This window comes from Camellia sinensis, chromosome 5, assembly GCF_055761805.1.
Source record: "Camellia sinensis isolate YWXY chromosome 5, ASM5576180v1, whole genome shotgun sequence".
NCBI classification, from domain to species: domain Eukaryota; kingdom Viridiplantae; phylum Streptophyta; class Magnoliopsida; order Ericales; family Theaceae; genus Camellia; species Camellia sinensis.
Window position 1 is genome coordinate 89358016 of NC_138965.1, and position 72089 is coordinate 89430104.

A 72089-nucleotide genomic window follows, 5' to 3' on the forward strand; every position below is an offset into this window, starting at 1 on the left:
CTAATTTCTCCACTCTCTCTCTCTCTCTCTCTAGTTCTTGCCTGAATACCTCAAATACACCCAAATCGATTGATTTCTACCATAGTTCCTTAGAGAAAAAGATAGAGCTCGTTGAAAGCTTCGTTTTAATCAAAAGAGATTTTGTTTTTGGCTCTGTCAAACTTATACTCTTGTTCTCTTCCTCTTCTATTCTTGAGGTAGGAATTTCTTCAACCTTTGTATAATTCTTAGCTTGGTTATTTGTTCTTTAAAAATGTTTAGTGATTTGGGGATTTAGGGTTTAAATCTAGGGTTTGATTTTGAAATATAAATGAGAAATTTTTCATATGGATTCTTAAGAAGGGTTGTGGGAGTGTGAATATTGTTGGGTTGTGTTAAAATGTTGGAAATTCATTCATAAAACGTGATTTTTGAAAGTAAATGATGTTTTATTGAAAAATCATTGATGTTTGATTTATGAAAGAAAATGAAAAGATGTTGGGTTTGAAAAGATAAGCTAAATGTATCTGTTGATGATAAGAGCGAAGTTGGATATCTATTATTGCTCCCATTTTGAAGTTTATGAGATTATATCTATTGTTGAAAAATTATCTGTTGAGCAGAGATATCTGTTTTGGGCTATCGGTGTAGGATAGCTTTGAATATTGTAGAAATTACACGAGGATTAGGTTAATTGAAACTAATTACTCATACATCTTGCATTGAACATTGTTTCATACTTAAATATTGAAAATGTATTGTTTTAAGAAAAAAAAGTATATACCTTGATGAATTTGAATAGGGGGTGAAGTTGTGGTTTATTATATTGGTAAGTGTGTCCTTAGTGAAAGTCCAGAAACCCACGTGATTAGGTATCGATCCTTCAGTTGGTATTGGTAAAATAGCTTTGATAGTGCTTGTATAGCCTGCTGACAGATACGTACCAAGAGATTCCCAGTGTTTGTATCCACTGCCTTGTTTTCTGATTCAAAAAGTATTGTTTTAAGAATTGATATGCATATAATTGAGGCATTTTGTTGTTTTGAAAGAGAACACATAATGATTGGCAAATAGCATGCATATGCATTTACCTTATGATTTCGTTAAGCTTCGAACATTTTGTTCAAGTATCTCTATTGGGCTTTAGCTCACTTTACGTGGAAAATAACTTTCAGGTGTTGATGAAATGCCTTTGCCAAGAACATAGCTTGGGAGGATTTGGAGCCGAGAATTTCTTTTTATTTCTTTTGTGTAATTATTTTGTACAAGCCTTGGGTTTTCTATGTATTGAGTTTAAATTTAGTTTTTTGTACCTAAGCGATGACTTGAAAAGATGTAACTATTGAGGTGTAAACTTAATTGCACTTCTTTTTACTACCATTTATTTATACATGTCATATACTATAGATTCAGAATTTAGGATTTATGAATGTATATATACATATGTCATCTTCTGTACGCTAAAATAAAATCAATGAAAGGTTAATATCATGTAAATTTCTGTTTTTCCATTGAATACTATGAGATGGACTGTTGTTATTATTTTGGGTCATTACAAATATGTTGTTTACAATTCTATAAAAATTGGAATCAAATCAATCAATTTAAATCTTTGAACCAATTCGAACCAAACCATTTAAACAAAGTGCGACTCGGTTTGGAATCACGATTTTCACATAATTTGTTCAAAAGAAAAATCATAAACATTTTCAAAAAAATTCAACCTACCATAAATTTTAAAAATAATAATAACATGTTCACCAAATAAAAACATAACATTAAGCAAATATTCATTAATTTAGCCATGATTTTTCAAAACATAATTTAAATAAACAAAATATCTAAGATTGTATGCATCAGGGTGTATGGTAAGTACATAGTTTTAACTTACATAAGATCTGATTCATTCGTAACCGTGAATTTAAATTCAGAGTCAATCCGTGAAAATCGATTTCTAGGGATGGCAATGGATAACCTACCCTGTGGGTATCCATGGAGACCCAACCCAAATACATGGGTTTTCCCCTTTTTTCTTATCCATTGGGTAGGGTAGGTGATATTCTTTAAATATCCACAGGGGATGGGTTGGGGATGGATACCCACTAATTTCCCAATATGTTTTTTTTTTTTATATATATATAAGATTCACAACCAAAACTAAATATACATTCAATCTTTTTTCTTTTATTTATTTTTTTTTTTTTTTAGGTTCACAACCAACTTCTTCTTCTTCTTCTTTTTTTTTTTTTTAAAAAAAAAAATCCACAACCAAAGCTAAATATACCTCTAATCTTTTTTATTATTATTATTTTTTATTTTTAAGGTTTACAACCATTTTTTTTTATTTTTAAGATTCACAACCAAAGCTAAATATATATTCAATCTTTTTTATTTTATTTTTTTATTGTTATTTTTTATTTTTTAAGGTTTACAATCAATTTTTTTTTTTTTAAGATTCACAACCAAAGCTAAATATACATTCAATCTTATTTTATTTTATTTGGCTCAACAATAAAATCAAATACACTTTAATTAATATTGTCACATCATTCTTGTCAAATTTTATGCATATCTAGAATTTTTTTAATTTATTTAAAAAAATTAAGGATATTGTCTAGTGCATGTTTCGGTTTGCTTTTCTATGTTATTTTATTTTGTTATGTATTGTAATTTTTAGAATGGTTTGCTTGTTCTAAAATTTCAATTAACGAGTATGAATCTATTTGTTTTATGTTATCACACAATTTATACAACATATATATATATATATATATATATATATATATATATATATATATATATATGAATGTATTTGAAAATAGGAAAATTGTAGAGAATCGAAACAAGCATGAGTCGTGATTGGTTAGAAAGGATGGGTACAAAGATTTATGTGCTGGAAAAACAAAAAGGGGATACAAAGTCTTACTAAATAATTTTTTTTTTAAATAAAAGAATTTTTCTTAGTTATGAACAGATTTAACTGAAATCAGCTTGTTTCCCAATGTTATGCTTCATTTATTTAGATAGAAAATATTTTTTAATGAAAAATATTTTTATAAAAAAAAATTAAAAATACATTTTTTTATATTTGGTGGTGGTGGTGATGGAACGAAGGTGAAAGTAGAGATTGTGACATAGTGGTGGGGTGATGGCGGTAGTGATGGTAGTGGCTATGGTGATGGTAGTGGCTGTGGTGAAGGTGAGAATAGTGGTGATGGTGTTGTGAAATTAGTAAAAATTTAATTGAAAAAATATTTTTTGTTTTATAAAAGTAACAAACAACAAAATTCGTGGGGGACTAAAGGAAGAAGATGGATGATGGATTGGGTGTGGTAAGGCATAGATATCTTAAAATGAGTGGTTCAGATTTGTTAAAAGGTATAATTAGATTTTGGATAAATTAAAATGAATGGTTCAAATTTGCTAAGAGAAAAATGGTTTAATGTCTAACAGGTTCTTTCACATTTTATTTCTTCAAACAGGCTCTTATAACATTGTAAACAAGTTCTTATAATATGTAGGGGAAAAGAGTGAGAGAGAGAGAGAGAGATTGTTGTAATTTTTTTTTAATCTTCCACGTTCTTCCACATTTTTTTTTAATTACTAAAACTTACAAAAAAAAAAAAAAATTTGTTAACATTAAATATATTTAAAAAGAAAGAAAAAAGATTGAAGGTACATTTAACTTTTGTTGTGAACCTTAAAAAAAAAAAAAAAAGAAGAAGAAGAAGAAGGTTGTTAACATTAAATATATTTAAAAAGAAAGAAAAAAGATTGAAGGTATATTTAGTTTTTGTTGTGAACCTTAAAATAAAAAAATAAAAAAAATTGTTGTTAAACATTAAATATATTAAAAAAGAAAGAAAAAAAAAATTGAAGGTATATTTAGCTTTTGTTGTGAACATTAAAAAAAAAAAAAGTTGTTAACATTAAATATAAAAAATAAAAATAAAATAAAAATGGGGATTAAAGTGGGTTGGGGAAAATCCAAACCCATTAGGAAATGGGGAGGGTGGTACCCATGGGGAATGGAGAAAATTTATTATAGGGGAATGAGGATGGAGAATTAATATCCACCCCATTAATCCCCATTGCCATCCCTATCGATTTCCAAATTTTTCAAATCAGAATCAAATTATGAATTCAAAAAATCAATCTAAACCTATCATACTAGACTAGACGGATACATATTGTGTATTTTTCGGTTTCTTTCTCAACCCTAGACATGGCATACAAATTGATAAAGATTATTTATGGGATAAATGGTCCAGGATTTATTAGTAAATGTCCAAAATTTTATTCTTTTTCTTTATTCTGTATTGTTTTGTTTTTTGTTTTTTTTTGTTTTTTTGAGCCAAAAATTTCTTGAGGGATAGAGAATCATAGGGCAAAATATTCAAACTCAGTCCTCTTTTGATTGGACGGACTGGAAAAGGAGGGATTAGAATCCATCGGACTTGAGTCCTAAGATTGTGAATCCCCCGACTATTTGGTCGGATTGGATATGTATCATGTGTTTGTTTTTTCATGGGATTAGATGTCTGGATAGGACTATTTTCAGTGAATCCAACGTTTGGTTGGACGGACTGGATAGGATAAATGAACAAAAGACTATTTTACCCTTTTTCAATTGTTTACTAAGTAATAGCAATATTAAACATATCTTTAATATTTTAATTATTTTTAGTAAACATTAAACATACTAATGATTAAATTTTGTTTAAAGATATTTAAACATACTAATATTGATAAAAAATTGACTGGTACAGATTATTTTTATTTAAACAAATAAAAATTTATTGTTGAAATTAAACATACTAATGGTTAAATGTTTAAATTTTTATTTAAACAATTAACATTGAAATTATTTTGATGTACAGATTATGTTTAAACAATTAACAATTAAATAAATGTTGATGTACAGATTATGTTTAAACAATTAACAAATGTAGATGTAATCAAATGTTGACGTATTAAAACATAATTTAATAGATGTTAAATAAATATACATGTTGATGTACAGATGTTAAAATAATTTAATAAACATGTTGATGTACAAATGTTTAAATGTTTAAATAAAACATAATTTAAATAAATGAAATTATTTATTGTTGAAATTAAACATTTAATTGTTTAAATAAAACATCTATTAAATTTAAATAATGAAATTAAATAAAACATAAACAAAATTTTAAAATAAAACATCAATAAAATATCTATAAAAAATTATTTTAAAAAATTAAATAAATAAAACATTAATAAAAAGTTAAATAAAATTATTTTATTTTTAAATTAAGACATTTAAATTTTATTAAATATAATACATAATTAAATAGTAGAGGGTCAAAATTGTCATTTTCGCATCTAATTCAAACAGTGATTAGTCCCCCAAAATAATCCCACCCCCCGGACAGGATAGTCCCCCATATGGGGGACATGGAGTCCGGCTGGACATGGGAGTCCGCCGGACTAAAAAAAAATCAAACGACGAGTAAGGAGGAAGGCCGGACATAGAGTCCAAATAGTGGATAGTCGCCCCCTTATCCCCCTTATCCCCCAATCAAACACACCATTTGATTGGGGGATTAGGAGGGGGGACTATCCACTATTTGGATTGTAATCCAAATAGTGCACCTTATCCGTCGTTTGATTTTTTTTTAGTCCGGCGGACTCCATGTCCGGCCGGACTCCATGTCCCCCATATGGGGGACTATCCTGTCCTGGGGGGGGTGGGACAGAAAGTGGGGGACTAATCACTGTTTGGATTATATGCGAAAATGACCATTTTGACCCTCTACTATTTAATTATGTATTATATTTAATAAAATTCAATAAAATTTAAATGTCTCAATTTAAAAATAAAATAATTTTATTTAACTTTTTATTAATGTTTTATTTATTTAATTTTTTAAAATAATTTTTCATAGATATTTTATTGATGTTTTATTTTAAAATTTTGTTTATGTTTTATTTAATTTCATTGTTTAAATTTAATAGATGTTTTAATAGATGTTTTATTTAAACAATTAAATGTTTAATTTCAACAATAAATAATTTCATTTATATAAATTATGTTTTATTTAAACATTTAAACATTTGTACATCAACATGTTTATTAAATTATTTCAACATCTGTACATCAACATGTATATTTATTTAACATCTATTAAATTATGTTTTAATACGTCAACATTTGATTACATCTACATTTGTTAATTGTTAATTACATCAACAGTTGTTAATTGTTTAAACATAATCTATACATCAATATTTATTTAATTGTTAATTGTTAATTGTTTAAACATAATCTGTACATCAAAATAATTTCAATGTTAATTGTTTAAATAAAAATTTAAACATTTAACCATTAGTATGTTTAATTTCAACAATAAATTTTTATTTGTTTAAATAAAAATAATCTATACCAGTCAAATTTTTTTATCAATATTAGTATGTTTAAATATCTTTAAACAAAATTTAACCATTAGTATGTTTAATGTTTATTAAAAATAATTAAAATATTAAAGATATGTTTAATATTGCTATTACATAGTAAACAATTGAAAAAGGGTAAAATAGTCTTTTGTTCATTTATCCTATCCAGTCCGTCCAACCAAACGTTGGATTCACTGAAAATAGTCCTATCCAGACATCTAATCCCATGAAAAACACAGGATACATATCCAATCCGACCAAATAATCCGGGAATTCACGGTCCAGGATTCAAGTCCGATGGATTCTAATCCCCTTTTCCAGTCCGTCCAATCAAACACAACCTTTGTGTCTTCAGTGGCGGCAGTTGGGGCGATCTGTGTAATAGTTTGATTCGGCAGAGAGAAGATAAGGGGAAGAATCGAATGGCGGCAAAGCAAATGGAAGAGATACAGAGAAAATTGGGGATGTTGAATTACCCAAGAGCCACCGCACCTGCTCAGTCTCTCCTCTTTGCCGGCATGGAGCGTTACGCCCTTCTCGAATGGCTCTTCTTCAAGTATCCATCCCCCTTCTCTCTCTCTCTCTCTCTAGAACTTTCACTCACTCTAATAATTTCTTGTTTAGTTTCATTTTCATCAACTGAATTGCAGGTTGTTAGGTGACAAATCCCCATTCTCTCAACAAAATCTACAAGGGGATGCCATGGATCGCGACGAGAACGCCCGCATCCAATGTAATAACAAAACTTCCTTTTTAAATGCTATACATAATGAATGTATGTATCTATGTATAATAAATAATGGGGTGACCCAGTTCATGAGAAGACTGTCTAGGGAGCCTTAGGGCATCCACAATGAGATAGCTAAAATTGTTTGTTAAAGTCTGTTATAGGACAAAAAGTGATAAAAGTGAGGCCTAAAAATATTTGTTAAGACGTGTTAAGAGTTTGTTAATTTTAGAGAGTGAGTGGTGGTGGAATGGATGTGTTAAGGGGTGTGTTAAGATGTGTGTTAAATATATATATATATGTGCATATAATAAATAAATAATTTAGTTTAATAAAAAATTTCAAGCCCCAAATTAAATTTTAAGTCCAAAAAAAAAAAATCCCAATAAGTAAAAAAAAAAATTCCGTTGACCGGGTCAACCGGCCGGATGTCCGGTCAACCCGGAAGACAAAAAAAACACTTCCCTGCGCTAGCTAAAGCGCTAGCTGCAGTTAACAAACCATTTAGCAACTGACGCTAACGAAGCCCACTAACACACGCACTAACAACTCCATTGCAGCCCCAAACACACACCGCTGCTAGCTAAAACTTGGCAACTGACACTAACAAACGCGTTAGTGTGTCCATTGTGGATGCTCTTATCCCCAGTTCTAGGGAGGATGTTTACCTGACTCGAACTTACGCCACCTGGCAAGCTTTACCGTTGAGCCTTATCCTCATCTCAATAATAAAATATGCATGAATAGCGTACTATAATATCATTGAATTAGATGATTTTATGGTTTGAATCTGAACAATACCAAAAAAAACTCAGCAAATCCATGTTTAAAAGTGATAATTGCATGTTTCACAATTTTCTGCAATGATGTTGTCATAGCAACAAATAATCTTCTTCCAATTTGTTTTGTAACTAATCTCCTTTTTCCAGCACAAAATTCATGTACTTCTCTAATAGTTCTAAATATACCATTGGTAAGCATAGTTTTGATCCCATCATTGGTTCAAACACATGAAAAATAGCATTGAGCGAAAATTCCAAATATGAATATGAGAGAGAAGATTACACAGGTTTTATATAGTGACACCTAACAATAAAATGATAACTGTCGTAAAGAAGTCTTCCTAGTTGAATCGGGGGGCAAATTTCAACACTAGCAAAAATACGAATTAGGCAAACCTCTCCAAACACTTTGATCTAGATAGTAAATTACCACAGTGAAGTAAACATAGAACACACATTGATAAACTTGCTATTTTTCCAATTATCTAAGCTTTGTAAATAAATCAAATAATTAAAATTATAATTATAATTAAAAAGACCTTAAAAAAAACACAAACTATTCTTTGAAAAATTCAAGAAAAAATCAAAAATTTGTGTCATGACTATTAGATAAGTCCAAAAGACAATATTTTTAATCATTAAAAGACAAGAAGAGGCCAAAATTTTACATTCCTAGCAATGCATGAAGCAACATATAACAAATTAGTTGAGAAAAAGAAACAGAGATGATATGAAATGCATAGCTTGTATTGGCCACAATAAACACTAAAACTAAATTGGAAGCAACAATGAATCTGAACACTAATCTTGCAAGTAAAAATCAATTTTTTACTTTGATATAAAGGACCCAACCAATCATCACTTCACAAATAAAATCAAATGTATACAATGCTTCATATACAAATTGTAAGATTCAACAACATAACTGTAAATAAAGCTATTAATTGGATATGGTTTTCTCTTTTGAAGCACTCTTTTTGCAATTGAAACCCTCTTAGATACACATAAAAATCAATACTAAAACAATTGAAGAAACTAACACCAAATTTAACTATACATAAAAAAGAAAAGAAAAAAAGACACACATAAAAATGAACCTGCTTAATGGCGAGAAGCTCTCTAGAATCAAGATTCACTCCCACATAGACCCAGCCAAATGCACTGCAATTGGTGGCCAAGCAAAAAGCTGCTGCTTCGAGAAGAGCCTTATTCACAGTTGAAAATTTTGGACTCAATTTCATGAGGAAGCCTCTAAAGACACCTCCAAGCATGTTGGGTGTTATTCTAACTAATGATAGGAATACAAATAGAAGATTTAATAAATGCAATGAAATAAAAACACAAATTTTAGTTCAATATTGTTGGAAATTGACAATTGTTTATACAAATATAAAGAGAGTGATATTAGGGGTTCGTGATGGGGATACCCACTGGATCTGTTGTTAGATCTCTGAACCAATGTGGCCTCAATCTCTTCTTGGCCTGCCATGCTCGCTTGAAGAGCTTCAGTTGTCGAAATCAACTACTCATAGATCATTGCCTTCAAGCTATAGTTTGTCCATTAGCATTTTGTAGATCAAGGGCTTTCAAGTCTCAATCAGCCCTTCGCAACTCACAAACCCATGGTGGAGACATGAAGAGAGAGAGAGTGGTAGCATGGTCTCTCTGAAGAAGTTTGAAATTTGAAATGTGAGAAGCGAGGTCGAGAGAGAAGAGAAAAGAAAAGCAGAGAAAAAGAAAGAGAAAGGATGGCTTGATCTCAACCATTGAATGTTGGTATCATCTCCCAGCCCTTGATGCCATGATGCCACGTAGGACAAAGGTTCAAAAAATTCCTATCACCCGTTGGATCAAACCCAAAATTAATCTCAGCCATTCCAACCAAATGTATCTTTAAGACATTTTCAAAAACAAAATTGCCTTACTATATATATATTCACTAGAAGTGGTGTCGCACGTATGATCATTTTGTTTTAGAAAATAAGATTGTAAATTAGATGATTGAATTGAAAATCTGAAAATTGAAAATAAATTTGGGAAAAAAAGGAATTTAGGGCATGGCTGCCCATATAACTGATATAAGTGTATTTTGGAAAACCCAAAATATGAGACATAAACACCAAGAGAAGTCTTCTTTTTATAATAGTATATATATATAAAACACTATAAGGTGTGCGCACGCCCACATGGGGGTGCTTGAAATTAGCAGTATAGGATCCATGGGTGTATGGCTGTGTTTTAAAGTGGCAGTTACAAAAGGGTAGTTTAGGAATAAGAAAATTTGTGACAAAAGTGTTCATACCAAGTTTAGTGTAAACTTGTAATTTAAAAATTTTACATTTAAATTTTTGATGGTTTGATGCTTGAGGGGCAGTTTGATGAATGAGAAAAATGTTTAGAAATTTTGGACAGTTTAATGAATCAGGAAAACCATTCAGCAGGATTTTGCAGATATGATTGAGGGGAAGTGACTGTTCATACCAAATGTGATGTATGCTTTATATTATAGAATAGATGTAGTGGATAGAATGCATTTCTCTGTGCCTGAAGTCGAAAAGTTTAGGTTGTGCTTGTGAGTTATTAATTTTTAGACTTTAATTCCCTTTGAAAGTTCAATTGGGTATGCAAATGGATCTGCTGATTTTATTCTTTTTTAGGGTCATGCATTTATGCGTTTAGGGTTTTGTGTCCTTCCATTTCTTTTAAACAAAGGAAAGCCTGCTGTTTTGCAGATTTAGCAGAGATTGCAAAGTTTCTTGGTATTACCACTACTATTGATACAGAAGCAATTCAAGTGAGTTTTTCCATTTCTCGTATATTTGAAAGTTTGCTCTATTTTTCTCGTATATTTGAAAGTATGCTCTATTGATCAACTTTTGTGGCTGCACGTTGCCGTATTATTTGTTAGATATGCATTTTTCCAAATACTTTTATGTAGTTACTATTGCTGTCTGTCTTACGGTTAAGCTATGTACAACTGAAAATACATTTTTGGTTACAGATGGTAGCTGTCAAGTATATCATGCATCATGTATGGTGCACGTGATTTTAAATTGCTGAAGTTATTCTAATGGATTTGATGGGAAAGGATATATTTTGGACTGTAATTTTTTGTGTAGAGTTTGGTAAATTGTTTCAAATTTCTAATATCGTGCCATTTCCTTTCATGTTTTTATTTATTTATTTGTTGTGGTACATGAATTCTATAGTCCTTGTGCAACATGGAATTTGGTCTGGGGCTCTATATAGAATGTTTAGCGGTAGGAATTTGAGTATGCTCAAGGTGTGAGGGGTTCTTCCCTCATAGGGGGCATGTGGCGTAAAAATGAATTATAATGCTAATTCTCTATTTGTGTCTTTTTGGGGGTTTGCTTTGTTACTGTATGCAATGAAGAGAGTGTGGGCTCTGTGTTTTATTACTCTCTTTGTGTTTTTGTTTCTTGGTCGATTGTTTGAAAAAAAGTTTTATGTACTTTAAATTTTCTGCATATTAGTGAGATTGATATATCGTTGCCTGCAGATGTAGCCCTATTGGTGGGTCAATCACGTTAAATTTTTGTATTTTGTAGTTGTTGTTTGACTTTGATTTTGGACTTTCTTTTTCTTTTTGTTTCTTTTCTTTTCTTTTTTAATTTACTGTTAATAATTGCATAATTTAGTGGTATTATAGTAGAGTTTACGAATAAGAATGTCTGAATCTCGTAGTACTGTCTTTAATCATTTTTTAACTTTTTTTCATTGAACATTTATTCAGCCTGTCTTCTAAATCAAAAGAAAAAAGGGCTTGTTGGGAGAAAGGTGCACTGCAGCCTGTGGAGCACATGTAACACACAGTTGGGCTGCTTGTGTAGCGGCTAACTTTCTCTTTTTCTCTCTAGATATCGTTGTGAAAGTAATAGCATTATGTTATGGCCCTCTTGCATATTTGAGATATTTCCATCCCATTTAGAGTCGAGACTAATCCCAATAGATGCATGAGGGGGCCTAGTAACCTTGTTTGTGTATCAAAGCTAGCTTGGGATATGAGTTGAACCTTGGACATTTGGGTGGATTAGAGCACTACACTTGCTTGGCATTCTTGTACATATTTGACTAAACATAAGCTAGTACATTGTTATCAAATCGTGATCATTTTGCTATAGTAGTGAATCGTATGATTCACTTTATTTAATATAATATAATTGTTAGAATTTACCATCACCTACCACCACTACCACCTCACCTACTCCACTAAACCTAACCCACTACACCACTACCACCTCACCTACTCCACTAAACCTAACCCACTACACCACTATCACCATCCACTACACACCATCCACTACACCTACATCTATATAAGGAACCATTTGTAATAGATAGAAATCAATATATATCAATCAATAATAATACATACAATTTATTCTCTCTCTTTCTCTATACATTATTTCTTACATGGTATCAGAGCTGGTTTAAAACCTAGTATTTTCGCTTCTCCGGCGGGCGGCAACCTCACCTTAGCCGCCCGCCGGACCTCAACCTATTCCGCTTATTTTCTACACAACACATACCTTCACTTTGAAACTAGAGAACATTTTGCTTTCAAGCCCTCACAGTGATGCAGTGCTAAAGATTGCTGTTTTTGGTCTCTCAAGAATTTTACATCCTAATGATCACGCAGAGACAGTTTGCAGGTCTCCACTGTATATGGCCCCAGAAATTCTGCAATTTCAACAATATGATGCCAAGGTTGACATGTGGAGTGCTGAATGTCCAGTCGTGTTCATGTCTTCCATTTTCCGAGCTCATCCCTTACGGTAATGCCAGGATGAGAGAGAAAGCTACAACACCCATCTCTTCTTTCTTTCAGATTCCTTTTCTCTCACAAGCATATGTCTCACAGACCCATCGTTCCTCACTCTTCTTCAATACCCTTCACTCTCCACACTCACTCCTCCATCACCATCATCAAAACCATCATTCACAATGGACAACTTTCTGAATATAATATAACCCACTATGTTTGTCCTCCACAATGGACAACCACCCACATGCCTTCTCTCTCTCATCTTTTCACTTTCCAACCCACTTTGCATCCACCGCCACTTTCCCCACTTTCTTTATTTTATATATATATATATATCTCTTTTTTTTATTATAAAAAAAAAAAAAAAAAAAAAAAAATATCATCTCTCCTCCGTTTGATTTCAAACTCCATTATTTTTATTTATTTTCTCCAAACCACTTTCCTTATTTCCCCATCTTTCATTTTTGATTTCAAATATATTTTTATTATTTCTTTCTTTATTTTTCTTTCACCTTATTTTTAATCTTTTTCCAATTCCATTCATACCATCTAGCTTTGCACACCAAACCATATTTTATTCATCTCAGGGATCAACCCCGATCACAATTTTACAAAAAAAAAAAAAAACAAAAAAAAAAACAAACAAACAAACAACCACATTCACAGGTGGGATTTTTTCTTCTCTACTCTGCCGCCGGTCTTTTCTTCTTGCCTCCGTCCTGGGCGGCCCTTGCCGGTGTTGCCTCCGTGTTTCCCACTCCACTGGGCATGATCACTACTCCCTGCTCCTCCACTGCAGCATATGGCGGCCCTCCAAATCGGAACATAAAACTGGCCTTCCGCTTCAGCTCCTTGTTTTCCGCCTTTAGCACACTTATCTCTGCTCGCGCATCCTTATACATGCGTTGGAGCAGAGCCAGCTGGGAGTTTAATTGCTGCACCTCATTTGTCCTACTCTGCAGCCGGTGCGACAAGTTTGTGACCGCCGTCATGGACTCCACACATGCCTTCAAAGTATACTGATTAGCCTCCACATCCGTTTGCACTGCCATTTTTTGCTCCACCGACCGCATCGGAAAGTTCAACGGAGCAAACTCCGGGGCGCTTGGTTGAGGTTCCAGTGCCACCGCACCAGTTTTCTCTCTTGTTGACTCGTTGAGGTCTGGAAAGAGAGTGAGCAGACTCCGGGAAGACGAGGCCATTTTCTGGGCAACAGAGTGTTACAGAATATCTCTCGCAACAGAGTATTACAGAGTTTCTCTCTCAGCACAAGGAACTCTCTTTCTCAGCAACACGAAGGATTTTTCAGAGGTTTCTCTCAGTTTTTCTCTGCCTCAGCCTCTGCCTTCGTCTTGGTTATATAGCCAAGGCGGCCACGCGCATCGCGCGCCTCTTGACGCCCGACAAACTGGCACGCCTTTTCATGGCACATCTTTTGACAAAGTGGACACGCCTTTTGATGGCACGCCTTTTGATGGCACGCCTTTTGATGAATTGGGCACGCCTTTTGATGGCACGCCTTTTGACAAAATTGGGCACACCTTTTGAGGGTGCAACTTTTTAAGAGTCCGACAAGACTCTGTAAACTGTCCCGACATTGATTCCGGTTAGCTCCTTTATAGGTCCGACAAGACTCTGTAAACTGTCCCGACATTGATTCCGGTTAGTTTCTACAAGGGTCCAACAAGACTCCGTAAACTGTCACAACTACTGTCACAACATTGTCTTCTACACCGGTCCGACATGACCCAAATAAACTGTCTTCTACAACGGTCCGACATGACCCAAATAAACTGTCTTCTACAGCGGTCCGACATGACCCAAATAAACTGTCTTCTACACCGGTCCGACATGACCCAAATAAACTGTCTTCTACAACGGTCCGACATGACCCCGTAAACTGTCTTCTACACCGGTCCGACATGACCCAAATAAACTGTCTTCTACAGCGGTCCGACATGACCCAAATAAACTGTCTTCTACAACGGTCCGACATGACCCCATAAACTGTCTTCTACATCGGTCTGACACAACCATCTAGTGTCCTCTACAACGTTATGACACCACCATACAGTGTCTTCACCAACGGTCTGACACGACCATACAGTGTCTCCTATCCTTTTTTATTTTTATGTATTTTCTTGTTTTGTTCCTCTCTTCAAACTCAAGTTGGTTAGTTTCTATCCTCCTTGAGTTTGCGGGGGGCTGTTAGAATTTACCATCACCTACCACCACTACCACCTCACCTACTCCACTAAACCTAACCCACTACACCACTACCACCTCACCTACTCCACTAAACCTAACCCACTACACCACTATCACCATCCACTACACACCATCCACTACACCTACATCTATATAAGGAACCATTTGTAATAGATAGAAATCAATATATATCAATCAATAATAATACATACAATTTATTCTCTCTCTTTCTCTATACATTATTTCTTACAATAATTTTATAAGTATACGTATATATATATATATATATTTTGATTACTGGGTGTCCGGGTCAGTATACAATATATATATATATATATAAGTGTACACCCATAGTATTTAAATTTAAATTTAAAATAAAATAAATATCAATATAACTAAATTATATATATGTATATACATATAAAACCACATATATCGATATAACTAATTGATCTCTTTTTTATTTCTTGACAGCTTAGTGAAAATACGATGTTTTATGCTTTATGCAAATAAAACAAAAACAAAAACAAAATTGAAACGCAGTGAATTGGTCATTCAATTGACTGATTCACCCAATTTTTGATTCGACATGTTTCTAATCTTTTGATTGAAACTTGTATCGAATTGTACGAATCAATTCGTGAATTGTACGATTCTAGCAACCATCAACTATTACGCGTGAAAATGGGAATGAAATGAGAAATCATGAAAATAACAAGAATAATAGTTGACGAAGCATATCCATGACGTAACGACTTTTAGATGTATGGATAGTGGAGAGTAAGCTGGTTTTGGAGCCCTTTGAGATGCATGGCAGGCACTGAGATGGTGAGAGACCATCAACGGTGGATGAGGTGGGAGTTGAGGAGGTTTTAGGAGAGACAGAAAGAGAGATAGTGAGTTGGAGTCTTCGACTTGCCAAAGGAATGTACTGGCTGGGAGATGAAGGAGATGGATGCTTGCTATATATAGAGGTGTTATGCTAAGGAGGTTAGCTCACAAAGTTTAGGTGGCTGTCTTTGGATGGTTTGTTTGTAAAGTTACCTTGGCTTGTGGTGGTGCTAATATCCTTTGAGGCGCTCATGTGGCACATGGTTGTGGGGATGCTCTCTACAACTATTGAGAGGTATGGAATGCGCCACGTGTCTTGGTCATGATCTAGAGTTCTTTTATAGTGGAGATGTGCAAGTCCCCTTGAGGGATTGTGGGATGAGTATCTTAACAAACCCAAAACAATAGTCACTGAGTGACATAGGCCTAGTGATCCCGCACGAGGTTCATGGGGTCGCTTGGGCGCCCAATGCTTCAACCTAGGCCAGCATGAGAGAAGTAGGGTGCCATTGGAGATAGCCTCTGAGATAACAGGTGAGGCATAGAAGAGACACATTTGGATGGAGGATTGCTGTGATGAGTCGAGGGTGTTGAGCATGTTATCGTGAATGAGAATGTCGACTTGCTAGAGTGAAGATTCGCTTGTCTAAGTTGGTGTGTGTCTGGGCGAGCATACTTGGGGATGCATCAAGAGTAATTTTAAGCGTCTAGGCTCAAGGCTAAGACATCGCATATGTTAGCCTTGGTTGGCATGGCTAGACGACATGGAGACATTCCTTTGGTCAACTTGTGACATGTGGGAACCAAGCACATGGAGGTGACATGTTGAACAAAAGATGCGTAACTGAATGATTGTTCTCTATGTCAACACGTGAACCCTCCTTCCCAGAAAAGACATGCATATACATATTCACCCAATCAACAAGCACATCAAATCTAATTAAAAGCTTATTTTGATTGAAGCTTTGTACGTGATATGAGAAATGTATACTTAGATCTCCGTAATAACTCAAAGCTTAAAGTTAGGAAGTATATTAGAATGAACAGTTAGATTCTAATCAAGCAATAAATATGGAGAAAAATTGGGTGGATGTCTCGTACACATCCTTTTGAATTTTTTGGTGGTGAGAAATCGATATATCTACGACTAATATGGTCTTCTCAGCCCTAAAGAAGGAGCTTCCTAGTTCGCTTTTGATAGTGGCAATGTTGTGTGGTGGTGACACAATGGTCTCAAGTTGTGATCGTGGGTTGGTTCAATTGCAACCCATGATGGTCGTGCTTAGTGATGATTGGTATTAATATAATAAGGTGGATATATTCATGGTTATTAGAATCTTACGATTCACGATTCGATTCATACTCTATATATACTAGTTTCAACGAAAATGATTTGATTCATGTTATTGAATGTCAAATTGTGTGAATCATACGATTCACTACGATTTATTGCAATTCACCACGATTCACTGTGATTTAATTCTGTTTGCATAATGCATGAAATGGCTCGTTTTTGCAAAATACAAAAAGAGGTCAATTAATTATATTAATGCACATGTATTTTTAAACACTTAATTGTATTTTTAAATGTATATATTATACTAAATAAAGTGAATCTTACGATTCACAATTGATACAATTCGTGATTCACTATTTTAGTAAAATGATTCACGATTGACAACAATGGATGTATTATATAAATTTTCCCTATTTTACCTTTCATATATTATTCTTATATATACAACATCTAATGGTCAACAGCTAGGGGGCTTCAAAATTTATACCAAGTCGCAGAAGTAGCAAGAATTCCATATCTTATTGTAAGTTTGGGTTCACGAGACCACGAAAGTTAGGTTTGGAACTGTTCAGGCTCATCTTATTTACTAAAGAAGAATTCAAATAAGGTTCAAGTTCAGTTTAGTAGGGAAATAAGCGAGTTGAAATGAATCCAATACTAGACACAGTTCATGAACAGCTGGGTTTGTTTGCTGCTCTAGTTTGAAAGCACATGATTGTTTCGTTGATAGTAGATTTTACTTATCTTTTGGGCTAGCAAAAAACTTTTGGCATGTGAGATTATGATGCTACTCCTTAACCATGCTAAATGCTATGCCTCTGCTACAGGGACGAGGAAGCTATGACGATCGTACTGAAATGCTTCGACTGATCGTTGATCTTGTAGAGGCGAGCATATACGCTGATAACTCTGAATGGAGGTTGAGATAATTTCCCCCTTTTTTTTGGATAGATGCCTACAAAGGGATCTTTTCATAATTTAAGTCATTAATCCTAGTTTCTTTTGCATCCTTCTTTTGATTTTTTAGTTTGCATCTAGTTTTCTCAAAAGTAAATATTACATGAAATCTGGATCCATTTCTTCTTGCTAGTGTTGATGAGCAGGTGGCAAAGGACATACAGCTAATAGATGCTATTGCTGAAAAACAAGCTCAAATTTTCTCAGAAGAGTGCAAGTTGTTCCCTGCAGATGTGCAGATTCAATCCATATATCCATTGTAAGAATTTTTTCCTTTTATTTTTATAGCTTTATTTTTGTCATGGCTCTGTCTTGAAACTGAGCCCACCATTGCATTGAAATCGTGCAGTATTATTTATAGTGAGCTTCTAACTCAAGTTTCTAAAGTTGTTTGTGTTGTATTATTTTGGAAATGTTTCAGGTTTTCATACAATTAGGTATCTGGTAGTTGATGTATGGTACTCACTTACGTACTTGGTAGTAATTTGGTCATGAGTGAAAGAGTAGTTAGTTACTTACTACAGGATTATGTTTTTTTTGATAAATACTTACTGCAGGATTATGTTATGATGCACAAAAGCAGAATACATGGTGTGGCTTGTTGTCTGTTTGGATTTTTGTCGTTTATTTATGTTGTCTGAATTGGAGATTTGCAGCTGTACAGGAAGAAAACATGATCTTGTATTGTGATAAGAAATCCACTCTGAAAAAAATTTGTAATGTCGTTTATGCATATGGCTATAGGATGCATGTATTTGTTGATCTTCAATTTGACCAATAAAGTTCAAAATTAGTTATAAATTCCCAACATTGTTCTCAGCATCAATTGAACCTGTTAGGGGTATCTTGGTAGATGGCCTATGAACTATGGAGCATGGACATAAGGGTATTTGCACCAACATAAGGTGAATTCTTGTGAAGGGAATATAAGCATTTTTTGCCCAATTCCTGCTTGCTTAATGTTTTTTTTTTTTAAAAGGTTATAATGGCTACGTAATGATTGCTATATCATGAATATAAAATGCAATTGGGGCTATTGTTTTATTATGTTTTTCCTTTCTTTGGTGCTTTGTCCTTTGCTCCTTTCACTGTTCTCCATACACTAACCTGGAACATCAGGATATACTTTTACATCTCGCATACTATTTTTAGGTGTTTTGAGAGTTGCGTTACCCTTCTTCAGCCCTTGAAAACAAATGGAAGTGACCTAGGTTAGAATCCTACTTGAGATGAGCTCAGTTACTTCAGTGATCCTAGCCTATGTAATGCAAACCACTAAGTTGCCTGCATCTATTTGTGAGGCTATTTACTCACAAGGATAAAGCTACACTAGGCATTCGAATTGGATTTCTATGCCCCCTCGTATTCAGCTCCAACAAGATACCTGTGAGACTTAGTCTATCTCCGGGCATTACTTGGTCACTTTCTTCCACCGCCAGAACCTTTTGCTTCTTGGTGGGCCTTCCTGTCTCTTGATTTGTCATGCTAGTCACAGGGTTATGTGGTGGGTCTGATCTACTGTTGTGTGTAACTTTTCGAAGGCTATCTGACTTGTGACCTAGATTCTACAAATCTTATGATCTGGTGACTTGTATCTTTCTGTCTTTACTTTATTACTATTGTTTGCTTACATGCCATTGGGGACAATGTGAATTAAGTTGGGGGTGGTTATTTATTTGGAACTACATGTGAAGATTGCATAAAGTTTCATTTTGAGTGTCTTTTGAGGTTTCACATTACCAAATGCATGGATATTTCATGTGTTGAACAAGTTTATGAGTTGGGAGGGAATCTTTGTTTCATGATTTGTGAGTGTTGAGTGAGTGTGTCATGTTGTAAAGATTTGGGTGCATTTCATGAGCAATGGGTATGTTTAATTTTTGTGGGTACCATATTTGGAAACCCTCTCGAGACGACACTCGTCACGTTGGGATAACTTTGTAGTTTAAAGGCTTGTTATATAAGCTAAATGCAATTGTGCATCTCGCGAAAGTGGATGCAATTAGGTTTATTGCGTTTTTATTTGTTTCTAGTTGCTTTGCTCAAGGATTATTAAAGTGTAAGTTAGGTTGTGATCGATGCCGAAATGTACCACATTGAGGCCTGTTAATCTATACTTTGAGTCTATCATAGTTGTAACTTGGCATAAGTAGTGGATATGTTCATTTGAATTAGGTTAAGCCAGTCTTAAGGAGAAAATGAGCCAAAAACAAGAAAGGATCATGTCGATATGTCCCACACGTGCGGTGGATATGTACCGCACGAGCAACCAAGATCAAAAGCAACTCTGTAAGAATGGAGGAAGCATTGGGAAGCACGCCTCAGGACTAAGTGACTTATTTTGAGTGCATGGGTATAAAAAGGATTTGGAAGACTAAAACAAGGTTATGAATTTTGCTAGAAAAGAGAGGCTAGTTCTAAGGAGAGGTGATTCAACAAGCTTTTCCATGGTGATTCTCTTTACATTTGCAGCTTTTCTTCTCTTATTGAGCGGCTAGAGACCAGACTCAAGGGTTTCGATGAAACCTTAGCCAAGCAACTGGGTTATATTTTAGGGTTTGATGATTTTAAAGTATTTTGAAACAAGTTGTAAAATGTTTGGTTATCATTGTTTTAATGCTTCATCTATTCTATGTATTCAATTTTTGTCATTGAGAATGTATGTTTTGCAATTCTATGCTTGTGTATTGGAAACATGAGACGAGCAATGCGTTGGCCAGATGAGTTGTGGCACAAACCTTAGTTTAGTTTGGACAACTCGTGCTGGTTGAAGATTGTCTGTTCTAATGGTTTGAATACCCTAATGTTGTTTGTTGTTAACAACTTCAAATGTGTAGTTGTGGGCTTGTTTGTTTCAAATAATTGCTTTTGTGAAACCTAAAATTAAAAACCCAATCGCATAGCTAGCGGAGTATTTGATTCCTTGAGTACTCTTTTCCATTTTATTTCCTCATTTTAATATTGCTTTCTTTTAACTTAGAATTCTAAATTTTAATTCATAATTAAATCTATCCCAATCAAATCATTGCAAATTTGTTCGAATCCCAAAAAGAAAAAAAGAAAAAAATAATAATTTAGGAATTGATACTTAAAATACACGGGACAATTCAAAAGTCCCTGTGGGTACGATACCCCGTACTTACTTTCTATACTCGTTTTACGTTGTACGAGAAGACTGATTTTTACGATGATCAATTTTTAGAAATTGAATGCATAGAGTAGATGAAGCATTAAACAATTGATAACCAAAACATTTTACAACTTGTTTCAAAATACTTTACAATCATCAATCCGTAAAATATAACCCAGTTGCTTGGCTAGGGCTTCATCGAAACCCTTGGGAATGGTGCCTAACCACTCATGGAGAGAAGTCAATCTACAAATGTAGAGAGCACGGCCATGGAAGAGCTTGTGGAATCACCTCTTCTTAGCTCTAGCCTCTTTTTTCTAGGAAAATTCAGGATCCTATTTCAGTTTTCCAAGCTCCTTTTTATACCCATGCACTCAAAGTAGGTCACTTAATCCTGAGGCACAGTTCCCAATGCTTAATCGCACGTGCAGATAGTGACCACTCCATGTGCGGATTCTTGCTGTCTTATAGAGTTGGTTTTGATCTTGGCTGCGCATGCGGGACATACGCTCTTTTCTTCCTTGTTTTTGACTCATTTTCTTCTTAGGCCTAGCTTAACCTGATTAAAATGAAAATGTTAATTACTTATGCCAAGTTACAACTACAGTGGACTAAAAGTATAGAACCAAATATGTGCTTACCACATCAGCATAGGGACCCTAAAAGGGTAAAGAAGTAGCCAGAAAACTCGGTGTATCATAGAATAATGCTACCGAACACACTGACAGCCCTGAAATAAGTAAAACCACTGAGTTTGCTTACCACATTAGCAAATCAATGATCAACACAAGAAGTAAAAGGGAAAAACACCTTGATAACAAAAAAATGTGGAGTAAGAAAGCTCTTTGGAGAGAAACAAGCCTAGGGTTTGGTAGGCTTTAATGCCAAGTTGAATTTTGTAACAAGGCAATAAGTTTGAATATGGAGAGATAATAGAGACAAAAAAGATTAAAAAAAGAACACAAAGGTTTAACATGGTCAGCCAATATTGGCCTACATCTACACACACAAAGCCCTATAGGTTACATCTTTCATTCACTCAACTTGATACTCTTGTTTATATGATACATCATATATATAGAGTGAGAGATGTTAGAATATATCATCACCTACCACCTCCACTCAACTCACCTACCACACTACCACCTCCACTCAACTCACCTACCACATACACTCACCTACTCCCCAATCCTCTCCTATATAATTAGTACCTCACCACCTGTAATTAACACATCAAAATAACAACAATCTTGTAAACAACTATCAATCAATAATATACATCAGTTTATTTTACATGGTATCAGAGCAAAGTTAATAATTTAGTATTTTTCGCTTCACCGGCGGGCGGCAACCTCGCCTTGGCCGCCCGCCGGACCTCAACCTGTTCCGCTAAAATTTTCTACACATACCTTCACCAAATCAACACACATCTGCCTAGCTCTGGCCGTACAACCGCTCTGCATCACCAGCAGTACCTTGGTCAAACCGTTGTTCCTCATCGCGGCCTCCTGTGCCGTCCGATCACGGCACAGATAGCATACGCTCCAGAGCACCGCAACACCGTGCTCCGTCCCCGCACTCGTCCTCTTCATCAATCTTCTCCTATCGTCGCCCTTCCCTCCGCGCACGTCGACACCATCTCTACCAGCTTCATAACCTTCTCGATTACCGATACAACCGTGTCCGAACCGGAGATGATTTTCCCTGCGGTTCTCACGATTCCGAACTGGACGAGTTGTAGATGATGTTGATAAGGCGATCCGGCAGGATAATCCGGCCTCTATTACCGTTGGATCGATTTCGGACCTTGCTAGACGGTGCCGTTCGAACAGCGGTGGATCCCGATACTCCAGGGGAGGGGGTGCTTCAGATGGAAACTGGAGGAATTAAGATTCGGGTTTGACAAGTTTGCTTTAGGTTTATGGCTTTGTTTGTGCTTGCTTGTCCTTTGTGCTTTTGGTGGTTATTTGGTTCAGTTTTGTCATTTTAACAAGTTACTTCTTCGGTAAAAAAAAAAAAAAAAAAAAAGAAAAAGTCACAGATCCACATCCCAACACACTCACACACACCCACGGGATTTCTAATGCAAACATTTTTTTAATCATCACACACACACACCAGGCACCCATACACACACACTTGCACTATCACAACCTATTTTAATATTCTCACATCCACTATCATAACCTTTAATATTCCCGCATGCACTTTATGATTACATTATTATTTTTTTTTATTTTTTTTCTTTTTTAATTCACTATCTCTCTCTCCATTCCATGGACCCAACATCATCATGTTGTACCCCAATAAATCCACTTTGTTGATCACCCCGAATCTTCTTCTTTTTCTTTTATCTATTTCTTTTCATTTTTTTAATTCCTTCCCCTCTCCAATAATCACACCACAACCAAGCTTCCCATGTTATTATAACATATTATCCCCACTTTCCTTTTCTTTATGTTATTTTATTTTTCGTAATTAAAAAAAAAAAAAAAAAAAAAAAAAAAAAAACACATTCACACCGCTGTTTTTCTTCTCCCCCATCCACAAATTTTTTTATCTATTTTCTTTATCCATTGTTTTATTTTCTTTTATTTTTATTTTTACACATAACACCAACAACATTCCACCACCTTGTCATTTTATTCATGTCGGGGCTCACCCCATTCACCATTTTACATAAAAAAAAAAAAAAAAAAAAAAAAAACAAACAAACACACCAACAAAACAACCACACCCCCGTGGGATTTTTCTTTTCCTACTCTACTGCAGGTCTCTTCTTTTTGCCTCCGTCCTGGGCGGCCCTGGCCGGTGTTGCCTCAGTGCTTCCCACTCCACTGGGCACGATCACTCCACCATACTCCTCCACTGCAGCATATGGCGGCCCTCCAAAACGGAACATCACGGTGGCCTTCCGTTTCAGCTCCTTATTTTCCGCCTTCAGCACGCTTATCTCTGTTCGCGCATCCTTATACATGCGCTGGAGCAGAGCTAGCTGGGAGTTTAAATGCTGCACCTCATTTGTCCTACTCTGCAGCCGGTTCGACAAATTTGTGACCGCCGTCATGCTTTCCACACATGCCTTCAGAGTATACTGATTGGCCTCCACATCTGACAGCACTGCCATTCTTTGCTCCACAGACCGCATCGGAAAGTTCAACGGAGTAAACTCCGGGGCGCTTGGTTGAGTTTCCAGTGCCACCGCACCAGTTCTCTCTCTCGTTGACTCGTTGAGGTCGGGAAAGAGGGTGAGCAGCCCGCGGGAAGACGATGAAGCCATTCTCTCAGACAACAGAGTGTTACAGAATCTCTCTCAGAAATCTCTCTCAGACACGGCAGAATTTTTCAGAGGTTTTCGCAGCTTTTCTCTGCCTCAGCCTCAGCCTCCGTTTTCTCTGCCTCAGCCTCAGCCTCTGTCTTATAGCCGAGGCAGCCACGCGCATCGCGCGCCTTTTGACGCCGACACACGGGCACGCCAACCAAGGCACTCACGTGCCTCGCCATGATGACTCCGACACGCCTTTTGATAAATTGGGCACGCCTTTTGATGGCACGCCTTTTGACAAAATTGGGCACACCTTTTGAGGGTGCAACTTTTTCACCAACGGTCCGACATGACCCTATAAACTGTCCCGACATTTGATTCCGGTTAGCATCTTCAACGGTCCGACATGACCCTATAAACTGTCCCGACATTGATTCCGGTTAGCATACAGTGTCCTCTACCACGTTATGACACCACCCTTCAGTGTCCTCTACAATGTTATGACACCCCCTTCAGTGTCCTCTACCACGTTATGGCACCACCTTTCAGAGTCTTCACCAACGGTCTGACACGACCATACAGTGTCTCCTATCTTTTTTTTTATTTTTATGTATTTTCTTGTTTATTTTTATGTATTTTCTTGTTTTGTAAACTCTCTCCAAACTCAAGTTGGTTAGTTTCTATCCTCCTTGAGTTTGCGGGGGGCTGTTAGAATATATCATCACCTACCACCTCCACTCAACTCACCTACCACACTACCACCTCCACTCAACTCACCTACCACATACACTCACCTACTCCCCAATCCTCTCCTATATAATTAGTACCTCACCACCTGTAATTAACACATCAAAATAACAACAATCTTGTAAACAACTATCAATCAATAATATACATCAGTTTATTTTACAAGAGATACAATTAAATCCCTTTAGATAAGGAATTAAAATAAATCAAAGATACGAAAAATCATAATAAGCATAAATCATTGGATCTCCATAGTTTCTAATATATTCTGCCTCTGTTTGGGAAGATGGTTTTGGTTATTTTAGCCACAAAAGACAAAATAGGCTATTTTAGCCACAACAAACAAAACATCACATCCAACCCATAATCATTACACTCTTCTCTCACAAAAAAAGTCAAAAAAGCCAAAAAGTTAAAAAGTCCTTCCCAAACCAAGCTTTTAAGCCCAGGCTAAAATAGCCAAAAAAGCCAAAAAATCAACCCACTTTCCAAACGAAGCCTCTATATCTTTTGATATTTTTGACAATATAATCTTATCTCCAACAGATTAAGGGGTCTCAATGTGGCACATTTCCGTATCGATCATTGTCTCAGTTCGAATTTGGGTGTACTGTGTTTGTAAGGAAGTTATATATGTTCTGCTAGTTGGCAAGGTTTTTTTGGAAATAGGTTTTGTGGGCATCTTGCTACTTCTAGGGCCTTAAAATATTACATAATATTATAGGAAAAAAGCACATAATTGTCATACTGTAAGTGTGTGTGGGTGCATGCATGAATAGGGATGCGTGCATAGTTTGTGTGGGAGCCATTAAATGCATGCACATGTGTACCTACATGTTTGTTTGTGGGTTTGTGCATGCTTGCCCATAAGTTCATGCGCTTGCATGCTTGGGCATGCAGCATGCCTGTTTAATCAAAAAAAGGGGGAACATGCTTTTGTTATTTTTTTTTGAACTTGAACATCCTTTTGTTTGAGAAGTCAAATATATAAGTAATTGTCTAGACAAATGTCAAACTTTGTCTATGCACACATAATGCTACTTGGAATCTTAACTAGAAAACTCTTTACCCTTTTGCAATGGAAACACACATAGTTAATAAGGCCACACAAATGCAGAAATGTACATGGCAGTAGAAGTCAGAGTTTCAGTGCAACATACTATTTGGAGTTGACATATCTTGTCACTAATTTGAACCCAACTTAATTTCCTTATATTGGAATGTTCTATCCATAGTATGCAGGTGATATTATTTATTTCAAATATAAAACTAAAGATAAGCATTTTTAAGAGATGTAAAACTATTTATCTTAATGAAACTTCCATCGTAAGTCTTGGATAGAACCTAGATTGGAGGATGTAGAAAGAACAGTTTCTTCATTTTGCTGACTTTAAACTGATGGAAATTTTTGCAATCAATATTACAGAAAACTCAGCCTCAGCCAATTTGGCCTGTTAAATCAATGTCCTCAGTTTAAGCATGAGCTTTGATCATGCCCCCTCCTTCCCACACTTTTTGCTTATCTTTTTAAATTTGATAATTTTGCTTGATTTGTAGCCAACTGGAGAAACAGACCCTTATAATTGGTATTTGGGACTATGGTTTATTGAGAGTGTGCCCAATTTTTATTGCACACTTGGTTTGTCATTTGTAAATGATAGATATAAAATAGGTTTTCTTTTCCCTCTGCTTTCTGAAAAGGAGTATGGTTGTGCAGAATTTTGTTGGTGTTGTTAATAGAATTTTTTTTTTTTACATGCAAAACATATCATTACTTTTTTTTACATGCAAAACATATCATAACTTTTAAATGTTGTTTATCACCAGATATATAACCATCTGTTCCCTTAATCGAAGTTTATTTGCAGGCCGGACATTTCTGATTTGGAAAAACAGCTTGCAGACCAATCAAATAGACTGTTGAATCTCCAAGAAATGGTCGATGATTTGGCATCAAAGGTTTATCCCAATCCTCAGGCTACAATTTGCTTGCCTTACATAATACTTATTTTGAATTTCTTATTTGTCTTATAGTGGAGATTGTTTGCATCTTGATCATGTTCACCGAATTAAATGTTTCTAAACTGACCTTGTTTGTATGTTGTTATATTGTGTTTACCTCAAGAAATGGGTTATCATTTTCCTATTCTAGATATAAGGGCTTCACCCATATTCTGGAGTTCTATATTTGTTCAATTCAAAGCTCTTTGATATCTGGAAGTATGCACCATAAATTGTTAATGTAATTGCAACCATTTCCTTTGTTCAAGCCAAGTAACTTTTTGGTAATCGTTACCTATCAGATTTTCCTTAACGTTATGTTTGGTTGGGAGATTTGGGAAGGGATTTGGAAATGGAAAGGGAAAAGCTTGTGAAATTAGGTAAAATGTCGGTATATTTTATTCACATTTCACCTACCTTTTCTCTTTCCCTTTCCAAATCGTTTCCCCAATCCCCCAACCAAACACAGCGTGTTTGAACATTAATAAACAGTCTTACTCTGAGAAAATGAAAATTTCCAGAATTATGCTGGACTTTTCTGCTTACCACATGTTATATGATTTATTTTTATATTTTTTTATTTATTATTATTTTTTTTGGAGGGTTTACTTTGAACAACTTCATTATAGATTCTATCTTAGAGTGAGGGGGACGTGGGTTGGATTTGAACCTAGATAACAAGTGGAGTCTTTCCAGTCCCTATTGATTGGGGCAAGCCTTATGCTCATTTGATTTTGTTTATGCACTAGTTAAGAATGTTTAATTTTTTTTTTTTTCAAAAAATTTACATGAATAGTGACAAATGCAAAATGAGAAAAAGAGAAAAGTTTTGTTTAAACTATACTTGTTGCAGATGCCTAATTGTTGTCATCAGCTTGTCTATTTGTTTAGTTTCATGTATGTAAAACAAGAAAAATATCTGTTTAAGTGTCCTTTATTATTTTGTTTTGATTTGTAGCATGCTTATAATCCAGATGAGGACTATGTGGAAGTGGAAGCAAAACTGAGGGGGCATCTTGAATCTTTCTTAGAAACTGCAAGATCCTTCAACATGATTTACACCAAGGTGTGCACTCGCCCCTTCCTTTCATTGGATTGTATACAACTTTGTTGTCTCATTTGTCTACTCTATTAGAAGCCCCATCAATCAGAGCATACTTCTATTTTTCATGGCTGTGAACATGATCCTCGGCACACTTTTGTAGTGATGTAATGACAAGCCAATGCTTTTCGGTGGACATAGAAGGAATGCCCATTTATGTTACAGCTCAAACTTTACTGCAAGTTTTTGAGACAAATTGTCAATTCAACATTTCTGCAAGCTTATGCTGATTTTAACATATACTTGATACTCAAGAATCTTAGTTGACATAATAATTTTGTTAAAGTGGAGCATGTGTGTGCTGATCAAAAAAAAAAAAAAAAAGTGGAGCATGTGTCTGTTTGGCATCTTTGTTTACAGAAATGTGGGCTTGTTCTTGCATGTGTATTTACTGCTAATATATTTTGGATAATTGTTATGTTTTGTTTTCTGTAGGAAATTCGTCCTTGGACGCACATGATGGAGGTACCACAGCTTCATGGGTTTGGGCCAGCTGCTAATCGCTTGTTAGAGGCATACAAGACGCTTTTGAAGGTAACTTGGTACTAAATTCTTTTCATGTATTCTATTACCTGTTAGGCAGTGGTTAGGCCATAACAGATGAAAATTTTGTTTGAGCTCCTCCGAAGCTAGAAGCCAGTTCTTTGGTGTGACCTGACATTTGAAAACACTTCCAAGTACATATTGGCAGTTTCATCTATTTCTTCTCTATGTGTATTTATTCTTATCTGTATAGGATCACCCATGGCTCAAACTTTTTCACACTAGACTTAGCATTCATGTAGCCTAAGTGCCCAATTAAGATGGCAAAAATAGCACTGATTTAGTAATATGTTATTATGTATAGTTTCACTGTTATTCAAATTCTTTCTAAGTAGTCTGATTTTATGTTCTTCATGTGTTATCTAACTGCTCTTAACTCCATCCTTGTGGGGGTGGCAATTGGTTGGGTTGGGTGATTTTCTAGAGTAACAAGTGTTTGTTTGATTCAAAATCGACGTGTTTTAATATACAGGTCAAAAATCTAAACCCAAACTAATTTAAAATCATATAAACCCCAATCCTCTTGCTTTAACCCATTTCATAGTATTTTATAGTTTAATACTTCTTTTAACCTAAACATGTGGCTTACTTTTAAATTATAAAATGTCTCAAATAATTTCAAATTTATAAAAATAATTATATTATTAATTAAGTATTAATATAATTAGTATCAGTACCTTTTTCTATCAAAAAATGCAACATTTAAAAAAATTTCACTGACTTTTGAGTAATCTTGTAGACCTCGACCCACCCCTAAGAAGCATGGATATAGTGCCTATATGATGTGATGCGGATATACTGACATATTAGTTTCTTGAAAGTCAGGACACATCTGGGACATAATAGCAAATAGACATATTTTTTTTTATATATATACATGAAAATAATAACAATTTATTAATTCTTTACGTTACAAATATATTTATATTTTATTAGATTAAACTAGTAATCAATTTTCACATTCTATGTGTTGAAAAAAAGTCCTAACAAAAAGTTTAAAACTCTACTTTTAAGCTTCTATTTTCCATACAAATTGAAAGTTTTAGACACTAGGATTTCCAAAATTTGAAGCCTTAAGGAAGTCTCCTAGGGGACATCCCATTGGCTTAGGCCGCATTTCCTCAGTAATGAGACTCAAGCTCGAGTCTCCTTACCTTGCCTAAACCCTAAAAAAAAATGAATGAAGCCTTTAAGGAAGAGAAACTAATATGGGTAAATCTACTCTTTACAGGCATAAATTAATAGGAAACCACTCCATGGCCTCAAACTAAATTCATTGGTTGTTAAGACATTTTTGACGTATCTATTGTCTAGCATTCATTTAAAAATAAATAAATAAATTTAAACATGTACAATTGAAATCTATCTAACCTCTCTAAAAAAATCAAAACTTGGCTAGCATGGATTTTTTTTTTTAATATAAAAAAATATAAAATACATCCAATCCAACTCTAATAAACTTCAACTCTAACAAACTCCAACTCTAATAAACATCATCAACGTTTGATTTTTATGCTTGTTTATCATAAAATCAAAGCTTCTATTAATGATAATAAAAAACTGTTGGGTAGAAAAGATGCCTGTCTCAGAACTCTCCCAAGGTAACCTTGGGACTATAAACTTTGAGATACAAGCGATGATCCACCCTCTCCATTAACTTAACCTTGACTTCCGTATTACACGAAAAAAATCCAATACACATGACTCTTAAATCATTGCAATTTATAACTTGCATTATATAATGCTCAATGATACAGTAAGGTTGATAGGAATGGACTTTATATATGTTACATTTCACGTATGCATTTTATGATATTTGTTCTAGAATGCATGTATTCCAACTCCTTCAGTATTAGTTTCCAATGTTATTATGTTGGGCTCAAATCTTGACTTCATTAGGGTTAGGAGGAAGGGCTAGCTCAATGGCGTTGCCCGTTGTTGACTTCCTAAGCCCAAACACTTCTATGGAGGAGGCGTGTCATGTTAGACACTGACACTCTTTGGTTACTTCTGAAATTGTGTTCGATACTTCTCTAACTTGTCTTAATTAAAACTTTAAGGCTCCGTTTGTTTTGGGTGAAAGAGAGGGTATTGGGATTGTTAATACCAAGGTATTAGTAATAGCCTTGTTTGTTTTGGGAGAAGGCCTTGGGACTATTAGTCCCTTGGTATTACTAATACCCTTGGAGAGGGGATTGGTAAGGAGGAGGTAGAGATGGTATTAGAAAAATAGTGAGGGGATTAGAAATTTTTTTATTTTTTTTATTTTTTATATATGGGAAATTTTTTTTAAAATATAATTTTTAATTTTTTATATTTTTTTATTTGTTTTATTATAATTTAACAATTCCTCACTACTAATCCCCTTACTATCAATCCCCTCACTAATAATCCCCTCACTATTAATCCCCTTACTATCAATCCCCTCTATTCTATCTCCCAAAACAAACGGGGTCTAAATTCTTAATATTAGCTACTTCAACGACACTTCTTAAACCCTTTGAACATTACCTATATGATTCATTTTTTGATATGCAACTTGTGCGCTCTAATTATGTTTTGAAATATTTGTAAGATAAATATATCATGCGTATTTCAATATTCTACAATTATTTTATATTCTTTGAAATACAATTGTTGTGGATGATATCTTGATATTTAAATTATGGAATATGACTTTTAAATTTTAATTAGTATTATTTTTTTAAAAATTTATTTTATAATTATGTTTTTTATTTTTATTTTTATTTTTAATAATAATAAATTATCTTTGATTTTGTATCTGTCACAGTTTCTAGGGAACTTGAGGAATCTTCGAGACGCTCATGCAGCAGTGGCCGTTGGGTCATCTGAAACGATTGCTGGTCAGCCCTCGTCTGTCACAAGAATAATCTCGGAGTGCGAGTCCGCATTAACATTTTTGAATCGTGATCTTGGAATTCTATCGGCATCTATTGCTCGAGAGCAAGGTGGGAAGGTGAATATCTGATTGGACATATCATACAAGCAGAGGGGAACTACCGAAGAAGATTTCTCTTATTTTCGGGATACACTAGAAATCACAATTTGTACAATTTCTTAAATGAATGAATTGACAGATTTCCTTTAAGAAAATATCATATGATATGATATCTTTGTCCAAAACTAATTGGCTGGTGAGGAACTGCTTGAGATTTTCATTTCTTTCTATTTTTAGGTTAAGAATATGAGATGCTATTGGTTATGTTTGACATGGATTGGTGTTATGCATGCTGGAATGATCCAACTGTGAAAATATTAAACCATATGCTACTGTCTGTGTGTGTGTGTGTGGGTCTCCAAGAGAAAGAGAATATGTAAAGGTGTGATGGGAATTGAAGCCTGTGTGTGCAATGATCTAAAATTTAACACCAACAGAAGCACAGATGCACCAATATGGTGGTTGTTTATAGTGGTCTGTTCATACTTCATTCTACATTTCCTTAAGTTTTTAGTCATCTTCATTCAAAATCTCTGGTGAAATACTTGTTATTTATTTATTTATTTATTATTATTATTATTATTTTTTTGGGAGGGGGGTGCATTGTTGTATTTTTTTAAGTAGCGCGGGAGTACTCTGCAGTAATTTTATTCGAACACCATATAAAATCTCAATATACTCCATTAATGATGCCAAATGTTTGCACATAAACTTGCCAACAAAAAATAATTATTTGGACATAAACATTTGAACATAATGTATATCTGTTCGAAAGTTTGTCTGATATTTGTACTAATCTGTCATTGCTTGAAGGGGAAACCAATTTAAGGGAGGTTCTAAATACACCCATTATGTTTCTCTTTACCCCATGTTCTCTATTATTATATGTAAAAGTTTTTTCTCCCCCTAAAGTACAAGGCTTGTAGTGCATGTGGTGGTGGGTGTAGAATTTTTTTTAAGTCCGCATTTAGAACACCCCCAATTTAAATCATGAATTTTGTATTTATTGCCATATTTTATGATTCTATTTCATTGATTTTCCAAAATTTAACCCACGTTTTAATATGCCCTATTTATTATCTATTATTTAAAATTTAGACAAACAAAATACGTTTTGAATTTGAATTTGAATTTCACATTAATCCTCGTCTCATAACCCCTCTAAAATGTGCTTACGTTGACTACATCTGAATTTGAATTCATTGATTTTTGAAAAGATTTTTGGGTATATATATTGTATTTAGACAATGAAAAATTTAATTGTAAGCTCTTTAATTTTGTGGACAATGTATGACTAATGTATGTTTAGAATTTTCCATGAATTAATATAAGACATGAAAGGTGAATTAATATAAAGAGTTATGTTAGGAACATCAAATAAATTATTAAATTTTCTATCAAACTTTTTTTATCGGTGTGAGACTAACACACATATGATTTGTGTGAGTCTCACACCCATGTGAGATATTTGGTAAAAAATTTAGTAATTTATTTGAGATTCATAGCATTTTCCTTTTCCTAATATAAGACATGAAAGGTGGGATATATGTTAATGAGTAATGTTAGATATCCCAAATAATCTACCAAATATTTTACCAAACCTCTTACATGGGTGTGGAACCTACACACATTGAGTTTGTGTAGGTTCCATACCTATGTGAGAAATTTAATAAATTATTTGAGATTCATAGCATTTTCATATGTTAATTCAATGCATTAGCATTAGTGACATTAGATTCATTTGTTAGAGCACATTAAATGGTATTCAAGACTGGTACAATTCACATTTTTTTCTGGGTGCATGTTACATGTAAGTTAGGAAGGGGGGTGACTGATTGTGTGCTCAATCAGGCCCATTTTAAATCTCATTTTGATAATTTAAATGGTTTATATTTTTAAGATACATTGAGTAGATTAAATTTGTAAAAAAATCAAGTTAATTATACATCAATAATCTTTTCATCCAATCATATTTGTATCTAAAAAAATGAATGATATGTATGATTTTAAGTATAAAACTAAATTAAAAACAATTAATGATAAGTGTGATTTTAAATATAAACTAACAATGATTGGATGAAAAGGTTACTGATATCCGATTTACTTATTTTGTAAGTATGATCTACCTAATAAAAAAATCAAATGGATCTGATATCTATAACCTCATGATTTCATCATCATATTTATGAATTATATTTTCAAAAATATATCTCTTTTTTTGAACAAATATAATTTAATCACAAACTTACAATTATTGAATCAATTTTTTTATTTTTTATTTTTTTATTATAGATAATTCACATATGAGTATATTATTCAAACTTAAAATTAGATCCACTTTTCATTGTGTTATTTCTCTATCTTATGTCTTCTTCACTTATCAATTAATCATGTAACTTATATATCATTAAATCTATAATATGTATGTAAAAAGTTACTTATATATTATTTTTCTTCACGTATAGAGGCTAAAAAATTAAATGAAGTAGATTATCGACGTGGGACCTATAGTGGGTCCTGCAACCCATAATAACACAGTCTAACAACACAATTATAGACGCGAGAGAAACTTTTCGTTTTAGACCACCAAAAAAAAAAAAAAAACCTCTGTTATTTATTTATTAGGTATGATGAAAAGTCTTTTATGAAAATAATTATAAAAGATTTGTAACTTTTAAATTACATTTAGAATAAAACACCATACACTAATCAAGGTAATCTAAGAATTACAAATCTTTCATGATCATTTTCATTAAAAAATTTTCATGATCCCTAACATTTCTCTTTATTTATACCAGCAATAATGCAATGTATCTCTACATTCATTACTAATTAAGGGGTACTAGAGATTACCCAGTATTTGCATCAACTCAAACAATTAAGAAAAATGTTATAGGTGTTAAATTTTTTACTAAATAAATAATTAAATGTCTCACATGAATGTAGGGTTTATAAAATTGCTGACCCTACACCCATGTGAAACATTTGATCATTTGTTTAGTAAAAAATTTGATATTTCTAACATTATCCAACAATTAATGTTAATTTCTTCAATATTTTCATTGACTTCACAATAAATGAAAATCCTTATATAGTTTCCTCAATATTTTCAATAACTTCACAATAAATGAAAATCCATGCATATAAGGAAAAGATAAGTTACTTCTTCACCAAAAGAAAAGAAAAGAAAAGAAAAGAAATCATTTTATCAAAACAAACTTGGATCATGAAGATGGTACATTATTGCAGACCCTACACCTATGTGAGACATTTGGTCATTTATTTAGTAAAAAATTTAGTATTCTTAATATTACCCAACAATTAATGTTAGTTTCCTCAATATTTTTATTAACTTCACAATAAATGAAAATCCATACATATAAGGAAAAGAGAAGTTATTGGTTCAGTCACCAAAAGAAAAGAAAAAAAATCATTTTATCAAAACAAACTTGGATTATGAAGATGGTATATTATTGCGGATCCTACACTCATGTGAAACATTTAGTTATTTGTTTAGTAAAAAATTTGGTACTCCTAGCCTTACCCAATAATTAATGTTAGTTTCCTCAGTATTTTCATTAACTTCACAGTAAATGAAAATCCATGCATATAAGGAAAAGAGAAGTTACTTGTTCAGTCACCAAAAGAAAAGAAAAGAAAAGAAATTATTTTATCAAAATAAACTTGGATCATGAAGATGGTATATTATTGCAGACTCTACACCGATATAAGACATTTAATTATTTGTTTAGTAAAAAATTTGATATTCTTAACTTCATCCAACAATTAACGTTAGTTTCCTCAATATTTTCATTGACTTCACAATAGATGGAAATTGATGCATACAAGGAAAAGAGAAATTACTGTTAAGTCACCGAAAAAGAAAAAAATCATTTTATCATGAAGACAGTACATTTACTTTATTAGCGATAGCCATCCCTTGCTCTCTATAAGTAGAGTAAATTGACCTCTCTCCATTCATATCATCAGCTCATAAAGCTATTATTCATCACACAAAGAATCATGAAAAAACCATTTCATTCCCTTGTCTCCACCATATTTGCAATCACCATCTCCATTATCTATCTCTCTCCATTTTCCCTTCTTGAAGCTAATCCTGTCGGATTTAGTGTGGACCTCATCCATCGAGATTCACCATCATCTCCCCTCTACAATTCTTCTCTAAGTCATTTTGAACGTGTGAGCAGTGCTTTGTATCGTTCAACTAATCGTGTCAAGTATTATACACGAGCTTGTACGACACCATGGTCAGCCTTCAGTGATGTAATTTCTGATGATGGAGAATATCTAATGAAAATAACAATTGGAACACCACCCGTTAGTATCCTAGCCATTGCTGACACAGGTAGCGACCTTATATGGACGCAATGTATGCCTTGTCTTGATTGTTACAAGCAAAAAGCTCCTTTCTTCAATCCTACAAGTTCCTCAACATACAAAGAAGCTCCTTGTGATTCAAGAGCATGCCAAACTCTTGGAGGAACCTTTTGCAGTGATGGTATTTGTCAGTACATGGCGTCATATGGTGATGGTTCCTCCAGCCAGGGTATTCTTGCCACAGAAACGGTCACTTTAAGTTCCACCACTAGGCGACCAATGTCCCTCCCTAAAATCATTTTTGGGTGTGGCTATGTAAATGATGGTTCATTTAGTGAGAATGAATCAGGCATAATTGGCCTTGGGGGTGGACCACTTTCTCTTATTTCCCAATTGCGGTCTTCAATTGGTGACAAATTTTCCTATTGCTTGGTGCCATTCTCCTCACACAACACAAAGTCTAGCCAAATGAATTTCGGTCAGAATGCTATAGTTTCAGGAAATAGAGTGGTATCTACTCCAATAACTCGGAAATTTCCAAACACCTTTTATTTCTTGACTTTGGAAGGCTTCAGTGTTGGGCGTCAAAGGCTAGAATTTTACAACTCTTCATCATCTCCAAATGCTTTTGGTAACATCATCATAGACTCGGGAACAACATTGACATACCTTCCATCAAATTTTTACAGCCGGTTAGAATCAGCAGTTCGTAGTGCAATTAAAGAGGAACCAATCGACGACCCACAAAAGATTTTGGATTTGTGCTACAAAGTTAGTAATGAAATCTCATTTCCCATTATTACAGCACACTTCACCGGTGCAGATGTGAAATTGAGTCATTTGAATACTTTTATCGAAACAAGCAGTGACGTTGCGTGCTTTGCTTTTGCACCAGCAGACAATATTGGAATTTTTGGTAATGTGGCACAAATGAACTTCTTGGTTGGCTATGACCTCCGTAAGAGAATTGTGTCCTTCAAGCCTATGGATTGTTCGAGAGAGTAATGTGCATGTTAGACATATATATGTGGTTTTTTTCATCGTTTCTTAATTATTGTACGTGTTAGTTGTAAGGTCTATGGGAATCAACTAGATGGCTTATTATAACAATTTGAAAATTTATTTATTTATTTATAATTCTGTATCAGTATTATTTAAATATAAATGAGAAAAAAATAAAATCCATTTTATAATTTTATATGTGATTTTATAATTGGGATTAAATATATAATTTTGTAAAAGAGTGTAATTAGTATAATTATAATAATCTTTTAGGGCCAAAATGTAATTAATAAAAAGTAATTATTATCCTATGAGTTGAGCCACTAAACAATGTGTCAAATGTATGCAAGTGCCATGGAGGAAAAAGCTTGGATAAATTTGTTAAAGTGTAAGATTTATGAGTGAAATAAATTATAATCATTAATTGTTATTTTTGGATAAATTTTGAATAGGAATTTCTGATTTTGTAATCCCTCTCGTGCATGGATGGGCAACGTGTAGTGATGGTGGCAGTGTGTGTCATGTGGTGTAGGTTGTGCATGTGTGTCGTGCTGTGTGGTGTAATATATTTGTGAGTAAGGTTAGAGATCCATATTTTTAGATTTATAAAGTTGTTGGAATTTTAATAAAAATAAAATTAATTATTTTTATTTAATTTATTTGACTGTTATGAACATAATATTGGTTTTAAATATTTCCATTACAAGATATTATTAAGTTTTATTATTATAATTATGTAATGATTAAATGTTATGAGATTTTCACTTATATACATATTCTTGTGTTTTCTAAAGATGGAGGATGGATAAAAATCGCAAAAAGACATATGTATATATGATATTGAGTTTTAACATAAGAGTACTTTATCTATTTTATGTATTTCTAGGCAACTATGGTTCGTAACTCGTTCATATTCTCTGGGTGGACGTGAACATCGGATGAGGAAGGCTGTGAGCGCTTAGGTTGTATCTTGGAGCCATTGCACTCCGGTTGTACCTTCATGTGGGAAGAAACAATGGCTTTAGAGCAGTGACTACACGCCTCTCAATCTTGCTGGCCAATTCTTTCTTACTCTTTGTGAATTTACTTGCTTTCATATTTTATTTATCATAAATCTCTTAATCATTTTATTAATTAAATTATATTAGTGCATAGCTTTTTCCTAACAATCTAAAGCTGTTGTGTTTTTATTTTTTAAAAAATATATCTATTTCAAATGTCAAGGAAAATAAAAGTTTGGTACATGTTGAATTTAAAGTCTTCCCTTACTCTTCATATGTGAAATTAGTTGGTATCTTTGTCTCTAGAATCTCACAACTATATATCTCTACTTTTATTGTTGTAAATTATTTATTACTAGATATATGTAGCTTGAAATTGGTTTGTTAAGTAATTCCTTTTAAATTATTTGGTTCATGAGTTTCTGTTATATGTAATTCCGAGCCTTTCTATAATTTGTAGAAAATTAATAATTATCTTTGGCAACAGAAAGTTAGTATAATCATATATATATATATATATATATATAAGGGAAAAGCAGTTTTGTGTTTAACTTGTGAAACATTTTAGAGAATGATTAATATAAATTTCATATGTAAGGTTATTTGAAATTAGACTTTTATGATGGGCTTTTGTAATTCTGTCATATATTCTATGATAAATAATTTTATAGCATATTAGAAATTTTTATTGTATATGCAATTGGTAACTTTTAATCATTGGTGGTTAATATTGAGGATATTGTATTGCGATGTTAATGTTAAATAATAGTAATAGTCAAGGTTTATAAATTAAAATAACTTGAAATGGAATATAATTGTTATCAGATAACATTTTCGAATTTGTCGCTAAGGAGTACGTGAAATAGTTGCATATTTAATTTATTGCTTAGTCTTTGATTTACACTTATTATATGTAAGTGATAGCATGTGACTGTTGACTATTAGTATTTGGATTTTAACGTTAATTCAGAAATACGAATTTATGAGAATAAATGTGTTATAAATTTTGTCATTGTTAAAAACTTAAAAGTGTATTGTGATTTAAATAAAACAAATTATGTGCAAGCAATGATGTTTGTAAATATGATTAGTCTAATTTGATTGCAGTGTTGCAATGGATTGTATTTCAATAGTATATGGGTCTCAGAAGGTGCAGGCCATGGAATCAGTCGTGGGAGCTTAGGTTCTGGGAATTCAATAGGTCATGTATCAGAAGTGGCGGTGAATGGAGTCCGGTTCAGGACCTGGCAGTCTATTGTTTGCTTCAGTATAGTGTGCTGGTTTACTATGGGGTTGTGCATTTCTGATATAGGGCAGGGATCGAAGACATAATGAGCCTCTTTTTAGACTTCCAAGTTTGTTCATTTTGCTAGTCCAGTCATGGTATGGGTGGTACAAAAACTGGTTTTTTGGTTCTTTGGCAGCAACTTTTGTTTTTCTTTTTGTTGGTTTCTCACCAACTGGCGCTTGGAGCTTCGTGTTAGCTCTAAGCTCCTCTTTATTGATGTATCTAATCATACTTTGTATGTTTCATCAATAAAGATTTTTTTGCCGATCAAAAAAATAAATATAAGATGGGATGGTGTTTTGCCGTAGGTTTGCTATTTATAAAATACAAATTAGATTACAATGGGTAAATGCCATAATATTTATTTCATAGTTTAATTTAGAATTCACCATAAATGTCATTTAATACATAATAGGAGACTTGAATTGTAAATTGATTAGCCTCATAGCTTTTGTAAAGAGTTACAAAGAATTTATATATATTAAAACAATTAATTGGTTATGATATATATCATTTGAATATTGATGATTTTGGGAGTTTTAAAAGTTTGAAAAACTTGAGATAAATTCAATTATATTATTCAAGCAAGTTTCATAAATATAATTGCTGGTAGAGTCATTGTCTTCTTCGCTTTAAATTATTTATTTAAAAAAAAGAAAGAAGAAAAGGATTGGAATGTGGTGAAAAAGGATTAATTGGTTATGTGAAAAAGGATTCGAGCAAGTTTAAGATTGGTTTATTCTAAGTACTAGCATAATGTTAATCTTCCATCATTATATAATTGATTGTTGGTTTCGAAAAGGAAAAAAGTCGTTGTTATGTAATTAATAATTTTATTTTGTTAAGAATAATGAGGATTGCAATGTGTTGGAAAAAATTATTTTGAACAGTTAGTTTGGGGCTTGATCAATGTTTGTAGGTTTCACTTTTGTTAGGTTTTATTTCTTAGCAATCCCGTTTGATAAAACTCCTTTGAGTTGTAATTTTATTCGCATTTTTATTTCAGTGAGGTTATGAGTTGTTAGATGCGAATCCAACCTGAATCAAGCCTTTCAGAGAAGTTTGTGATGCTAATACTTTCAAGATTGCCACTTCGCTGATTATGACGGGATCGAGCTGCCCGGTCAGCTCGCGGGGGTCGAGGGGGCAGCGCCATGGCGGGGTCGAGGGGCAGCGCCCCCGAAGCAAAATGCAAAAATGCATTCAAAATTGTCTGTCTGCTCGAGCGGACATACCCGCGCTCGAGTGGAGAATTCCTGGTTCCAGCAGTTTTGGTCGCTTGTAAAAGTATTGAGATGTGTAATTTTGCGCTCGAGCGGGTTCTATAGCGCTCGAGTGGACCTCTGTTATATCACGCGCATATTTTGCTGAAGCCGCTCGAGCGGGCTGTTGGGCGCTCGAGTGGAGATCGCGGGACAGATTCTATAAATTCGCTTGTTGGGTCAGATTTTAGGATTACTACTTCAGATCTTCTTTTTGGGTTCTAGGGTTTATATCTGGGGATACTTTGTAAGTTTTCTTTGATGTTTTATTGAGTATTCAACTCATGGTTTAAAGAGAGTACATCAAAGGTTGTGTTTTGTTCTACAAAAGAGAGAGTTGTTCTTCAGTGGATTCTGAAGAATTCGAGCCTGAAGCTTTGGTGGATTCCGAGGTGGCTCATCGTAAAGACAATTCCGAGGTGAAGACGGGTTGGAAGAGACACATAGAGGTTAGTTCAATTAGGCGTGGATTCGCTAGGTAATTGAGAGTATACCTGTGTAATTTCTTTAAATCTTCTTAGTGGATTGTTTTGTGGCTGTTGCCCGTGGTTTTTTGATCACAGTTGGAGGTGTCCAATTGTGGTTTTTTCCACGTAAAATCGTTGTGTTTTTTTGTCTTGATTGTTTGATTGGGATTGTTATATTCTGCTTAAAATTGATACATAATCACAAATCAACATCTAGGGGATTTCTAGATTTTTCAACTTTGAAATCATTCTTATTAGCTGTGGTAAATTGAATTTATGAGTTACAAATATTTGAGGGTTTTTATATTCCATAAAATTAGATGATTTAAACATGTGAATATGTATTCATGGGTTTTAATTTTTTATAATAGTTACCAGTTTAATATACCTATTGCTCGAATTAGTTGTCTCAACCTTATTGGTGGAAAATATGTTGGGTTGGAATGTATTGGTAAAAATTATTTTGTTTAATATTCAGATGAAACAATTTCGTTTAATTATGTCTTATTGTGTTACATGTAACTATCGTGGAGTTAAGAAGTTAGTTCTGGTGTGGAGAATTTTAAAGGTAAGAAATATTCTGAAATTAGTTTGCTTATATAATTGAAGTTTTTTTTTCAAAATTTCAATTCAAACTCAAAATGAAAAGGAAAATGAGGTGGCTATATCTAAAAGCACTATAATATTCTTGTTGTGTGAAACAAAAAATTGAAATGGGAAGTGTTGTGAGGTTATGCAAGAATTCTTATATGTATATTATGTAAAAATTAGGACCTATATTTAATTTTTTTATATTTTGGTTAGAACAAATTTGAATGTTTGTTGTGGCTGAATTATATCTGATAATTGTGAGAAGTTGTGTCTATTTAATTCTGCGTAATTTGAAAATAAATTCTTTATTCATAGGTCATGAATTAGAAAAGAAATTCATAAAACTTAATAAGGTTTTGATTTGATAATTGAATGGCATGGCGATTATATATATTGTCAATGTGTTGTATATGAGAATAATTGATATTTGAGAGGCCATATTAACATTGTTTATTGGAGAAGTGTGCTTGAAAATTTTATAGGTGTATAAAGATAAGTAGAGAAATGCTGTAATGGAAAAGGCTTAATAATTATATACTCCATGAGACAAAGAAATACGTTGTTGATCAACAGTTAGGCTTGAGAAGCCAGAAGAGGAATTTTTCCTCTAGACTAGTGTAGAGGCTAGATCTATTATTTGTCGAGGGTGATGAGTATAAGCCTATGAGGAAGTCACCTAGGAAGGTAACCCATCTTCTGTGATTGGAGATCCCATGAAGGAAGTTCAATGGATAAAAACAATCCATATAGCGTGACTTGATTCCAGCACTCATTTTTTAGGAGACACCATATCAAGGTTGATCTTTTGCTTATCCCTAAGGCAGTAGTGCTGAAGAAGTGATTGGTTAGTAAGGGTTTTACCCTGAATGAATCCAAGGCAGATAATCCCCTGCAAGGTACATTTCGTCACTGTACCTTTGGAAGGTTCTACTAAGTTGGAGTTGTCGTGAGGCTGCGACCTGGAGACTTGGGCTAGTCTCTAGTAACCCCATGAAAATCAAGATCTAGTGCATGGTCTTTAAGAGCACTAACTCACGAACTGATGTCCAATACTAATGCTGTGTGTGTGACAAGTTAAACTCTGGCTCAAAGGGTCCAATTCAAGATATATTTCACTATGTTCCTTCAGATGAAAATTGTCAACACTAAGTGTGGTTCAAGCTCGGAAGGTTCCCATACCTATTGCGCAGTATGCAGTTGCCCTTATATATATTTATAATGTTTTGAGTATAAAGTTTTAAATTGTGGAGGTATAATATAAGCATTATGGTAGTATTAAAAATTTTATTTTTATCAAAAGTGGGGGAATGTTGGAATTTTAATAAAAATAAAATTAATTATTTCTATTTAATTTGTTTGACTGTTATGAACATTAATATTGGTTTTAAATATTTTGGTTACAAAGATATTATTAAGTTTTATTATTATAATTATGTAATGATTAAATTTTATGAGATTTTCACTTATATATATTCTTGTGTTTTCTAAAGAAAGAGGATGGATAAAAATCGCAAGAAGATATATGTATATGCAATATTGAGTTTTAATATAAGAGTACTTTATTTACTTTATGTATTTCTGGGCAACTATGGTCCGTGACTCGTTCATATCCTCCTGGTGGACGTGAACATCGAATGAGGAAGGCTGTGAGAGCTTGGGTTGTATCTTGGAGCCGTTGCACTCTGGCTGTACCTTCACGTCCAGCAGCTTTAGGGCAGTGACTACACGCCTTTCAATCTCACAGGCCAATTCTTTCTTACTCTTTGTGAATTTACTTGCTTTCATATTTTATTTATCATAAATCTCTTAATTATTTTATTAATTAAATTATATTAGTGCCTATCTTTTTCTAACAAAAGTCACTTACAATGATGTGGCAAGGGAATGAGACACTAAATGATTGTATGTGTAATAAATAAAAGTTGATATATATAATACTGAAAAATCTTGAAATCCGCTAGATATTGATTTGTGATTATGTATCAATTTAAAGCAATAAAACAATCCCAATCAAACAATCAAGACAAATCGACACAACGATTTTAACGTGGAAAAACCACAATTGGAGTGATAAAAAACCACGGGCAACAGCCAACAAAACTATCCACTAAGAAGATATAAAAGAATTACACACGTATACTCTTAATTACCTAGCGAATACACGCCAGAATTGAACCAACCCCTATGTGCCTCTTCCAACCCTGTCTTCACCTCGGAATTGTCTTGACGATGAGCCATTCCAGAATCCACCAAAGCTTCAGGCTCGAATTCTTCAAAATCCACCGAAGAACAACTTTCTCTTTTGTGTAGAACAAACAAAAAGAAACCCGTACTTATAGACCATGAGTTGAATACTCAATTAAACATCAAAGAAAACTAGCAAAATATCCCCAGATATAAACCTTAATATCCAAAAAGAAGATCTGAAGCAGTAATCCTAAAATCTGATAGAAACCCGTACTTATAGAAATTTGGAACTGCGAGGCTCGCTCGAGGGAAGACTCTCTTGCTCGAGCGAGGAACCAAAAACGTGTGTTTTCTATAAGTGGCTTCGCTCGAGCCACACAACCTTTGCTCGAGCGTGAAATCATCTCTTTCAGGTTTTTATACGGGCGCAGCCTTCGCTCGAGTGAGGAACCCTTCGCTCGAGGGAGCAAGGCCGACATGCAATTTCGAATGCAATTTTGAACGTTGCTTCAGGGGCGCTGCCTCTTGACCCCGCCGTGGCGCTGCCTCGGACCCGTCAAGGGGCGTTGCCCCTTGGACCCCCGCGAGCTGACCGGGCAGCTCGATCCCCGTCATAATCAGCGAAGTGGCAATCTTGAAAGTATTGACATCACAAACTTCTCTGCAAGGCACAACTCGGGTTAGATTCGCATCTAAAAACTCATAGCCTCACTGAAATAAAAAGAGCGAAAATAAGTACAACTGAAAGGAGTTTTGTCAAACAGGATTGCCAAGAATAAAAACCTAACAATCTCCTCCTTTGACAATGCTGTGACAAAACACACCTAACAAATAAAATCCTAATTACCCCAACCCATTTCAGCCAACAAAATCAAACTTCTTTCTCAAGGTTAAGATCTGCAAAACAGCTATTAGTGCCACAATCTCCAAAACAACTATTAGTCCCGCAAGAGTATATGAAAAAGTAATAAACATATGGCTAGATTATCTTCAAGCATTTGAAGCATGAGATGGAAAACATGAATAGATGCGACTTGGAGATTTTAAGAACATGTAGCATGAAAACCTGAAAACTAAGACACATGCACCCGACACATGAATGGAGGAAATCACACTACGACACATGTCTATGAAAACATGAAATCCAAGGACACATGGACACATGACAGTACTCTCCCTTTTTGTCACGAATTGACAAAGAAAGCTCAAACAACGAAACCAAGAGCATAAACCACACAAGCAATGATATGATGATCTAAATAACAGTAGCATGCATGAAGGAAACAATAAAGAAGCCAATGCAAAGCAACATGCAAAACAACTAATGCCAAACTCCTTGACTAAACCAATTCAAGATGAACCAAACTCTCCCACATTAAAAGCAACCACAAATATTGAAAATAGTGAACAAGAAGAAAAAGACAAAAAATAATATGGTGGAGCAAGCAAGGAATTTCAGATTTGTACCTTAAAACACACAAGACCATCCAAGAAGCATAATTACTTGAAAACACAATGTGCATAGCCTCTAGAAAATTCCTCATAAAAGAAAGTGGTGCATTAAGTGAAAAGCATAGATTCCATGAGAAAAGTGTGTGTGTGACTCTTGGAGTTCGACAAACATGAGATTCAAATCCTAGTAGTGATCTGAAAGTTGGACCTCCGGTATGAGAATCTAAACATAACTAAGGAAAGTCAAACCACTAGGAATCAAGGGGTATTTGGTAAATAAAAACGGAGGCTTCCCCTCAATCAATGAATCTTTATTTTTTTCCTTATTTTTTTTCACATCTTTTTCTTTTCTTTCTTTTGCACATTATTTTTTTGTTTATTTCTTTTGCACATTTTTTCTTTCTTTTGCACACTCATTGGCGGCTGACACGCTCAAGAGTATGGAAATCGAACCAGAGAAGCATGGATATAATAAGGATGGCTTGGTTGGTGACTCTGAGGTAGCCTTTTCCTCATGCCTAGACTACAAAGAACAGAGGGGAAAGCAGTGGAGATATAAAAAGATGGAAGGTGGTTAAGAGACTCACCATCACCCATGATGTGCTAGTATAGGTCAATTCCTCTAGAAAAGCAAAAGATACAATGCCAGAAGTCCATAGAAAAAAAATAATCACTAAGGCGGAAGACTCCGATATTTGCTAATCCAAGAGTGTGTACAGAATGAGACATACTAATCAAAAAACACATACTCCAAAATGAGTAATGACCATAGAAAGCACACACATATTAACATGTAATGGATATTCTTATCAATTCCAATATGCACCAAGGACCACTCAAAAAATTTAAGCTTGCAAAACCATACTAAGAAAATTTTTTTGGATTTTTTTTTTCTTAACCAAAGCAAGACAAAAAACGAACATGCACACATTTTTTTTTTTTTATAGAAAACAAAACATGTCAGAAAACGAACAAGCACACATTTTTTTTCTCATTAAAAAAAAAACACATGGAAACCCAAAAACTAAAACAAATAAACAAAAACCCAAAAACTAAAAATAAATAAACAAATTAACACAAGCCAAGTTTTCTCACCAAAACCGCTTTAGTATAAACAAAGTTGTGAGCATTGCGGTTCTTGGGTGGTGTCTTGACTTTGTGGTTCCCTTTGCTTTCAATGGGAACCCGTCTCGACTTGGTTTCCAACTTCCTATTTTTAGGTCTAGGCAAATACACTCTCCCATGCAACTTATAACAATGAGGGCGAATATGACCATGCATACCATAATGATGACAAATAAACACAGGGTGTACAGGGTGTACCTTTTTTTCTTTTACCTTATCAACTCTAGGAAATTTGAGAAGTCCATCCTTATGTTGATTTTTTTGTTCTCCCTTGCCTTGAGTTCTTGTATCATGAGATGTGGAAGCACTCTGTTTTTGCTCTTTCTTACCGCCAAACCCAATGCCACTCTTATCAAAACAAATTTGTTGAGACCCAATGATATTGTCCAAAGTCTTCGATCCTCTGTTTCAAAGACCAATGGTAGCCATAGCACACTTGAGTTCATCCTCTTTCTTGATCATTAGTTCTTCCAAAGCAAGTTGAGACATCTCGAGAGTTTCAATCTTTTCTTCATATGTTGCATAGATTTGCTGTAGCTCATTCCTCTCTGTCTCACAAGTCAAGAGTTTTGCACAAAGAGCTTGCCGATCATTAGAAATCTTAAGGGCATCATTCCTAGCCTCGGAAATCTCTTTCTTTAATTTGACATTCTCACTTTCACATGCTTTGAGTTTCGTAGTGAGTTTGTCATTCAATTTAGATAAGTTAAGAGACTCCTTATATAACTTTTCATAAGCTTGCTCAAGCTCTTCATCATCACTCTCCGAGGATTCATTATCAGTGGCATTCTCAACCGACCTCTTCGGATACTCTGTTTGTCCTTCAATTTCGGAGCCACCATGAAAGCAAGGAATTGTTTATGTCCCTCTTCACCTTGATCTTCATTGTCACTTTCATCTTCATCAGATTCTGATTCATCATCCCAAGTGATAGTGAGGGCTTTCTTCTTCCTCAAACGAGTGGGGCATTCTGAAGCAAAGTGGCTAAATCCTTGGCATTCATAGCATTGGACTCTTTCAGAGTTCCCTTGTATCTTTCCTTTCTCTTTCTTGGCTATGGAATTAATTTTGAGTTTATCTTTGCCTTTAGATTTATGAGTATGAGTAGATTCCAAAAGATTAGAATTCTTTTTCAAAAAAGATTTTTATATTGTTTAACAAAAGCTGCCATAATCTTGGAATCTATCTCACAATCCTCATCAGAATCCTCTCTAACTCTATGAGCACTACTAAAAGCAATAGCATCTTTTTGTTTCTTTTTGAAATTCCTATGTGCCTCATAAGTTTGGAGATTTCCAACCATGTGATCCAGCTTGAGGTTGTCAATATCTTGAGCCTCCTCAATAGCCGTAACTTTTGGTTGGAACCGATCGGGCAAGGATCTCAAAATTTTTCTCACAACTTTGGATTCTGGTATTTTTTCACCTAAATTGAAGCTGGAATTAACAATGTCACTCAACTTTGCATAAAATTCATCAAAGGTCTCACCATCTTTCATTGAAAGCTTTTCGAAACTAGACGTGAGCCTTTGAAGTTTTGAGCGTTTAACAGAAGGAGTGCCCTCATGAATAGTTTGTAAGATATCCCAAGCCTCTTTTGCGACTTCACAATTGCAAATACGACTAAACTCTTCAGGTGTGACAGCGCAAAAAACAGAATTGATAGCTTTACTATTCCAGCTACTATTTTGGTAATCAATTGTGTCCCACTTATCAATTGGTTTGGGGAAAGTTACTCCATCAACGGTAATCGTTGGTTCAGTCCACCCATACATGACAGATTGCCAAACTTTTTCATCAATAGATTTTAAAAACGATCTCATCTGAGCTTTCCAAAAAGAATAATTGGATCCGTCAAGTAGGGGTGGTCGAACCATAGAATTTCCCTCACAAATTGTATCCATTATCACAAATCAAACAAGATCTCGCTCTAATATATTTGTAAAACAAAAAAAATAAAATAAATAGAGCAACCCGTTTTGATACCAATTGAAAAATCTTAAAATACGCTAGATATTGATTTGTGATTATGTATCAATTTAAAGTAATAAAACAATCCCAATCAAACAATCAAGACAAATCGACACAACGATTTTAACATGGAAAAACCACAATTGGAGCACCTCCAATTGTGATAAAAAACCACGGGCAACAGCCAACAAAACAATCCACTAAGAAGATATAAAGGAATTGCATAGGTATACTCTCAATTACCTAGCGAATCCACGCCCGAATTGAACCAACCCTATGTGCCTCTTCCAACCCTATCTTCATCTCGGAATTGTCTTGACGATGAGCCATTCCAGAATCCACCAAAGCTTCAGGCTCGAATCCTTCAGAATCCACCGAAGAACAACTTTCTCTTTTGTGTAGAACAAACAAATAATCCTTTGATGTATACTCTTTAAACCATGAGTTGAATACTCAATTAAATATCAAAGAAAACTAGCAAAATATCCCCCGATATAAACCTTAATATCCAAAAAGAAGATCTGAAGCAGTAATCCTAAAATTTGACAGAAACCCGTACTTATAGAAATATGGAACTGCGAGGCTCGCTCGAGGGAAGACTCTCTTGCTCGAGCGAGGAACCAAAAACGCGTGTTTTCCATAAGAGGCTTCGCTCGAGCCACACAACCTTTGCTCGAGCGTGAAATCATCTCTTTCAGGTTTTTATACGGACGCAGCCTTCGCTCGAGCGAGGAACCCTTTGCTCGAGCGAGCAAGGGCGGACATGCAATTTCGAATGCAATTTTGAACGTTGCTTTGGGGGCGCTGCCCCTCGACCCCGCCGTGGCGCTGCCCCGGACCCGTCAAGGGGCGCTGCCCCCTGGACCCCCGTGAGTTGACCGGGCAGCTCGATCCTTATCATAATCAGTGAAGTGGCAATCTTGAAAGCATTAACATCACAAACTTCTCTGCAAGGCACAATTCGGGTTAGATTCACATCTAAAAGCTCATAGCCTCACTGAAATAAAAAGAGCGAAAATAAGTACAACTGAAAGGAGTTTTGCCAAACAGGATTGCCAAGAATAAAAACCTAACAGATACTATATCATTGTGAGTACAATTGTGCAAATATTTTGTGTGTCTCAAGCATTTTCCTATATTTGTGTAGTCTTAGTTGTGTATATAGGGAAATTTTAATATAACACCATTTGAAAGGAGTATATACACTCCTACTTATGCCAATTTTATTTTTATTTTTTTATTTTAATTATGATCAATTTTCTTCTTTAGGTATAATAATATTTTAGTTGTGACTCATGAGATCTTTGGTTATGTCTCATATGGTGTTTAGTTATGATTTATATACATATATATATATATATATATTTAATTATGACTCAAAAAATATAAAGTTTTGCAATTTTCTTCTTTAGTTATAAAGTGCATATGATACATATCTTTTGAAGGTGTATATATATACACTACTAAGTGTGTGTCATCGTATGAGTGTGCTATTAAATTTAAAATTTGATTTTAAATTAAAAAAATGTAGTGATATGTGGTCAAGTTGTTATTTATCAAACCAATGATTTTAGGTTTAAGTCTTATTCACCTTATTATTTAATCTTTTATTTTTGATAAAAATAAAATCCATTTGATAAAAGGAGAGAGGAAACTTCATGACACCATGTGGGAGATAGAGAGTGGAAGAGTAGGGGTCGGTTAGAAGAAAGAAAGGAAAAATAGAGATCTAGAGAGTGATGATCGAGTAGATGATTGATTAGAAGTTTGAGGGGATGATAGGGTAGTCAATCAGTGTTCATAATTTGATATATATATGCGTTGAATTATATCTTGTTTTACCATTAAATTATTTTATATTAAATTTGACTTTGATAATCATTTGGTAATTGTAGGGACATATTTTTTGAAATGACGACACGTGGCCGAGGTGTCACCAGAGTGCCAGTGGAGGTGCCACGTGTCATGGTCATAATGCCGAGATGATCTCGGATTGGCCGATGTTATCTGCGAAGATACCCAAATTCGGGATAAGCGGATAAGGGACAAGAGTCCTAGAATGGGAGAAGACTTCAGTTTAGGTAAAGATAAGACTCTTAGAGAGTTTATCCCAATCCTACTAGGAGTCCAAGATTAGCAGTAATCCTAAGTCCATTAGAACTAGGCTTCTATTGGGACTAGAATTATGTTGGCTATAAAAGGGAGGCACCCCCATGGGTCTAAGGTATGTCTTTTATGCTTTGTCTAGTGAGTTAAGCACTATTGATTATCTTTGAGAGATATTTTACTGACTTGATCGTCAGAGTGCTCCCGGGTGGACGAACCACCACCAGAATCTCTTCTTTCTGTTGCAGGTCGTTCGAGCTTAATCTATTCTGCCAGTGTTCTCCAGCTGAGTGCTTGATTGGCAATGTGGTTGGAAATTGACACACACAATTTGGCGCCGTCTGTGGGAACGAAAGAGAATAGATGGCCAACGACGGACAGAAAAAGAAGATTGGGGATAACACTCCTATTGGGAGTGGGAGACCTATTGACCTTGACGTCGAAGAAGACAATTGTAACGAAAAAACTCGTGACCAGAACCACGGAGTGAAAGACATCGGCCAGGAAGGCGGCGTACCAGAGAAAACAGACCAAAGCAGGTACTATAACGAAGATAACCTCCAGGTATGGAAAGACAGATGCTTACGGAGGGACGAAGAGGTGAAGAGGATGGCAAACAAATTGGCGAACCTGCAAACAATGGTCAATTTCATGATGCAAAATAACGTCATGCAGCCACCGTTCCCGTTACATGATACGCCGATTCCAGCGGCAAAGAAAGATGCCCAGACAGGGGGGCAGAAGACAACTCCTACTACTCCTCAGCACGATAGGACCAAGGAACATTCTCACCGGCCTTTAAGGGAGGTCGGGTGAGGAGAATCAAGAAGGGGAGATTCACGGAGGGCACATCGCACCAAGGAAGCTGACCCCAAAGAACATCGGCATGTTCAGGGAAAGAAACACTATTTCGACGTGACCAATGGAGGGAGGTCCAAAAAGACTCACAATGACACTGGAAGTAGTGCACCAAAGAGGCTGAAATTCGGAGATAGCTGAGCTCCTGGACGAACCAAGGAGGATCTGAGGGATTACCTCCAGAGAAAGTGACAAGATGCCAAGGTGACCTCTCTTGTCAAGCCGAGGACACCGTTCTCGGTAGAATTGGACAAATTTGAGGCCCCAAAAAGGTTCAGTATGCCGAGATTCCAGATATACGACGGTAAGTCGGACCCGAAGTTTCACATCGGCTTGTACCTGAACTCGATGGCATTGTACACCAGGAACGAGCCGTTGCGGTGCAAGGTGTTCCTCTCATCCTTCGGAGAAATTGCAACGGATTGGTTTCACAAGTTGCTGAAAGGAACTATGAAAACCTAGGAAGGCCTGGCCGAGATGTTTGTGGCCAGGTTCGTGACAAACAAGCTACAACCATTGAGGGTGGACGCGCTAATGGCCCTGAAGATCGGCGAGGATGAAAGCCTTAGGGCCTATGCCAAAAGGTATTATGAGGTATTTAATCGAATACCAGGATGCAACCAAGAGGTGGCGGTTGTATCGTTTAAAAACGGCTTGAAGGATGACTGCTTGCTTCGAAAATCACTGGCAAAGACATTGCCGAAAAGCATGGAGGAGCTAATGCCCAGGATAGAAAAGTATGCCAGAGCTGAGGAAGACACGCCGGGGACAAAGGTGTCCAAACAAAAGGAAAGAAACGGTTCGTGAAGTGAAGCTGAGGTAACAACGGATTCAACAAGCAGGAAACAAGAGTAGAGGAGGTCAGAGGGAATCAAGTGCGGGCAATGAATTGCTCCATGGCAGCAATGAAGTCTACCTACAACATACGAGAACCAGAAAAAAACAGAGATTGAGGACATGGAAGTCCTGGAAGACGTCGGCAAAAAGCCAGCTGAGAAGAGTGAGGAAGCCCTGAAGAAAATCCATGTCTAGCAAGGGGATAAAGAATGCTTCTTCCTTCTCGGCTTGGGCTTGGCCGAAGAAGAGTTGCCCAATGTACTCTGGGCGTATCGGACTACACCAAAAAGATCAACAGGGGAGTCCCCATTTGCCATGGCTTATGGAACAGAAGCAGTCATTCCACTGGAGGTTGGCTTCCCAGGGATCAAAACCAAGGGAGTGGAGAACGGGACCAATGGGGCACTCTTGGCTCGAGATCTGAATCTGCTAGAAAAGAGAAGGGAGAAAGCAGCAATTTGGCTGGGGGCATACTAGTAACAACTTGCTAGAGCTTACAACAAGATGGTCAGCCCAAGAGAGTTCAAAGTTAGGGACCTCAGCCTGAGAAAGGTTGCCGGCAATGGGGCATAACGGCTGAAGCAACAATAAAGTACCAGTTTTTGAAATCTGTGCAATAGCACCGACCAGTCCTATGACGATGTTTCTGATAACTTAGTCTTATTATATGGCAGAGTAGAAACTTTACTTGCATATAATAAAGATTGAACTAAGTTGGGTTAACTTGAACTTATCATATCGGCAAAATCAGATACAGATTGGAGCTAAGTGCCTCAGTAAAGAGACCAAGGTTAATAACCTCTGCCAGTCTTTGTTCGAATCTTACATCGACGACGAGGTCAAAGCCACGTACCTAATGAGAACCCAAGTGGAACTTACGTTCACATTAGGGGGCAAAGGGCTGAAGAATGATGCTCAAGGTCATGTTTAACACTTGTTGAAATTGAAATTTACAAGTTGAAGTTAAACCGATGATATGTTTAACACTTGTTGAAATTGAAATTTACAAGTTGAAGTTAAACCGATGATATGTTTAACACTTGTTGAAATTGAAATTTACAAGTTGAAGTTAAACCGAGGTCATGTTTAACACTTGTTGAAATTGAAATTTACAAGTTGAAGTTAAACCGATGATATGTTTAATACTTGTTGAAATTAAAATTTACAAGTTAAAGTCAAACCGATGATATGTTTAACACTTGTTGAAATTGAAATTTACAAGCTGAAGTTAAATCGAGGTCGTGTTTAACACTTGTTGAAATTGAAATTTACAAGTTGAAGTTAAACCGAGGTCATGTTTAACACTTGTTGAAATTGAAATTTACAAGTTGAAGTTAAACCGAGGTCATGTTTAACACTTGTTGAAATTAAAATTTACAAGTTGAAGTTAAACTGAGGTCACGTTTAACGCTTGTTGAAATTTAAAGTTTACAAGTTGAAGTTAACCGAGGTTATGTTAAAAGAAGATTGCTTTAAATACTTGTTGAAATTTTTTGAGAAAAATTTACAAGTTAAGCCAAGGTTATGTTAAAAAAAGTATCTACATACTTGCCGAGATTACCATGTTGCCAAGACTTAGAAGAAATTTGAAGACAAAAGTCTTGCTAAGAGTGAAGTATCGAGTTGTAAATAACACTTGTTAAAATATTGTAAAAAATATGTTCAGGTGTTAAGCCGAAGTTGAGATAAACTGATTAGTGGGTGCAACAGAGGTGTTACACTTTGAGGAGATTGCACAGTTAAGGTGTATTTTGAAGACATGCAAATTATTTTTATACAAGAATAAAAAAAAAAGAATGCATTCAGAAAAAGAAAGAGGGCACTTCGGCCTAATATTGAAGAATGCTTGTTTAGATTACAAAAAGTCTGGTATGAAGTACGCCGGTGTTAGATGGTGGTAGTAAGCAAAGAAGTACAATGAAAGCCTCGCTGAAGGGAGAGAGTGAAACTGGTTACAGAAAGCTTCGCAAAAGCAGCAATGAAGGATTTGAGAGAGAAAGTTTGAACAAAAATGAAGATGCAGAAGTGAAAAGACGGAGAGAGAGTTGATTTTGATCAAAAGCATGAAATGGCGGCAAAATGGCAATTATGGTGCCTTGGACGATAGACGGCGCATGCAAAAATAATGCGACTTGATAGCGTGTATCAAGTACGGTCCAATAGGGGAAAGACGCGTGGTAAAAACGGTTGAAATACTGTGCGTGCTAGCTCATATGCATGATAAAACTCTTGGAGTTCTTGATTCAATGAAGCAAATACCTCGGCTAGGAGGACCGTTTCGGCTGAGAAACTTGAACGAACTTGGTCGTTGGTTCTAAGGCATTGATAAAAGCAGACTATAGGTCTTGGTCATATTGAGCCGACGAGTTATGACTTCGGCAATAGATGATGAAGTGAGCTTAGCCGGCGTGCTAAATGGAAGAAATGATATAGGTTCCATCACCTCAGGATGCTGAGGTAACAGAACCTAGGGGGCAGTTGTGGGGACATATTTTTTGAAATGATGACACGTGGCTGAGGTGTCACCGGAGTGCCAGCCGAGGTGCCACGTGTCATGGTCATGATGCCGAGATGATCTTGGCTAGGCCGAAGTTATCTGCGAAGATATCAGAATCCAGGATAAGCGGATAAGGGACAAGAGTCCTAGAATGGGAGAAGACTTCAGTTTGGGTAAAGATAAGACTCTTAGAGAGTTTATCCCAATCCTACTGGGAGTCCAAGATTAGTAGTAATCCTAAGTCCATTAGAGCTAGGCTTCTATTGGGACTAGGATTATGTTGGCTATAAAAGGGAGGCACCCCCATGGGTCTAAGGTATGTCTTTTATGCTTTGTCTAGTGAGTTAAGCATTATTGATTATCTTTAAGAGATATTTTACTAACTTAATCGTCGAACTGCCTCCGGGTGGACGAACCACCTCCGAAATCTCTTCTTTCTGTTGCAGGTTGTTCGAGCTTAATCTATTCTGCCAGTGTTCTCCAGCTGAGTGCTTGATTGGCAGTGTGGTCGGAAATTGACACACACAGTAATTGATAATATGGTATATATTTGTGTAATTATTAACACGGAAATCCTATGCCATGAGAGAATTTAATAACCGCTGGCTCTCATGGGTATATATTTGGGTAATTATTAACATGGAAATCCTATGCCATGAGAGAATTTAATAACCACTGGCTCTCTATTTGTCACTTTGCTAACCTTTTGATATAAAGTAAAGTACCGTGCGGAGGTACGTGTGCTTCGCTTTTGCACTAGCAAAAAATATTGCAATTTTTGGTAATGTGCCACAAATGAACTTCTTGGTTGAATATGTACTCAGTAATGCTGTGTTTGGTTAGATAGGTGAAATGTGAATAAAATATAGGTGAAATGGAAAAGATAGGTGAAATGTGAATAAAATATATTTAAATTTCACTTAATTTCGTGTACCTTTTCTCTTTTTCTTTTCAAATTCCTTTCTAAATTTTTTAACCAAACACAGTATAGGAGAATTTTTCCCTACAAGCCTAACGGATTATATGACAGAGTAATGTGCATCTTAGACATATATATACGTGTTTTTATTTTTTTATTTTTTGGCTTTGTTTTTTAATTATTAGGCATTATACTTGTTAGTTGTAAGGTCAATATGTGTGTCAACTAATGGTTTTGGGATGGGTCAATATGGGTTATGGGTTGAAAGGAGAGTCTAAATTCGCCCAATTAATATTTTGGTAAGAATTGAACGGATCTAATCTCGATATGGATTAGACTCTGTAACCCATACTCATCACTTTTACCATATTTAACTCAGTTGCCCTTAATTCATTTTTTTTTTTCATTTTTAATCTTTACACTTTTTTTTATTATCTTGTTGTGATAGGGATTTAATGATGCTTTTACTTGCTCTTTTTCGATTTTTTTATTTTTTATTTTTAAATTTAATTTCAACTAGACACTATTTACCTACTAAATGACCCCAAACTGGCTATTTATTGTGTTAGGTTTTTGTAATTGACAATCCCATTTGACAAAACTTCTTTCAGTTGTAATTTTATTCAATTTTTTATTTCATTGAGACTATGAGTATTTAGATGCGAATCCAACCCGAATTGTGCCTATGCAAAGGAGTTTGTGATTTTAATCCGATCATGTTTGCCACTTTGATGTCTATGTCAGGGATTGAGCTGCCTGGTTAGCTCGCAAGGGTCGAGGGGGTAGTGCTCCATGGAGGGTCCAAGGCAGCGCCTAGGTGGGGTTGAGGGGTAGCACCCTAAAAAAAAAAATTGTAATGGAAGTTGTTTGACCATGATTGTGTGCTTGAGTGAAGATGCAATCTTTTTAGAAGTTTCACTCGCCTGCAAAAGTATTGAGAGTTGTATTTTTACGCTCGAACGGCCTTTCCTGCGCTTGAGCGTAGATCTTTATTCTGAAACACACATTTTAGTCAGACCGCTTGAGTGTCCATTCATGCGCTCGAGTGGAGATCGCGATTATGTTTTCTATAAATCTACGATTAATTCAGTTTCTAGGGTATGGCTTGCTGATCTTCTTCTTGGGTATTAGGGTTTTCATCTAGAGCTTCTTTACTTGTTTCCTTTGATATTTGTGAGAGTTTATATTATGAATTCAGTGGATTATATCAAAGGATTTGTTTATTTTGTTTTATTCAAAAAGGAGAGAGTTGTTCTTTGGTGGATTCTGTAGAATTTGGACTTGAAACTTTGGTAGATTTCGTAGTGGTTCATCATCGTGGATTTGATATCAGCGTTATGGATTCAATGTTGGACAAGACAATTCCGAGGTGAAGACGGTAGTGGAAGAGGCACATTGGGGTCAGTTCAATTTGGGCGTAGATTTGCTAGGTAATTGAGATTATATTTGTGTAATTCCTTTTTGTCTTCTTAATGGATTATTTTATGGCTGTGGCTTTGGCTTGTAATTTTTTTATCACAATCGGAGGCACTCCAATTATGATTTTTCCACGTTAAAATCATTGTGTCTATTTGTTTTTGATTGTTTGATTGTGATTGCTATTTACTGGTTAAAATTGATAAATAATCACAAATCAATATCTCGGGAATTTTGGATTTTTCATGTTGGATGACCTAATCTATTTGTCTATTTCTCCAATTTTAAAGACTAATACTTTTGCATAGGAAACTATGGTCCTAACCCAACCATTTATTATAGCTTCCCAACCCATTTACCTTCTAATAAGTGTAATTTTGAGCTACACCTAAATCTGAATGATTCCCTACATAATTTAGGGGCCAGATAGTAAGGTAAACAAAATATAAAAAAATTACATAACAATGTTGTTAAAATATTTACATTAACTAATGCAATTAAAAATGTGTCTTTATCCTAAGGATATTATCTATTGAGTGAAGCACCAATAAATCCTATTTTATAGTCTTATACAACTAGTCCTATCTTTTTTTTTTATGCTCTGAAAAGTCTCATTTGTGTGTGAATTACACATTTAGCCCCACCAAACACGCTTCTTGGCTGGGCTAGAGACCCTAATTAGGGATTTGGCAATTCCATGAAATTACACATTTTCCCAAAACACACTATAGATTTTTTAGCTGTTTCTTTGAATCCCACATAGCAAGTATTAGCCTAAAATAGAAAGATTCACTTTGATACACCGTGAGTGATTCGGAAATCCAATTCAAATTGTTCCCTCAAAAAATGGAAACATGAGTGTTTATATTCAAATTTGTGTTCCCAAACCCTACATCGTGATTCCACATTTTTGTTCTAACACATCCGATTTCGGTAGCAAAAATACGATGTCCGGTGGTTGATTGTAGTCAGAGTTGCTACTTTTTGGAGACTTCGTGTTACATTTGGAAGTGAAAACGGTGACAATGGGACGAAAAAGTGAGTTTTTGTTAAAATAGTTGTGTGAAACTTTGGTGTGAATTTCGTACTAGGGTTTGTATGTTCTTGGTGTGAATTTCATACTAGGATTTGCATGGTCCATATTGATGTGCGAAATACACCAACTTCAACAACCTAAATCCTTCCGGGTTAGAACCCCCAATTTGGAGGTGTGTTAATTGACAATATAGTGAATGTGGATTGTGTGAATTTTTGATTTATACATGTATGCGATGTGTTTTTTGTTAAAATATTTTTCATTAATTTTTTGTGGATTTGTTGTGTTGGGATTGATTTTTTAATTCGTAATGAGTTACATAGTTCCACATTGATCTGTTGTGTTGGCATGTTTTTTTTGGATATTGTTAATGTTGAGCTAATGTGGGTATTTGGGTATAATGTGATTTTGATTTGTTTATGTTAAAGTAAGTAATTAGGTTATGGATTGTTAGTGGGTTTGGGTAATTTGAATATTGGTAACATATGTTGAATGTGGTTATGGGTGAAAATTAGCTGAATATGAGACATGAGGATTGTTGAATGTGGGTTTTTAAATCTCCGATTTATATATGTATGCGAGGTGGTTTTTGTTACAATATTGGTTGTCTACTTTTTGTGGGTTTTGTTGGAACAATTCGTCTTGAATTCTTCAGTTAGTGATCTTAGGGTTTTCAAAACTTGGCGATGATTTTGTCTTTGTAGAGCAGAAATTTGGTGCTTCAAGTCGCGTTACCTAGTCGCTTTCCTAAAGATAATATTTGCACCCACCAAAAGGTGTGCATGAGGTTACAACAAATTTGCCTCCAGAATACAATGGAGGCTAATTTAAAGATCACGTCTACCGGCGTCTGCATTGACAACAGTAGATCAAAATACTCTTGATATAATCAAGAAAACCAAGGCACAAGGCTATAGAATTTGATTACCAGTAAGAAAAATAGAAACTTGCTTAAGAAACTCTTGATCGAAAACTCTAAATCAAGAGGGAAAGAGAGAGAGAGAGAGAGAGGGAATTGTAGGAATGTTTTTTGAATTTTTGGATGAATTGAAATGGATGATTTCGCAGCTGATCGAAAGGTCATGTCCCTTGATCGAAAGGTCATGTCCCTTGATCGCATCTGATCAAATTTGACGTTGGATCAACAATCTATGTTATAGATCATTCCCATATCGAATAGATGCATTGACTGATCATACCTGATCATGATTGAGTTCCATGTCATTCGTACGATTGCGCACATCTCTAATCAATGGCTATGATCAAATCGCTCCAGATTGGACATGCAACTGTTCGATCGATTGGTTGACTCATCGCCAACGGATGACACATCACTGCTATGGGGAGCTGACTGTATTCCATGTCACCCATGCCACGTTGGATCCATGTCATCACTCCAACCTGTTCGATGCAAATAGGAAAGCGCTTTTATGGTACCTTGCGCCGATGCATTCGTGCTAAGTGCAAAGTGCGCTATCAAATGCCACACAGCCCACTGCCCACGCCATGCCCACACGTGTGCTTGTGCGGATGGTGCGAAGCAGCATTCTTGCGGTGTGAGTACATGCACACTAGCTTCCATCCCACAATTCCATATTCAAAGGAATATTTTATGTAGCACTTTATTAAGTGCTTCATGTTTTGCTCTCTTTCCAATGTGGGACAAAGTTCCCAAGCTTATTTGAAGCTTTCCAAAGAAAAACAAGGAAGGTTAGGACAATACCCAAAAACTAAACTATAAATTTTGAAAATCATTTTAAAAATTCCCCAACATTCCCCCATCATTTTCAAATACAAGATGAAGACTGTTGGTTCACTTGGTAGCCTTATGCATAGGTGAAGATATCGTACGATTTGAATCATTCACTTAGTAAAGACATTTCAAAGTTAGTCAAGATAACATAGTAGACTTGTCTTTGAACTAGTGATCTTATACGACTAACCAGACATGTCTCACGCACAGTACATGTTACCTCAAGTATTCAAACAAACTGACATATGGATTGGCCTTGTGCCTATATCCTGTTTTATAAGTGTTCTAGAGTCAAGCCCTTGGACTCATAGGAAGTGGCACCACCTCCTACGCTCACATAGGTAACCTTACTGAGAGTACCCCTGTAATTTATAGTACCCTAACAACCTAGCTGCAAGTTTATTAAGAGTTTGTTAACTCATCCTCTTCTTTTCACATTATAGGTACCAAGCACTTCAATCTTGGGATGAAAATGAAATAAAAACGAAGTGTTTGCAATCATGACATATGGTGTACTTGGGCTCATTGAACTCAAGACTTGATGTTTCTTCAAGCATTGAGACGAGTTTCTACCAGGAGTAATTATGTTAAGTGGGCTTAAGACCTATCCCCTTTGATGTTTTCCACATCAAATCCCTTGCAAGTCCCTTTGTCAAGGGATCAACCAATTTTTCACTTGACTTCACATAACTAGTGGTAATCACACCTTATGTGTTTAACTGCCTAACACAGCTATGTCTCAGTCCTATATGCCTGAACTTTCCATTATAGACATGGCTATAGGCCCGCGATAGAGTTGCTTCACTATCACAATGCAAAGATATTGGTGGCATAAGTTTTTGTAGGGGTCGAGTTTAATATGAGCCGTATATAAGTCGGCTCATATTGGGCTTTACCCTCAAGATTGCCAAGAAGATGGTGAAGAATAGGGTTGTGGTCGACTAGAACCTAGTTGTCGGGCCGAATAGGCCACAGATCCTATGGAACAATTGGGGGCCCAACTGTGAGGGCAGAGTGTCTATAATAGAAAGTAGGCCCGTGGAGAGCAATATAAAAAGGAGGCGCATCCGCCAAAGAAGAGGTACGTAAGAAAAAAGTGATAACTTGTGGTTTAAGAAAAACCTGAGAGAATACTAACTTGCCTGTCGGAGTGCTAATTTCGGCACCCCCGACCGGAGTGTTCATCCCTATTTTAGGTAGTAACTTGAGGATCAAGAAAGTCTGCTTGGGCCAAAGGGTATTTCTAAACCATATCACCACAACTGGCACCGTCTGTGGGAATACTCAAGTGCGTTCATGGCAGACGTAATAGATGATCCTTCACTCGTTGCTGATGATGTTACACTAAGAGATGATGTTACACCAAGAACCATGCTTCGTCTGGAGAATATCACCGCGCGAAAGGCCCTGAACTACTACCCAGTGGCTCAAACTTTGTCTTCAACCTTGATGCAGGAAACCATGTAGACGATCATGGATCAAGCAAAACGAAACGAACAACGTTTAGAAGATATGGCGGCTGATAACGAACGTTTACGTAAGGAGTTGGCCCTTGAGTTAGCTAAATCCCAACAAACCACACCACATCATGACTAGAGAAGAAGAAGGATGATCGACGGCATCGGCATCGGAAACATGATACTAGCAGTGCTTCCGACTCGTCATCTCAGGAACCTAGGAAGAAGGGGCGAGTTGACATCTCCAGTTCATCCGAGGGAAGACCGTATGTACGTCATAGGCGAGGAAAAGGAGATGATGGTTCGGATGAAGAGGATAAACACAATCCTTTTGTACGACACATTGTAAGGGCTGTACTGCTTTAAAAGTTTAAAGCGCTAACGTTCACCTTGTATAATGGTAAGTCAGACCCTATGGATCACATTCGTCATTACAAACAAGCGATGACATTGCATGCTGATGACAAAGCACTCATGTGCCGAATGTTTGTGAGCAACCTGGGACCATTGGCTGTCAGATGGTATTATAAATGGAGCCGACCTCAGTAAAAAGCTTTTCTCAGCTCCAAAAATCCTTTAGGGCAAGATTCATCACCAACGAGGTCCAGCCAAAGCAAGCCGAGCCTTCTGGGCACTGTAAATTAAACCAGAAGAGACCCTTCGTGAATATTCAACGCGTTACTGGAAATGTTTCAACTTGGTAGATGATGTTTGCAATGACTCCATGGCCATCATCGCCTTTAAAATGAGATTACACCCCGATAGTCCTCTTAGAAGCTCGTTGACCAGACGGCCTCCCAAAATAGTCTGGATGCTAATGAAAAAAGTTGAGGAGTATTGCAAGGTGGAAAACGATGCCCTTCGTGTCAAGGTCGGACAAAAAGTCGTGAAGTCGGCACCATCTGGTCTGGTTCAGGTTCAGCCGATAAGCGCTGTACCACTAGGGAGCCCTGAACCTCGTGGTTGGGCAAAACGAGACAACCGATGGGATTCGCACCGATCAAGCAAGCAGTGTTTGCGCCGTTCGAACGAGCTGTATCAAGTGGATAGCAAGCACCCCAGACGTTCGGATAAAAAGTATACAGAGTTGGCAGTGCCGATCAGTAAGATTCTACCTAAAGTCTAGCATCTACCACTCTTTAAGTGGCTGTCCAAGATGATTGGACCCCCTGACACTAGACGGAGGGATAGGCGGTGTGAATATTACAAGGACCATGACCATGAGACTGATAGTTGTTATGCACTGAAGGACCATCTGGAGGTGTTGATGCAAGACGACTGACTGGCACAACATGTCCGTAAGAACAATCCACTAAACACAGTAGCTTTATGCTCGGATTCACCTCTACATGGTGTGATTCACATGATATATAGTCTATCGCTGCCAACTTAGGTACATACGATCCAGCTATAACCCAGCCCATCCAAGCCGTTCACACCAGCCAAATGGCCTCATGAAACCAGCAAAATCTTCTTCGACGACGCCGATCTTGAAGGGGTAACGCTCTTCCACGATGATGCCCTTGTCGTTGAGTTTCGTGTACACAGATTCATTGTTGAACATGTTCTGATTGATCAGGGAAGCACTTTGCAGATAATATATTACAAAACATTTATTAAACTCAGTTTCACCGATTTGGACTTGCTACCGGCCGAATATCCCCTGTTCGACTTCAACGCCAACCTCGAGTACCCTTTGGGTAAGATCACACTTGTAGTACATACAGGTACCAAATCAATCGACGTGGAGTTTCTGGTCATCAAACTTCCATCACCATATAATCTCATCATGGGGAGAACCTGGTTACACGTAATGAAGGCTATACCGAGTACTTACCATCAGTTATTTCACTTTCCAACGCAATATGGCATTGAGCAAATTCGAGGTTCTCAAAAATCGGCAAAGGCATGCTTTCTTACTACTTCGGCAAAGAAGCCGAAGGGATTGGAAGTGAGCTCGATTGAAGTTCCGGGTCGAGAAGTCCTCGAGGACGTTAGAAAAACCTCCAGTGATAAGGCAACCGAAGACCTTGATTGGATTGGAATCAAAGAGGAACCTGACAAGTTCTTCATGATCAGAACCTCCCTGAACACAACTGAACGACAAGAGTTAGTTTCCTTCTTACTCAGCAACATCAACGTATTTGCTTGAACATCGTATGAGATACTGGGGGTGGATCTGAGCATAGCCCAACACCGTTTAAATGTTGACCCAAAATTTAAACTAATCATTCAGAAGATGATGGTCGGCCGCAGAGCATACTTTGGCCGTTGTCGATGAAATCGACAGGCTGTTGGAAGCCGGGGCAATTCGTGAAGTAACTTGACCCACATGGCTGTCCAATACCATTGTTGTCAAGAAGAAAAACGGATCCTGGCATGTTTGTGTGGACTTCACGGACTTAAACAGGGCCTGCCCCAAGGATTGCTTTCTTCTTTCCCGAATCAACCAACTTGTGGATGTAACTGCGCACTATTAACGCATGAGTTTGTTGGATACTTACCGAGGTTACCATCAAATTGCCATGCATCCAGAGGACTAGAAAAAGACCGCATTCCTCACTCAATAGGAACCTGTTGCTACAAGGTCATGCCGTTTGGACTGAAGAATACGGGGGCAACGTCCCAGAGGCTGGTCACCATTATGTTTAAAGAACTCGGTCACACCATGGAAGTATACACTGATGATATGGTGGTGAAATCCAAGGAAAAGCATGCTCCTCTAGCCGACTTAGCCACGACCTTCGACATTCTCCAAAAGTACAAAGTGAAACTCAATGCCTCGAAGTGTGCATTCAGCATCGGATTTCGACTATATCGTGAACCATCATGGAATAGAGGCCAACCCGAGGCAAATCACAACCATTGTAGAACTCGACTTACCTCAGACGACCAAAGAAGTTTAGAAGTTGATGGGAATGACTCCCCCTCTCAATAGGTTTATCAGCCGTTCCTTGGATCGCTGCCGACCATTTTTTCACACACTTCGGCAGGGCAAAGCATTTCAGTGGACCCCCGAGTGCTACGCCGTGCTAGATGGCTTGAAAACATATCTCCGTTTAGTGCCACTCTTGGCAACCCCATCTCCAAGCGATTCACTCATCTTGTGTCTAGTGGTATCCGATCAGGCGGTCAACGTCGTGTTATTAAAGGAGGAACTCAGGGAGTAACGACCAATTTACTATGTAAGCAAGGCGATGGTCGACGCTGAAACATGATACTTACCACTAGAAACTCATCCTGGCTCTTGTGGTGGCTGCTAGAAAGTTGATGCACTATTTTCAGGCTCATACCATAGGGGGACTAATGGACTATCCTCTCCGAACAACGCTCTGTAGCGTGGAAGCATCAAGGCGAGTCTCTGAATTGGCTTTGGAACTCGGCCAGTACGACATCCAATTTTTGCCCAGAACGGCCATCAAGGGGCAGGTGTTGGCCGACTTTGTAGCCAAGTTCACAGGATGCCACGCCGACTTCAAGTCTGACCAACTCACCCCTCAACCTCAACCAGATTGGAGAATGTATGTTGGAGACATTTGGCCGATATATTTGTGATGGATCATCTAACCAATGTGGCAGTGGGGTAGGTGTAGTAATTATGACCCCTGAAGGGGCAATAATTGAGCAGGTAGTCAAACTGGGTTTCGATGTATCAAATAACGAGGCCGAATACGAAGCATTACTAATCGGACTCCGTAATGCGCTTCACCTTGGTTCCAAACGAGTATAGGTTTTTTGTGACTCAAAATTAGTCATCAACCAGTTGAAAGGGGAATATGCGGCTAAGAACGACCGAATGGAAGCCTATATGAAAACGGTGAATTCATTGCTGATGAAGTTTGACCACCACGAGCTGAATCAGATAACCCGAGTTCAGAACACACATGCGGATGCCCTTGCTTGCTTGGCTTCTGTTATTAACTCGGAAATCAAACGAACCATCGAAGTGGGATTCATTCCAGAGCCGAGTATCAATTCCCCCGAACCTGTTCGGGTCAACACCATTGACACAGGACTGAGTTGGATGGATCCCATCGCTGCATTTCTTTCCTCAGAACAGCTGCCAACAGACAAGAAAGAAGCCCATAAGCTGCGGAATAAAGCCCTACGATATTACCTAGATCCCCAAGGAAAGCTTTACAAAAAATCTTTCTCAAGGCTATATTTGGAATGTGTTCACCTAGAAAAAATTGAGGACTTCTTGGAAGAAATACACGAAGGTAGTTACGGTGTCCATTTTGGAGGGCGCTCATTGCCCACCGAGTCGTAACACAGGGATATTATTGCCTAGCCATGCGTACTGATGCTGAGAACTACGTAAAGAAGTGTGAACAATGCTTGAAGTTCTACCCATTAACTCATCTGCCTGCCGAAGAATTAAATTCCGTTACTAGTTTTGGTTGTTTGCTCAATGGGGCCTTGACATCGTCAGACCATTACCGTGAGCTCCGGGAAACAAATGATTCTTGATCGTTGCAACAAACTATTTCACGAAATGGGTTGAAACAAAATCATTGGCACATTTCCGAGATGTCAATGTTAAACGCTTTGTGTGGAAAAGCATTATAACACGATTCGGCATACCTAAAGCACTTGTATCCGACAATGGCACCCAATTCGATTGTGGCGTCTATCGAGAACTATGTAACACATATGGTATTCGGCCCTATTTTTCCTCACAGTCGTACCCACAAAGCAACGGTCAGTCCGAGGCCTCTAATAAAGTGATCTTGGATGGAATCAAGAAACGATTGGAGAAGGCCAAAGGGAAGTGGGTTGAAGAGTTGTCTAGTGTATTGTGGGCTTATCGTACCACTCCAAGGCGGTCCACCAGAGAAACGTTGTTCGCCTTGTGCTTTGGGATAGAGGCTATCATCCCTTTTGAAATCGTCCTGCCCACTTTGAAGTCAAGGGCTTTTGACACAGGGTGTAATGACATGATGTTGGCCTTAGATTTGAATTTGCTTGAGGAACGCCGAGATTGAGCTCTTGCGTGCATGACATGATATAAGTAGCAGCTCGCTAAATCATAAAACCAGTGTATGCAACTGCGTTGTTATGCTCCTGGAGAGTTGGTCTCAAGAAAGTGCTTCCTGCTACTAAAAACCCGGCAGACGAAAAACTAGGCTCCAACTGGGATGGTCCTTACCAGATTGATTCGATTGCCGGCACAAGAGTATATTGCCTTTCAGACATGGCTAGCAGAAGTTTACCATGACCTTGGAATTCGACCCACTTGTGCAAATTTTATCATTAAACCAACTTGTACAATATGCTAGTTTGTTTTTGTTTTTGTTGCTATCCAAGCATGTATGCATATATGTACTCAGCAATACAGTATGCCTTACTCAATGCCTTCTCATTTAAAATGGCCGCTTGATAAAAGCCTCCGAATTTGGAGTGCCCTTCGTGCTCGGCACCATTGGCCGAATAAGTCTTCAAATTCGGAGCGCCCTTCGTGCTTGATCACGTTTGGCCATTACAAAGACTCCGAATTCGGAGCACCCTTCATGCTTGATCACGTTTGGCCATTAAAAAGACTCTAAATTTGGAGCGCCTTTCGTGCTTGGCACGATTGGCCGAATAAGCCTCTGAATTCGGAGCGCCTCTCATGCTTGATCACATTTGGCCATTACAAAGACTTCAAATTCAGAGCGTCCTTCGTGCTTGATCACTTTTGGCTATTACAAAGACTCCGAATTCAGAGGGCCCTTCGTGCTCGAAATGATTGGCTGAATAAGCCTTCGAATTTGAAGCGCCTCTCGTGCTTGATCACGTTTGGCCATTACAAAGACTCCAAATTTGGAGCGCCCTTCGTGCTCGGCATGATTGGCCGAATAAGCCTCTGAATTCGGAGCACTCGCTACAAGGGTTTTTAAGGTCAGAATTGTCGAAATCGGCAATTTTAGTAATCGAATTGCAAAGGTCAATAAACAAACAGTTCTAAAGAGGTATCAATAAGCTAAAAACAATAGAGTTGCATGGGGCCACAATTGGCGCAGTTTGGAGAAGGCTAACCAAAATACCAAATAAACAAGCACAACAAATATTTATTTCAAACAATACATTGTTTCTTGCTACAAATACATGGATCCTGCTAGAATAAAAAGTACAATACAAGTTTTTCTTGTTATTTAGGCCTTCTCTAGATTGGGACCTTCTTTTTCATCATTAGTCTTTTCGGTGTCATAAGCTTTGAAGGGAAACTTGTAACTTTGGTACAATGGAGATGTCGAGTCGATACCAGTGGATCGAAGGCGTATGCCAATCTCATATGAGCTATAGAGTCCCTTGACCACTCCATGGATGCCCTATTGAAAAATTTCATAGTCACCCCATCCGATCATTGATTGTTGCACTTCGGGTGGAAATATTTGCTGAGTAAACTCTACTGCCACGTTCGGATCACGGATAATTAAGTCCTCTTCGGTCATTGGTTTGTTCCCAATAACTTAACAGGCGTGGTGGCCTGCTCAATTCGTTTCGCGTTGAGGTTTGTGTACTCCCAGTTCTTGAGTTCCCCTGTTGTTGCATCCCCTTCCTTGGTGATTTTTCTACCTCGCCCCCTCTTGGGGACCTGCTTCGACAACGGGGGGATCAACGCCTCTCTCGCTCCTCCGATGCCATATTACCCTTTTGAGAGGGTTCGCCACTAGCTCCGTAGTTCATTTCTACGTCTAGTTCAACTAACGTCTTTCCCTCTCCTCTACTGTTGAAGAATGCTTTGCTAGACATGAATTTGCTTAGGTCGACGCAGTGTTCTTTTCCCTTTCACACTCAGCTAAGTCTAAGCAGTGTCTACTTAAAGAGGCCACGGGCCCCACACACGCTTGGCTACCCTGCTTATTAATTGCGGATGTAACGATTCCGAAGCGCCCGTGGTCGTCGCCGTCTCCTTATGTATTCGATGGTTATGCTTAGTGGTCAACTGGGGCAAGGGCAGATTTATTAATCTATTAAGCTCTTCAAACATTTTGCTGAATTAAGATAGTGCCCTCATGAACATGCTTTGTTCATGTATTTGGCGGTTATGTTCAGTGGTCAACTAGGGCAAGGGCAGATTTAATAATCTATTTGGCTCTTCAAACATTTTGCCAAATTAAGACAATGCACCACTTGACCCTATGAACATGCTTCGTTCTTGTATTCGGCGGTTATACTCAGTGGTCAATTGGGTCAAGGGCAGATTTATTAATCTATTTGGTTCTTCAAACATTTTGCCAAATTAAGACAATGCCCCATTTGACGCCGTGAACATGCTTCGTTCTTGTATTCGGCGGTTATGCTCAGTGGTCAACTGGGACAAGGGCAAATTTATTAATCTATTCGGCTTACCAATGTTTTTATTGTTTTCGTGTTCTTATTCTTGGTGTGGTGATATGGCACATTCGGTTTCAATGCATAATCATTCACATAACACATTCATAAGCAAAACGGGCATTTTCATTAATAAATTGCACGAGTACATTCATCACTTTATTCCCCTTAGTACAAAGCCTAAACCGTTTAACGGAATCAACAAAATAAAGCGCTAACAAATAAAGAGGAAAATATCTATGACAAAAAGGCCGATCAAAAGTCCAAATGCTCTGGATCCGATTCCAACTGTTCGACTTTCTATTGCTCGTAGGGAATTAGTTGACCGAGAGTCACCTTGGTGGCCGCCAAAGCTTTGAGCCATCCGTGCTTGAAACCTTGATCTTGAACTTTAAGGTTTCATCAACGTACAACTCTTTGGCCTTAAGCTCTTCGACATCAAAAGCTTTGGCTGTATCTGCCTCAGCGAGCTCCTTCGCCTTCTTCTTCGCTTCAAGATCGGCCTTCAGTTTTGAGATTTCTTCTTGTGTCGACTTGAGGGAGCTGTCTATCAAGTTTTCTCTCTCTTCGGCGGCCCTATGGAGTAGGTTGACATGTTGCACTTTCTCCTGTGCTGCAACGGCCCTTGCTTGCTTTTTTTCCGCCTTCGTGGCTTCGGATTTGGCCGTCGCCATCGCCACAGCCAAATCGGTACTTACAGCTATGGCCTTGCCTTTCTTCTCTTCTAGCTGGCCTTCAAGGATGCCGAGTTGCTCTACGATGTCATAATGACGACGGTTGATCTCGGCAATCCTTCCCGCCGCCTGACAAAGTAATGAAGCCAAGACATGTTAGGCTGAGTCAGATGGGAAATTTTAGTTATTTTTACAACTTACCAATATGGCTGACTGCACCGCCAACGCAATCGATATGACATCCAGTTCGGCACGGAACGTTGCTTTGTCTGCTGGCAAAGAGAGAGCTGAAGCTACACTTAGGGCCATGATGGGATCTTTGATGGCCGACCCACTAGTGAGAACTTGCATACTCTTTATTTGTGGTTGGATAACGAATGGCTCGGATAAATCATCTGCGATGAACGACATCTCCATTCTTGGTCGTTTATCAATTGGCGTCTCCGACAAATCAGTTATGATCTCGGCAGGTTGTTTTTGTCCTATCTGATCGGGTCCTAAGACTTCTGTCTGGTGCTCTTCAGGAGCTAATTCGGCCCCGATCGTTTCGTGGGCCATTTCTTCTGGAGGAACCTCGCGTGTTGGCGTTACTTGGCTCCCTCCAGTCCCTCCAACTTGTCTTCTGGCCACCATCTTCTTTGTATTTCGTCATCTGTCAAATTGGGCAAGAGATTCTCCACCCATCTCCTCGGCTTCGGATTCGGCCCTAGAAAGATCCTCCAAACCGGTGAAAATGTCGTCCTCTGGAGCAAATAAATCTACTCGGCTAGAGGTGTCGGTATAATGGTTAGGGCTGATGTGCTTAAATGCCAATTCAATTTCTCTGTTAAGTTCCTAGTCCTCTGCACGGCCCTCTGATTGCGCGTCTTCGCCGACTTGTTTGCTGGCGTCAGAACCCTCAACACCAATATCCCTTAGACTTTTGTAGCTAGGGAATATAAGTGCAGTGAGCTGCCATTCACCTTTCGGCACAGGGATATTATTTGCGGCTGAGAAAGTGGAGTAGGTTGGGTCGTACCTCAGCAAAATGTGGGCTGCGCGCCCTTTCTCTTGAAGGTTTGCACAACCTTTGTAATTAAGGACCGCCTTGGCTTGATCCAGAATGGCTTCGTCCGCCGATGTCAATGCTCTTTTTAAGTTGTTTCCTGCATGACAAATAATGATTAGCATCCAGTATTTGAGCCGAATAAATTGTTTGTTTAAAGCATGCTAACAATTCTAATTGGCCACCTGGTTTGCCTTTTTGCCTCTGCATTGGGTCTTGGCGATCTTCTCCTTCGCTGAATTCCCAATTGCCTCGGATGGTGACCATGACATCGTCAACCCTTTTGCCAGAGATGGCGAGCATGGTCACCAAGTGGTGATCAACTTCTTTGGCTCTCAGAAAGTAACGGCCCTGCCAACTGGTTGATTTTGCCATAACGTAATAGTGCTGAAGAGCTGGGATTCCTAGGTTAAGACCTAGTTTGCGATTCAATTCTACTATACCCATGATTCTTTGGTAGAAGTTCACGTTAGGTTGAGAGGGAATTAGTTCCCAATATCGCAGGACTGTCCTAAGAAGAGGATGGAGGAGGAATTGGACTCCACTCTCAACGATTGACAGAAGAGGGAAGTTAATGGTGTTTGTGTCAGCCCTTTCCATGACCACCACACTGTCTTCAATGAGGGATAGGTGGACGTCGTTCGGGATTGAAAAATGACAATAGAAGGCTGTGATTCCTTCTCTGAGAGGAGGACTTTCAAATGCCTCGCCATTTAAAATGGAATACAAATAAAATGTGTACTAAAAACAAAACACGCAGGGGACTGGAAGGAGAATAGAATGAGAAGTGAAAGTGGAACTTACAGGTCAAAGAAGAGGATGAACAGTGGGGAGCAAAATTACAGAAGTCCTGAAGGAGGTTGGTGTGAAGGATGCTAAAGGAAGTTGAGAGCCTTTTGATTCAAGAATATACGGAGGGACAGTTTTCAAATTGAACATTAAATGATTGTAAAATATGAAGGGGTGGGAAGTTGTAATGATTAAAATATCTCGCCTATTCTGATGAATCAGTTCTAACAAGAGTGCAATGGCCATATTTCTGACTTTTGAGGGTTTTTTTGTTTGACCTAGTAGTCGAGAGATATCAATTAACCAAACATGCCGACCGGAATGACCTTACTCGGATGTTTGGGGGGCAATTATGGGGGCTGAGTTTAATATGAATCGTATATAAGTCGGCTCATATTGGGCTTTACCCTCAAGATTGTCGAGAAGACGGTGAAGAGCAGGGCCGTGGTCAACTAGAACCTAGCTATCGGAGCGAATAGGCCACAGATCCTATGGAACGACTGGGGGCCAGCTATGAGGGCAGAGTGTCCATAATAAAAAGTGGGCCCCTGGAGAGCAATATAAAAAGGAGCATCAGCCAAAGAAAAGGTATGTAAGAAAAAAGTGATAACTTGTGATATAAGAAAAACCTGAGAGAATATTAACTTGCCCGTCAGAGTGCTAATTCCGGCACCCTAGATCGGAGTGTTCATCTCTATTTCAGGTACCAACTCGAGGATCAAGAAAGTCTGCTTGGGCCAAAGGGTATTTCTAAACCACATCACCACAATTTTGGCCATATCTTAATGTGTAACAAGAGATTCCTTAGCTACTTTGCCTCTTTGCTACAAGAAACTAATGCTACAAACACTAACACCATGGTTGTGTCTGTTATGCATGTTTGTTTCTTAGAACCCCAACAGATAACTCCTCATCCAAGAGTAAAAATCCAACCACTCCTGGACGAGTGATCT

At 36.7% G+C, this 72089-nt stretch overlaps 2 protein-coding genes and 1 long non-coding RNA gene across 4 annotated transcripts; 2 read left to right on the plus strand and 1 right to left on the minus strand.

The window, feature by feature from the left end:
• Positions 1-4340: 4340 nt before the first annotated feature.
• Positions 4341-6891, minus strand: LOC145790724 (uncharacterized). The gene is made up of 2 exons (XR_014329745.1): positions 6756-6891; positions 4341-4389 (listed from the first exon to the last, which is right to left on the minus strand). It is a non-coding gene; the product is annotated as an uncharacterized LOC145790724 (long non-coding RNA).
• Positions 6837-32074, plus strand: LOC114322479 (AUGMIN subunit 7). 2 transcript variants are annotated; one of them, XM_028269788.2, is made up of 9 exons: positions 6837-6970; positions 7065-7147; positions 10656-10717; positions 17873-17964; positions 18136-18261; positions 27013-27103; positions 28104-28211; positions 28683-28781; positions 31582-32074. In XM_028269788.2, the coding sequence occupies exons 1-9, from the start codon at positions 6837-6839 to the stop codon at positions 31777-31779; spliced, it is 993 nt and encodes a 330-aa protein (XP_028125589.1). In that variant the 3' UTR covers positions 31780-32074. The 2 variants fall into 2 exon arrangements, with proteins under 2 accessions (XP_028125589.1, XP_028125596.1); XM_028269795.2 differs by having other exon boundaries at positions 6840-6970; positions 7039-7147.
• Positions 32075-35714: 3640 nt separating this feature from the next.
• LOC114322522 (aspartic proteinase CDR1-like) lies at positions 35715-37280 on the plus strand. The gene has a single exon (XM_028269860.2). The coding sequence runs from the start codon at positions 35773-35775 to the stop codon at positions 37090-37092; it is 1320 nt and encodes a 439-aa protein (XP_028125661.2). The 5' UTR covers positions 35715-35772; the 3' UTR covers positions 37093-37280.
• Positions 37281-72089: the final 34809 nt, after the last annotated feature.

What these genes read in the sequence shown, in the direction of transcription:
- LOC114322479 (XM_028269788.2), top strand. Translation starts at nt 6,837, where the DNA reads ATGGCGGCAAAGCAAATGGAAGAGATACAGAGAAAATTGGGGATGTTG. An exon ending in CGAGAACGCCCGCATCCAAT is followed by an intron (nt 7,148 to 10,655) that starts GTAATAACAAAA and finishes GCTGTTTTGCAG; the next exon opens with ATTTAGCAGAGATTGCAAAG. An exon ending in TCAACATGATTTACACCAAG is followed by an intron (nt 28,212 to 28,682) that starts GTGTGCACTCGC and finishes TGTTTTCTGTAG; the next exon opens with GAAATTCGTCCTTGGACGCA.
- LOC114322522 (XM_028269860.2), top strand. Translation starts at nt 35,773, where the DNA reads ATGAAAAAACCATTTCATTCCCTTGTCTCCACCATATTTGCAATCACC.